This window comes from Rhinatrema bivittatum, chromosome 3, assembly GCF_901001135.1.
Source record: "Rhinatrema bivittatum chromosome 3, aRhiBiv1.1, whole genome shotgun sequence".
Classification (NCBI taxonomy): Eukaryota; Metazoa; Chordata; class Amphibia; order Gymnophiona; family Rhinatrematidae; genus Rhinatrema; species Rhinatrema bivittatum.
Genome location: NC_042617.1, coordinates 583984487 through 584048106, shown reverse-complemented (window position 1 = coordinate 584048106; position 63620 = coordinate 583984487). Strand labels below are relative to the sequence as shown.

The following is a 63620-nucleotide window of genomic DNA, read 5'->3' as shown; positions in this document are numbered from 1 at the left end:
GCATCCTGCAAGTACATGTGCACTTTGTAACTACCCAGGAAGTTTCTCTTCCAAAACGAGCACTAAGTGCTCCTGCTGTGTGTGAGGGCAGCAGCTGAGAAGTGGGGCGATCATGCGCATACTTGTCAAATCAAACGTACGCGTGGTTTTCCTCCCCTGATGTAATCTCACCTCCTGGACTGGGAAAACGTTTCCCAGGAGAGAGTTCCCTGCATGGCTCATAAACCTATCTTGCTCCCACCACAACCTTGGGAGCACATGTTCCTGGTTTGCTTGCCAAATATCTGATAATCTTACAGTGGGAGTGAGTCGACCAATAGAAAAGAGGGAGGCACATAGAGCAGCCCCCCCCCCACACACACACACACAGGTCACTTCCTGTGTGACCTGGAAGCAAATGCCAGCAGGGAGGGAGGTTAAAGGGGGCGGCTGCGCCAGAAGCGGCTTGATTGTTGGTGGGTACTGCTGCCGCTGGCAGAATCGGGGCTCAGCTGGATCCATGAGAGGATTGGAGAGGGAGAGAGAACTTGGAATGGAACCGGGCCAGGGATTTAGGTAGGGGAAAGGAAAGAAGAGAGGAACCAACGCTGACCCTACTGTGGGTTTTAACGCCCTGTTTTAGCGCTGTAAAAACCCGTGGCAAGGTTAGCAGTCCCCTGCAGTGCTAGCACATCGCCTTTTACCATGGGAAATTTTAACTCCTGATCAGAGGCAGAAGTTAAAATTTCTGCAGGAAAGAGGCCGAGCCCCCTCGCTCTCACCTATAAAGAATTTGGGCCAGGCAGGGTCACTCCTCCTCCCACAACCCCCTTGTACTCGGGCCGAGCGGAATTCCCAGCCTGCCGAATCCCCCCCCCCCCCCCCACCTGCCGGAGAAGCCCTTACCTCCTCCATTAATAATGTATTCACGCCATCTCACTGCTGATTGTTCTCGCCACTGTCGCACGGCATGAAAGGGCCAGTCCCCTTCCAGAAGGCTGCCCTTTCAAAATTCTGAGGGGATTGCTCATTCGTTTCATTTCACTTATTAAAACTTAATATCCCGCTTAATAAAACATGTTGCCCAAGCGACACAGGTTCCCAAATAGGGGGAGGGGAGCTTTTGGAGAGCTCGGTGTTTCGCTTGGACTCATTTAATTCTTTAAGGCAGGACTTCCCAAACCTGTCCTGGGGACCCCACAGTCAGTTGGGTTTTCATGATATGAATATGCATGAGATAACTTTGCATATCATGGAGACTCAGTGCATGCATAGTTATCTCATGCATATTCGTTGTGGAAAATGCGTGGGGCCCCCCTGAAACTAATAGCGTTGTTCACGTGCAAATGTATGTTGATGAGCGTATTAGTTATTACCCTGGAATACTGAAAGTAAAATGTGTGCCAAAGGCAAGCGTTAACCATATAAAGCACCGGGAAAGTGTACAGAAAAGAAAAAAAAAACCCCTGCTTTTCTGTACACCCTCTGACTTCTCATAGTGATATTAAGTCAGAGGCACAAAAAAAAAAAATCTGATCGTGGCTGTCAGCGGATTCGAAAACAGACACCGGTAAAATTAAGCGTTGAACCCACTGACAGTCGCCGCCTCCTTAGCCGTGGCCTCATTTGAATACAAAATCACGCGCCCAGGAGAGCGGGTGCTCGACTCAAAGCGCCAACTTTCCTGCACCTCTTATTGCATCGGCCTGTTTGCTCTTTTTTTACTCCTAGTCTGTTTGATTATCATCAGCTTCCTGCAACCCACAGGGCTTGCATTTTTTAATGTGCACGTAAAAACACATGCTGAAATCTAACTCCAATTTTAGCACTGTTATTACATCAGCCCCTTATGTAGGGGCTTAAGCAGGACCTCCAGCTTGCAGTCCTGAAGATCCTTGACAGCCGCCGAGCCTGCGACTGGAATAGTGGTCCGCTTGACAACAGCCGAAACTGAAGCGCCTACCTTAGGGGACTGCAGGAGCTCCAGAGATTCATCTAACAACGGATAAATCTTATCCATGGCTCGACCAACCCGCAAACCAACATTCGGAGCATCCCACTCCTTGGATATCAGCTGCTGAAGCATGGGATGGAAAGGAAAAGCCCGGGTCGGCGTTTGCAATCCCGCCATGACTGGATCCACTGAGTCCTGCGGCGGAACATGCGGGGGGAGCTCCACTCCGAGCTCAGAAAGAACTGCAGGAATGAGGGGCTCTAATTCTTCTCTCTGGAACAGACGGGACCACCTTAGGGTCATCTCCATCCAAGGGGGTCTGTTTCCCCTACTCTTCTTCCAAGCCCCCTCTGGCGGGGGGGGGGGGGAGGAGAGACCCCTGCGTCTGTAGCCACACTGCCCGGAACCTCCGGAGCGGCTGCACCTCCTGAAGCCAAAGCGCCTTTTAACTTCGCGACCTGTAGAGACGCGGGCACATCTGTGCGCTTGGTTACCTTGGGGGATGGTCCCTGCACAGGTCTCACCAGCAAAGCACCACCTTGCGGAGACCTGGAAGGACAAAATCTAAAGAAAAAGCATTAGAATCACCGTCATCTCTCCCCGAGACATCAGGGTCCTCCTGGAAAAATTCCTGGTCCTGATCCAAACGTATTATCAGGACTGGCAGGGACCGGTGAAAGCTCCCCCACTCCCATAGCTCTTGCCTGAGCTGTAAGGTGGCTGCCGTCCCTGCACTGAGGGGAAACGGGTCAGCCCGAGGCTCCCGGGGAGCAGATTGGTTTTGTTAAGTGAGGACGCCTTTCAAGTTTTTCTCTGTCTCCACCTGCTGGAAGGGAGGCATAACCCATGGTCTGGACTGATCCGGGTACGTACAGGGAACTAGGGATTAAGCCAGGAGAGGGGGCAGGTGGCCGGTCTGTGGCTTGAACTGGAATGAGGGGGAAAGAGGACGGCTCCTGTACTGAACCTCCCCCCAGAATGAATGCTTACTGCTTAAAGGTTGGTGAAACCAGGCAGGGGCGGCTAGAATTAGATTATAATCCTTCATCTCTTAATTAATCTTTCATTATCTGAAGCAAACATTGCATGGTGGTCTAAACAGCCTTCACTGCTATTTTTGTTGTTGTTTGTAGGAAATGGTTTTATGAAATGTGGCATTCTGTTAACCTTTCATGACAGTTATCCCCGGTTCTTGAAAGGTGGGCTTTGCTTTCTGTTTACTGGAGCTAATGCCTCGTTCCTTCAGACGTGGGGTGAGAGAATCACAGAGCCGGGCTGAGCTTCATTAACCAAAATGATCTACTCCCCCCCTGAGGAGGGCCTCGCCGGGAACCTCAGAAGAGAGCCCAGGATTTATTCCCAGTTCAGTTTCAGACGTTTGTTCTGCTTCCCTTGTCAGCCCTGCTGGCTAATAAGGACTCTCTCAGTTTAGAATAATGTTTACAAGGGGTGTGGATGTGGGATGGGGTCGTTAAATTTCACACACTTGTGTTTCTGGGCTGGGAATAATAGTACAGATCACAAAACTGGAAAGGACATTTTATATAGGAAATATTACTGTCTGGGCTTTTACTTTATTAAATTCCATTTGTAGCTTCATTTTGTAAATAGCTCTGCGTTCTAGAGTTGATTTCATAAACCATTCCAGTTTGTTATGGTGAGGGACAAAAAAAAAGCCCAGGTTTGTTGTTTATTTGGCATTTTATAGCTTTACACTTTGATCATGCACTTTTTCATTTTGATTTTATGCCGGTTGGCACTTCCATACCAGTTTCCTCCTGTGTGCCGTGCACATTTTTAGGTGGATCTGTATTGCAGAGTCCTTGGAAATGAAACCCAGCTTTTCGTTTTTATCATCTCGGTGGAAATGGATTTCTCGGTTCAGGCTTTGCTCTCCCATTCACAGGACCAATGACACCTGAGAGTCGTCCCCCCTTTTTTCTCTCTAATTGAACACTGTACAGCAGTGCTGTCTTTAGGTTTTCAGACATTATCATGTATGCATTGTGTGTTCATTTCTTTTGAAAGTAGGATTGAGATTTTTTTTCCGGATGGGGAGGGGGTAGTATTTTAATTCAGTGGCCTGACACTGAATTTACTACCATTTATTTTAATGTACATTGATCTTTTTATTTTTAATTTCTTATCCAATTCAGAAGCGTGAGTGTTGTGAGGGCGGGGATTAAATAACGGGCTTGGTTTCATATAATTTGCACTTATTAGATGCAGACCCCTCTTGAAACATTTTGCTGTATTTTCCTATGGCTGTTTGAACTCAAAAGCATTTCTAACAGGAGCAAGCAAAAAAAAAAATCAATTTTTAAAATGTCAAGTGGTATTAGATTTTCACAGGCAGCGACGGGGAGAGAGAGAAGCCGCTGTGAATCTGGGGCCAGAAACGCTGGTACGTCCATACATGTCTTCAGCATCCCCACTAATGGGCACAGTACAGCTCTGTGCGAGCAGCCTGATAAGAGAGAGGACCTCAGCTGACCCTGCAAAAATGAATAATTCAAACCAGATTTAATATCTCTGAGAAATGTTCTTTTCTGTCTCCCTTCCAAGAAAGCATCAGAATCAGACCGCAGATTGGCTTGGTTTCTGCACAGCATTGCTGCATGGTTTTCTTGTCTTTATAGTGATATCCACAGTCACTTCCCCAGCTTAGAGTCTGATTGAATGCCGAGCAAGGCACAGAAAACTGTAGGTCGGATTTAGCAGTGATTTTCCCCTCCCCCCCTGGTCCATAATCTGTGTTCGTGGGGAAATCATCTTGATATGTTTGTGCTTGAAAGAGAGAAATGTAATTATTATAATAGACCATGGCTGTTTGTTGCCAATATTGTTTGTTTTTTGCCTCTAAACGTGATTCTTTCATAATGTAGATAAGCAAAGCATTACCCATCAAGGGGGTCATTGCAAACTGAGGAATGTCCTTCTGTGGTTTCTTTACAAACGGAAGAGCAGTCAAATAACATCAGGGAAGGCTTAAACCAGGCTGCCTGGTGGTTTATGCTATTTCACATGGTTGGGGGGGAAAGATTCCCTCCTTCCAGTGTATACGTGCCCAGAGTTGGGCATAGGGTGACGTGGGCACTGCCTCTGCTCCCAGAGCGTTGTCAGTGCTGCTGCTGCCGCCCGGGCCCGCCAGCCTTTTCATCCGTTCTTTCAGGGGCCACAGCAGGACGGCCGGCGCCTGCACGCTGACTCTGCCCCGAGCATGGGCTTCCCTGATGATGGTACCACCCGTGCCGGAGCAGGGGTCGCAGGCGCCGGCCACACGAGCCCTGGAAGACGGAAAGAAAAGGGTCAGCGGGGCCGGAGGTGAGGGCCCTTGTGCCGGGCGAGACCAAGGGGAGAAGGAAAGGTCTGGGCAGGGGCCCTGAACTGTTTGATTTCTGGGGGTAACGAGGGTATTCGCCTCTCCCCGACATGCTTCAATGACTTGTAGGGGAGGGGGAAATCCTGTGTGTGTGTTCCCCCCCCCCCCCATGCTCTGTTTCCTTGAGGGTGGAGATTCCCCTTCCCTCATGATTTCTCGGGGGGGGGGGGGGGAAGGAGAGAACTGCCTATAACCCCCCATGAGTTCCCCATTCCTATAGGGACCTGAATGCATAGATCCTTCCAGCAATGCATGGGTGACTAATGGACTCTAATCTTTAAAAGCTTATTTCAGTAACTCTGTTCATTTATAAGCTGCCCCCAGCCTGTGTGTCATGTATAAAAGTAATGTATAACTTGCTGGGAAAAGTCTCTTCCTTTCTCTTACAGTCGGTGAGCAGTTTTAACCTTGGCAACCAGTCGGAAACAATTTTCCAAGTAGCTGCCCTGCAATAGCTTCCTTTCCTCACAGAGCAGGAGTGAGAAAGCACCTGTTTTTCCCTTTCTCTTGGTTCAGGCTACAGCATTACATTCCTTGTAATTACTTAGCAGTGCTAGGTGGCTCTTTGCCCTCATACAGCACTTGCACTATTTAATTGGCTAACGTGAACTAAGGGGTAAAAGTTATTGGTGCTGTCAGAATTAGCAGAAAAACAAAAAATTAAGCCTTCATGGGGTGAAAACTGAATTCTGATACTTTTTGAAGAAATCAGGGGACAAAAGGTTTGCATAAACTATAAAGGATTCTTATCTCATACTTACTGGTTTCTTTTTTTGTGAAAAAGATGTGACTGCACCCAAAATGAAGGTTATGCGTGCTTCCTTATCATTTGCATTCCAATTGTATTATTAACTACATTGATCCTTAAATTAATGTTGAGATTTTATTTTTGTGTGTAAATATAAGCAAAAGGAAACCATGTTCTGGCCGATTTGTATGCTAAAGAGTGTAGAATGTGTAAGATAAGTGTATCATGGAGATGTAAATATAACTTTGCTTTCAGGTTTTCATGGGATGTTGGTGTAATATATTGCTCTGTTCACACGTGTGAGAGAAAAACTCTAGTAACAAATTATACTAAAGTTTACCTGAAGTAATTAACTCTTTACCATAATATGGAAAGCAGAACCAAAATGTTTGAATGTTAATTTCCTGCAATATTGTATGTTGGAGGGTAAAACTAAATGTGCATCCTAAAATCATTTGTTAATATATTCATAAATAAATTTTTATATTGTACCTTTGTGCGTTCCTTTCTTGTTCTGTCCAGCAATTGGAAAGAGACTGTGACACCTCTGAATTTTCTTTTAGATTCTGTGTAGACATTCTTCAATTCATTAAAGAAACGGTTACTTTCCTCTTCATCCAGCTAGACCAGTCCAGATTCTTGGGTTATGCCAACCAGCAGATGGAGACGCAGACTGACAGGCTTGCTGCTGCTACTCTTCCTAGGCTCCGTGCAGAGCTCAGCGTGGCAGTATCCTCTCTCTCCAACACATAGTCTGCTCTGAGCTGAGACAGGTGAAGGGGAAATTTGGGAGCTTGGAGGACAGCTTCTGAGGTGAAAGTCTACAACTCCCACCATTGGTTGAGCAGTGCCCTTGACCCAAGGGGCTTCTAGAGTTGGTGTTAAGGTTAACTGTTAAACAGTTAATTTCCCTTGCCTCGTATTGCTCTCTTCCCCTCCCTTCCTTCCTTCTTCCTTCAAGGATGACTTCTGAAGAAAAATAAGAGGCAGTGAGCAGTTTTTCTTTGCTGTCTTTGGTGTTACTTTGTGAGAGCCATAAAAGTTTTAAAAAGGCCAGAGATCCTGAAAGGTACTATCCTTTGACTAATCCAGGGTAAGTGGCTCAGAATTTTTTTGCTGTGGTCTGGGACCATTTTGTAGTTTTGTGGTGGCAGTGATGGTGGCACCATCTGATTGCAGAAAGAAGAATGCACTGTGTAGGTGCTGTGGTTTGTGGAGCCAGCAGTGTGTCGCATGTGTTCTGAGGAGAAGCAAACTGGGCAGCTGAAGCAGGTTTCTCTCCTGGGAGGTCCACTTTGATGGGACATTCGGTCCAGCTGGTTCCCACCAGCATGCTTGCTGCTGTGGCAGGAATAGCAGCCATTTTGGAGGTGTAGCTGGCAAGACACTGAGCTGGATCCACCTTGCCCGATTCCTGTAGTGCAGGAGATGGCTGTGAATTTCCTCAGAGCTGTACAAGCAGCATCTTTAAAGGGCCGATATTCTCCATATTCGAAATTGTTTCCTTTTCTTCTTGGGCTGCAATTTCAGCTGAACTTTTAAAATGCTTGCATCAAGCATTTTGTTTGGGGCACAACTCTGCTCCTGGGCCCTCTTCAGTAGTTCCATCCTCTCAAGATATTGATTCTGGGGGCACAGGGCAAAATAGAGCAAGAAGGGGGAGGAAGGGAGGGAGGGGATGAAAAATCCACCAAATCAGATACTTGGACCTTAGGGACTTGAAAGGCAGGCAGTGACGACAAGGTAGAGCTGGAAGAGGATCAGTGTTCCCCTGGGGAGCATGCATGTTCTTCTATGGACTGTTCCATGGGGCTAAATTCTCATTCCTTGCGAGTACTTAATATTGTGAAGGAAAATGGTCAGGAAGGTCCAGAGGCTTTGGAGGACCCTATTATGGCGAATCTGTGCAAACCCTCCAAGTCCTTCCCATTACACTGGTCAGTCAAGGATCTCATTGAGCTAGAATGGGAATCACCAGAGGCTAATTTTTTAAGGTGGACAGGTGCTGGCAAAAATATATTCCTTAGTTTTCCAGAAGAAAGTTTCTAAAGGTGGATGATCTGGTGTGCTCAGTAACCAAACGAAACCACTCGTCCCCTGAAAGGGGGGGTGCAGCCCTCAAAAACAGGACAGGAAAATAAAATTTGTGCTTAAGTAAGCATTTGAGGCTTCTAGTATGACTCTGCAGGTGGCTGTATGAGGAAGTATTATAGCAAGGGCATGGATGCGCTTGTTACACATATTCAGCAAAAGTGTTGGGATAGTTCCAAGTCTGTACTCGAAGAGGTGACTCAGAACAGGGGGTAGCCATTTTGGTGGTTGCCTCCTTTTACATTTTCATTCTTTGGTGAGGAGAATGGGCTTCATTGTAGCAGCAAAGCATTTATTGTGGTTTCATAATTGTTTGTGGATACAATTTCTAAGAGTAATCCGAATAAGCTCTCCTTTAAAGAGAAACATTTTTGATAAGGATCTCAAGAAGTTGCCTAGAGCTTAAAGTGTCGGCCTTCCAGAGGGTAAGCCAAAAGGTCCTTTGTATCAGTCTTGGTTTCGAGACTACAGGAAGAGCAGACAGGGATGGTATTCTGGAAGTCAGAGAATGAGACCCTTTAATAGATTCTAGTCTTTTCTATGTTCCAAGAGGTGGAAAATAGGGTAGTTTAGGAAGTCCTGGTACCTTCCGGAGCTCCCAATGAAGGTTTCTAGTCCCATTCTCCAGTAAAGAGAATAGGTAGTCTTGTTGACAGATTTCTTTTAGAGATGGGTCCAGATCACTTCAGACCAATGGGTTCTGGAGATCATTTGCAACAGCTATGCCTTGGGAGTTTTCCTATCCTATAACAGACACGTTTATGGCTTCCTCTTATTCTTCCACTTGAAAGAGAGAAATGGTTCCAGAAACCTTAGATCATCTTAAAATAGGCACAGTGTCCTCGTTCCACAGGTTCATTGGATCATGGTGGTTTAATTTACTTTGTAGTTCCCAAAAAAGGGGGGGTCTTTTCAGCCTATTTTAGAACTGAAGAAGGTTAACAAAGCTTTAAAGGTACCTCATTTCAGAATGGAGACTTCGAAGTTGGTGATTCTAGCAGTAAGGCAAGGGGACTTTCTAGTGGCATTGGACCTGAAAGAAGTATATCTTCATATTCCCATAAGGAAAAAGCATAAAAAATATTTGTGGTTTGCTGTGCTAGATAGTCATTTTTGTTTCAAGTGTTGCAATTCAGCCTGTGCTCCAAGGCTTTCTCTAAGATGAGGGTGGTGGCAGCAGTATACTTATATCAAGAGGGGAGTTCTAGTTCATCCTTGTCTGGATGATTGGTTGATTTGTGTAAAATTAGCACAGGAGAGCGAGGCAGCTACAGCCAGAGTAGTTTACCTACTACAAGAACTGGGATGGGTGCGAAGAACAGATTATAGATTTAGTCCCTGGTGTATCTGAGGATTCATTTTGACATGAAGGATCGTGTACAGTTATCTGTACAGCGGATCCAGAAACTACAGAGTCAAGCATGAACTCTCAATATCTGCTGGGAGGCTGACGGTGTAGCATTATCTTCAGCTGTTGGACTTCCACAGCAGCAGTGTTGGACTTGGTTCCTTGGGCGAGAGCATACCTTAGGATCTTGCAAAGGTTGTGTTGTCCAGAAGCAATTCTCATCCTCAAGATTACTCAAGTCATCGATTGGTTCCAGAACAGGCCAACATCATTCTAAATTGGTGGCCTACAACCGAGAACTTGGAGAAGGGAATGGATCTGTAGTCCACCTCCTAGATAAGTCACATCTGAGATCAGTCTACTAGATTGGGGCGCTCATTGTAAGTGGTTTAGGGAACTTGGATGTTGGAGGAGGGTCAATGGTCCATCAATCACTTGGAAACCAGACAAGATTGGCACAGCTCCACATTGCGTCTCTCCCCAGAGACAAGCAGTCAAAGTTTTATTAATGCAATGTGAGTGGTGTATATGAAGCACCCAAGGGTGCAGGACCAAGAGTGCTCAAGTGTTGGCAGAAGCAACTCCTCTCTTGGAATGGGCAGAGAAGCATGTGTGTCCTCAACTTTGCACATAGTAGGAATGGAGAATGTGCAAGCAGAATTTTTTGAGTCGCAACACATTAGATCCCTAAGGAGGGTGTCTGTCACAAAGGACATTAATTCAGATAGTATACTGGTGGGGACAGCTAATGATGGATTTGATAGCATCCAGCAAGAGCGTAAAGGTAGAAAGGGTTTTTCAGCAGAAGGAAAAAGAGGGGCTCTGAGGATTTGGATGCATTGGTTTGAACCTGGCTTCTTTTGAGGGCCTGTTGTATGTGTTCTCTCTGTGGTCCTTGGTGAGCCAAGCATTTAGAAGATATCCTAGCATTAAGATCTTGTGATTTTGGTGGTTCCCAACTGTATACAATTATTTTAGAGAGTATTTTAGTTTTCCGGAAGACTTTTTGATGCACAGGTGGGGTTAATAGTGTGGAACAAAGCAATCACCAATCAATAAACTCATAAATGTGGATCAATATATATTGCACAGCTTAGACATGATACTGCTGCATACTGTTTTTCTTTTTTTTTTCTTCCTCTAGTTTGCTCAGTAAAAAAAATCTCAGATAAGAACAAGAGACATCTCTTTTTTCTAACTGATAATGTTAGTGAAGGCCAGTGCTTAGTCAGGCACAGGATATTTCTATCAAGCCATAGCCATATACATCTTGTTAAAGCTGTGAGTTCTAATTAAACCAACTGGCTTTGCAAAGCTTGAACTAGAACCAGAAAATTAGAATATAAATAAATAATTGATGTCGCGTGCCACATGTATAATTATCTTTCTGTTAGGGATAAGTTATAGGTATACTCCTGGTGCAGAGAGCTCGTAGTATTCCCCAAACATGTACAATCTCTGGCAACCAGCATGGCTGACCTTGAAGCTATATGATGAGATCATCGGACATAGAACTCCGCTGCCTCCATTTTGTGAGCCTCATTGGTACTTAATAGCTGGTAAAAAGTCACCAGAAAGGAGAGCATTAGCTGGGACCTGCCACCAAGTGATGTGTTATTCTCTAGCATCAAGGATTCATCTTCAAGGCTGTATATCCAGTAAAGGGTCATTGGTACTGGTGATTTGATCATTAGAAATAGAGATAGCTGGGTGGTTGGCAATGGTGAGGAATTAGCAAAGGTGCTTACCTGTAACACAAGTAGATGACAGCCACAAATGGATGATATCTGATTGTGCTGATACAGAAAAAAATAGTCGAGTTCAGAAAACCAGAGTCTTCCTGAGCATGTGCAGGAGTTTCTATTCTGCCACTGCACAAGTCATTTCCATCATAAACTACCCACACAACTCAGAATGGAACCTTCAACCCAGACTTTCAAGAAGACCCTGAAAACAGGGCTATTCCAGAAAGCCTACCAGCCAGCGGGCTAACGGCACCTCCCAATCACTATGAACCCACACGACCCCACATTCATGGCTAACACACTCCTTTCTTTCTGCCTACTTGCAGCACACCTGAGCCAAACCCCCCAAAGATGTCACCCCTCCCTACCCCACCCCCCTGGTCCTCCACCTAATTTTAGTTCTGAGACCTACTCAATTGTTTAAGTTGACAATTTTGTTAGTTGCCCTTTGAAGAAGATTGACACCCCTGTCTCATCAACTCATGTGTTCTTAGTTAATTTGGCAATTTTGTTTGATATACAAAGTTACTCTGTTACTATGTAAAGAATAAGACACCATTGTCATAGTTATTTCATGTGTTGCACTGTAAACTGATGTGATATGCCAGATTGAATGTTGGTATATAAAAACAAATAAATCATTTCATAAGCTAAGCTTCAACTAAGGGGAGAAGGGTGGGAGCATGTGGCTGATTTGTTCTGCAGTCCATGGAGAACATCTATTACAGGTAAGCAATTCTGCATTCTCTACGGACAAGCAGGAACAAAAGAAGCCACACAAATGAAGACTCCCAAGCTAAGGATTGCATAGAACAATCTTGTTTATAGTTTGTAATTGCACGCCCTCTTACATGAGGATAGAGGGACGTTAATAATTTTTATTGTAATGTTTTGTAGAACTGCTTGGCCAAATTTACTATCAATCTGAGAATCTTGATCTAAACTTATGTTTTGTGGATATATGTATGGCTGTCCAAGTGGTAGCTTTGCACATGTCCTCAATGGAAGCATGACACAAATGGGCTATGGAAGCTGCAGTGGCTCTTATTTGATGAGCTTTAACTTTCTGAGGAAGTTGAAACTCTGCTTTAGAGAGAAAATAGGAAATGCAATGTGAAAGCCAGGCTTTATAGCATTTGCTTTTTTGCTGGATCATATGTGAGAAACAACTGAGTAGACATTTAAAATAGATTTTGTTCTATCCAAATAGAACACTTCTCCAGCTGAACAAGCTCTACATTCTCTAGACTGCAGAAGAATGAGGTTTTGGAAAGAAATCAGAGCCAATCTTATAGTTCTTCCAATGAATCTGAGAAACTATCTTGGGTACTAACCTGGGATGAGTTCTCAAAATAATCTTGTTGGAAAAAACTTGAGGATATGGTGGATAAGTCACCAAAGTGTGAAGTTCACTTACTCTGCATACTGTTATTACTATAAGAAACAAAACCAGGGCTTCCAGCATGGACTCTAGCTGAGAGGTCATATTTTAGAAGAGCTCCGTTGCAGCTTACCTTTTATCTGCAATTTTAGAGGCAGAGGGATTGTTTTTGGAGTGACTGCTTAGTGGCATTGAGGCTCTCCTATTTTGGGTGCAGCTTTTTACCAGTTTGCTGGAATAACTTCCTGACAGCTGTGTTATGTTAACAAAAATCCCATAGGCACTGAGCAGAGGAACACGATACTTGAAGCTAAGATAACATCCTCAATGAGCCTTCCAGTGCCTTGTTCTCCCAAATTCCCTGTGGTTGAGCATGCAGCCCCCAGCTCTCCTGTGGCTCCTACACACCACAACAAAGTTGTCACTTGGGACAGTCACCAGCTGGAGAGCCATTGACAAAGCAAGCCTGAAGCTGTCTTTCCACTTCACCATCATGGCCAGGCAAGAGGGAGAGCATTCGGGCACTGCTATTCTAAGCTACACGACCTGCACCTTCTTGCCTGCTCCACCACCCAGATGGGTTCCAGAAATAACATATATAGACTGAAGTTTTGAAATCTATGGGCATTATTTTCCTACACAGTAAAAGCAGGTGCAAACATCGATGGGTACTTTTGTACTTCTGACAATTTTTGAAGAGGGACAAGTAATTTTTTCCTTCAAAATCTGGTGCAAGGTTGCAGATAAAAGCAAGGCAGGTAGTTTGAAAACTGCACCCATACTTATGAACTGTTGCATGCTGCTTTGTGGATATAGTTTTATCCTATTCTAGAAGAGGAAAATTAGTTATTTCTTTATCCTCCTGCTATTCTTGTTTGACTGTTGTGGTACTCGTGCACACCTTGTTGGGCACTGAAGGCAGCAGATAGGCTGAATTGATAATTTGTGTGCTGGCACATAATGTAGTAATCAATAGGCAATTTAAATTGCATGCACGCTCCTTAGGAGAGATTCCTAGCCAGAGGTTATCCCATACCCTGCATAAAAAGAGCATACACTAGAGCCAAATTTGCCCACAGAGAGTGGCTATTCCTACCAAAGAGAAATTGATGAAGATATCCTCACTTGCATATTACCTTTTTCCTCGATGTCATCTAAAATGAAGAACATTATTGCTAATAATTGGCATATCCTGCAGCTTCATCCTGAGTTTCAGCGAGCCCCACGGTTTACATACAGCGGTGGGTCTCCTTGCAGGACCAGTTAGTTCTTTCAGATTCCACCATCCATCCATCCATTACCATCATAGGATCACACAAAGCCTGTGGTTCCTGCTCAGTTTGTAACAGAATGATAGAAACTTCTGCTATTTTCTTTTCGAGAATTAATTTCACTCTTGTGAGACTTTAACCTCATACAGACTGTACATCTGTTGGAGTGATCTACTTGATACAGGGCCCTTGCAACCTTTGGTATGTAGGGAAACAAGACGATCTCTCAAAACCAGGATAATTGAACACAGGTCCTGCTTGAACAAAATACACACCACGGCTCCTTTGGTATCCCAGTGCTTAGAATATTCTCCTACTTTTGACTCTTTATGAGCATGTGTTTTCTCCACCCTGACGTGGAGGAGACTTTAACATGGCTCTGCTACAGGAGGAACAGCGTTGGATCCACTTGTTAAATACAACACATCTGACAGGTCTTAACTCTGCTTTAGAATTGCAAGTTTTTCTACAATGACAACTCAGAAATTGGTCATTCAGTCTGTTTACATGGTCGTCATGACATCAGCACGTCCTATTTCCACGGGCTATTTCATTTTCACAACCTGCTTTCAGCGGTCTCTGTCCCCGTTTCTAAGAAGAATCGCTGCGAGACCTGGCATCCACAACAAGGAGGTTGGCTCTTTTGCATCGCTAAGATAAGTAACGCATTTTTTTGGATTTCACATCTGACTTGTTTGTTGTTTTTTTTCCACTGTCTCATTCCAAAGGCTATTGACCCCTGATGAAGCTGCGCTTTTGCAGCGAAACACCAGCCATTGTCGGGTTGGAGACGGAGACATCTTTACAGTTGGGACAGACATTTCCTATTGATCTTCACAGGCTTTAGAGCCGCGAATATAAGATATTTACATTTCCTTGCAGGCTATTAAGCCGTGATAATATGATTTACAGCCATTTCGGATGGAATATAAATTGATTTTTAGTCCGATCCCATTTGAACATTTCCTACAGGCTACACAGCCGGTAAGAGCCGCAGATGAAGATCAGACTGGACGGTTCAACTCTACACGGTTTGAACACGTTGTCAGGCTTGCTGATCAGCATCTTACAAAATAATAATTAATCATTTGATATAGTGATACATTTTTGGATATATACGGAGTCAACTAGAATAATTAATTAATTGAGTGGTGCCTTTTGCCTATTGATTTTGATACCCAGGACCCATAGTGTGCTTTTTTTGGTGTTGACATAATGTAGTAAGCCATACTATTAGCAGCTAGATTTATAACTTTTTTTACTCATTTTATTTCTTAAAACAAATCCACTGCAGCTTGAAATTTCTATAATAATTTATTAGACTACTAACCAAGGTAAAATGTGTGAATAGTCAAGCATTTATTTTCAATCATTACAGCGATTTAAAGCTAAAGTAAAGTCTACACTGCAGCAAAGTTCAGGATTTAGCACCTTAGAAGAAAAAATTTGCTTCGGTTTCAGAGCTTTAAGACACAGTAACTTGGCAATACCAGTGGTGCGACAACTAAGGGACAAGAAGGTGAAATGAACAGGTCATCTGGTTCATGTAATCTGGCTTCACATTTTTAAGATTGGTGTGGAAAAGAAAGATGCTTGCTACTTTCAGGAGTGTATAAGATATGTGGTTGAAGATGTGAAATTGAAAACAATCAGTAAGATGCAATTCAACAATTCAAATGAAGTCATATTGCAAGTCCAAAGGCACTGACTATACAGTACATGGTCTTATTCTCCCATCTCACAGTGCAACTCCCTGCAAAGGAGAAAAAGAACACCATTTAGGCCAGAATGAAACATTTACACGCCTAATGACAGTATAAAACTGCACAGCCAATAGGCCTCCCTTTTAACATTTGTTTTATTGTGACAAACAGAAATACGCCAATTAGTCACTTTACTTACCTCCTTCCTTCAGGATGCCTTCCCCCCCCACCCCCCCCAGTGGTCTGCCTCAGACTTTGAAGCTTTGCTTTCTCTCCTTGCCTACCGACAAACCCATGCTGATGACCTTCAGTTTGTCCTATCGGCTTTACCAATAAATCACTTTCAGCTACTAAAATTCTGTCATCAATTTAGTCTTTACAAAAAGCCAAATCCAGACTGCATTTGTATTTGGTTCCTATCTGACCTTTGAAATCTGCTCTTCTTCTCCCTTTAAAGATCTGTGCTTTCTAACCTTTATCATTCTCCTCATGCCTCAATCTGAGCTTGTAACTTCCATTCAGAACTATTTTCCTGTGACTCAGACCAGGTAGCCAACATACTCTTTCACACCCCAACCCTTAACATTCAAACCTAGGTTTTCCCCTCAAGTCCACCCCCAGCGCACTCGCGTTAGTGTCTTTGAACCTAGAACAGACGGCAGATATTCACACAGTGGCTAGTTAAGTGAGCCGCATATAGCTAGCCGCTAAGTTAAGGGGATATTCAGTGGCGTGGCAGCACTGCTGAATGCAAGGTAGCTGCAGAAGTACATTCTGGCTGCATAACTCATTATGTGGCTAGAAATTAGCTGCATATGCTGTTTAATATCGCTGGTTAGCCATTTACATGGATAACATTTCAGTTATCCGTGTAAATGGCTTTTGAATATAGACCTCATGGCCTATCTAGTTGCTGACCCACTCCTCAAGTGGATCCCATTTCACTGCTTACATTGGATTGTTCTATCTCACTAGTAACTGCCAGGAAAGCTCAGCTGTAACAGGGTGGGTAACATGACTGCATCAGCACCAAACAGATCATGTTTTTCAGAGCTTTCTGAAAGACCTAAGGGCTTTTACCGCTCATTTCTTGGGCTCCCCTCAGTTCTATTAACATAGTTGGGGGGGGGGGGGGGGGGAGGGATTGTGCAATTAGTGAAATATTGTCTTCAGAGAACATAGGGTACAGGTAAGCAGTGTCACTAAATCACATTAAGTGGGATTCACTAGTTTAGGGAAAATAAACACACCAGCTGCTAACAGAAGGAAGACGTGTGTTTGTTAGGTAAATCTGGTTTTTCTTCTTTTAACATGAAAGTCAACCCAAAATAATAAAATGGGCACTAGGAGGAAGGAGAGGCCAGAGAGAAGGGACAGTCCAAACCTATTATCCTGCTGGAAGACCATGTCCAAACAATAAAGCAAATGTTGCTTACCTGTAACAGTGTTCTCACAGAACGCAGGATGTTAGTCCTCACATATGGGTGACATCATCAGGATGGAGCCCAATCACGGAACACTTTTGTCAAAGTTTCCAGAACTTTGACTGGCCCCTACTGGGCATGCCCAGCACGGCACTAACCCTGCAGCCAGCAGAGGTCCCCTTCAGTCTTATTTGAAAGCTACAGGCAGTGCCGAAAAATAAAGAAATAAACAACTAACCAACTGCAAGAGTAAATGGGGTGGCGGGCGGGTTTTGTGAGGACTAACATCCTGCTGTCCTGTGAGAACACCTGTTACAGGTAAGCAACATTTGCTTTCTCACAGGACAAGCAGGATGGTTGTCCTCACATACGGGTGAGCACCTGAGCTGAGGATGTCCAAACATGCATCAATGTAAACCAAAGACGTGCAACAGGCACAATGACTGGGGGGAAATTGGTTAGAGGGCATCCGAACCCCACTGGGCAGGCGGAAGGGTGTTGGTTACGTCACGTTGGAAATAGGTTACGCAGGACAGATTGGCCAAAGATGGAATCTTGTCTTCCGGCTTTGTCCAAGCAATAGTGGGCTGTGAAGGTATGGAGAGCTCAAGGTGGCAGCCCTGCAAATGTCAGGAAGTGGCACCGATCTTAGGTGTACTACTGAAGTCGCCATGGCCCTCACAGAGTGTGCTTTAACACGGTCTTGCAAAGGAATGCCTGCTTGCTAATAGGAAAAAAAGATATGCAGTCCGCCAACCAGGAGGAGAGAGTCTGCTTACCACAGGTTGCCCTAATTTGTTGGGATGATGGAAAGAGACAAATAACTGAGTGCTCTTCCGTGGGCAAGTGTACTGTCTAGATAGAAAGCTTGAGCTCGTTTACAGTCAAGGGTATGCAGAGCTTGTTCCCCTGGATTGGAATGGGCCTGGGAAAAGAGGTAGGTAGTATGATGGATTGATTAATTTGAAACTCCGAAACTACCTTGGGTAAAAACTTAGGGTGAGTGCGGAGTACCGCCCGGTCCTGCAGGAGTTTAGTGTAAGGCGGATAGGTAACTAGGGCCTGTAACTCACTAACTCTGCAGCTGAAGTGATAGCTAAAAGGAAAATCACTTTCCATTTGAGATATTTTAGGTCACAGGAGTGAAGAGGCTCGAATGGTGGTTTCATGAGCCGACCAAGAACCAGGTTAAGGTCCCAAGAAGGGGCCGGAGGACATAAAGGTGGCTTGATATGGAGCAAGCCCTTTAAAAATCATGTTACGAGGGGGGTTGTACTGATATAGGGACACTCCCCGACACCTTTATGGAAGGCGGCTACCGCACTGACATGCATTCTGATGGAAGAGGTTTTTAGACCTGACTGACAAATGCCAGAGATAGTCCAAAAACCTTGGGATTGGACAGGAAAAGGGATCAAGGGACTGCGAAGTGCAGCATGATGTGTACCTTTCCCATTTATAGGAATAAGATTTTCTTGTGGAAGGCTTTCGGGAAGCAATCAGGACACGAGAAACCGAATCTGAAAGGTTAAGTGGTTGAAGGATTAACCTTTCAACATCCATGCCATCAGGGACAAGGCCTGAAGATTGGGATGGCGTAGACATCCGTCGTTTTGAGTGATCAGATGCGGGTCCGTTCCCAAGGGAATGTGCCTGCGGATGGAGAGATCCTGGAGTATGGGAAACCACACTTGGCGTGGCCAGTGAGGTGCTATCAGGATCATGGTTCCTTTGTCTTGACGTAGCTTCACAAGAGTCTTCGAAAGAAGAGGAAGTGGAGGGAATGCATAGAGCAGACCGGTTGCCCACGAGAGGAGAATGCATCTCTGGGCTGAGAGCGCTCGCTCCGAATGAGGGGCAGTAGTAATTGTCCACTTGTGTGGTTCTGAAGGGATGCAAAGAGGTCTGTCTGGGGGTATCCCCATTGGCGAAAGATTGAGGTCGCTACAGAGGGTTTGAGAGACCACTCGTGTGGCTGGAAGACGACTCAGTTTGTCTGCCAAGACTTGTCCACTTCCGGCAAGTAGGTGGCCCTGAGGTACATCAAGGGGGAGACGCTTCCGTCCAAATCTGCACAGCTTCCTGACACAGGAGGAAGGAGCCTGTGCCTCCCTGCTTGTTGATGTACCACATGGCCACCTGGTTGTCCGTCTGAATCAGGATGACGTGATTTGATAGGCATTTCTGAAAAGCCCTGAGAGCATATCACATTGCTCGAAGTTCTAGGAAGTTTATTTGACGCTTGGCTTCCTGTGGAGACCAAGATCCTTGTGTCTGTAGATTGTCCACGGGGGCTCCCCACCCGAGGTTGGAAGCGTCGGTGGTGAGAATGAGTTGAGGATCTGGTACTTGAAAAGGCAGTCCCTGGAGGAGATTGGTCTGATCTTTCCACCAGGCGAGAACAGACGGAGTGAGTTGGTGATGTGGACAATGGTCGACAGAGCTGAACAGCTTGAATCCATTGTGACCTCAGAGTCCAATGCCTGAGTTTCATGGCCAGGTGGGCCATTGGTGTAACATGGACGGAGGACACCATGTGTCCTAGCAGGACGAGGAATTGGTGAGCTGTTGCTGTATGTTGAGACTGCAACTGGTGAGCGAGGGCCACGAGTGTTAGCGCTCATTGTCGAGGTAGAAAGGCTTTTGCCTGTAAAGTGTCCAAGTCTGCCCCAATGAACGACAAGTTTTGAGATGGGGTTAAATAGGATTTCCCGTAATTGACAAGATATCCTAGAGAAATTAAAGTGTGTAGAGTGAAACTGAGGGACGACCGAGAGGCTTGCTGGGTTGGAGCCTTGATTAACCAGTCGTCCAGATAGGGGTAGACGTGCACACCTTCTTTCCTGAGGAAAGCTGCTACAACTACGAGACTTTGGTGAAGACTCGTGGTGCAGACACTAGGCCGAAAGGAAGCACTCGATATTGATAGTGCTTTGGGCCTACTAAAACCTGAGGTACTTGCGATGAGTTACAGTGATCGCAATGTGTGTGTATGCGTCCTGAAGGTCCAGAGAACAGAGCCAGTCTCCTCTTTGTAGAAGAGGTAGAAGCAAGCCCAAGGTTACCATCTTGAACTTTTCCCGCTGGAGATACTTGTTGAGAGCACATAGGTCCAGAATTGGACGAAGCCCCCTGGATTTTTTGGGGATCAAAAAGTACCGGGAATAGAACCTTAGGCCTTGCTGCGAGAGTGGGACGGGTTCTATTGCTCTTAACTGGAGAAGAAGGGAAACCTCCTGCTCCAGAAGGACAGAGTGGTCGGATACTCTCCACGCCTACAGAGGTGGTGAGTCCGGTGGAAGGAAGAGTAAGAAGGTTCAGGTGGTAACCCTGAGCAATGATTGCTAGCACCCATTGGTCGGTTGTGATTGATTGCCACATGTTGTGAAAGTGGCACAATCGACCTCCCATGGTATGTTTGGCAGAGGAATCAGACTGCTGCTCTCCAAGTGAAAGTAAAAACCGGAAGCAGGCCCTGGCTGGGGAACTGCTTGCGGCTTTTGCTTTCGGGCCTGGCGAGGCTGAGGCTTTTGATAAGGGCTCGTAGTTCGGGACCTTGTTGGTGGAGGATAGTACTTCCTTGGATGGAAGAATGACTTCTTAGAGTCCTTCCTGAAGGGTTGTCTTAAGGGGAAGTCAGAAGGTATCGATGAGAGCTGTTTAAGGGTCTCACGATGATCCTTTAACTATACTAAATACGGTAACAACAACAAGGGTGATGTAACAGTCTTTAACTTAATATATATCTGACATCACATAAGGACATGAAAAAGCATAATCTGCTCATTAATTGTAATTATTAAATAATTCATAAATATTCTTTGAAATTCATATAATTTATTATATATACATCTTGCATTGCCTTGTCGATGGCCTCCTGGACCAGCCGGTCCAGTTCTTCTCGGAGACCTGGAGCAAGCAGCCCCGGCTCCGGAACAGAAGAGGGAGGCAGAGGCATAGCTGGAGGGACCACCTTTACAAGCGAAATTGTGGCTCCCAAATCCCGATCAGGTAAGGGTGGCCTTGATGACCCGGTCGCAGGAATGGTCGGTGCCTTTCCTGGACAGGGCTTCTTCGGTGGCTCGGACGGTGGCTCGGTCGATGATTTCACTCCCTCGATGGTCCGAGTCTTATGATGCCAATGTTTCTCCCTACAATCCCCTCGATCCTGAGGGGGAGTAACGGGCACCGATGGCCGTGAAGAAGTCGATGGCGGGCGGTCACCAGACGGTGGTCGATGCTGGTGCGACATCTACGGTGCCGGTTCCGATGATGTCGATGCAATAGACGGCGTCGGGTGTGAGCACGGAGAGGAGTCCCATCTTCTCCATCCTTGCCTTGCGACCTTTGGGTGTCATGAGGGCACATTTGGTGCAAGTCAGGACATCATGCTCCCGGCCTAAATACATTACACAGACACCATGAGGGTCTGTGATAGAGATGGTGCGAGTACAGTCCGGGCACCGGCGGAACCCAGACGCCATGGCCATAGAAAAAAATCGAGCCGCAGGATGGACGACGGCCAGCAGGCCGCAAGGGCCAAACTAGACGGTAATCGACGAAAACTGTCAAAAAGCTTACCGGAGTACCGCGGCTAGAGAGAAGTTAGAGGAGGGACCCCTGGGGGCAATTTAACGTTAGTTAATTCCGTGAGGAAAATTCCTGTCAGGAATCTCCAGAGCTCCTAAACTGTGAGGCTACTGCAGCACGGAAAAAGAAGACTGAAGGGGGACCCCTGCTGGCTGCAGGGTTAGTGCCATGCTGGGCATGCCCAGTAGAGGCCAGTCAAAGTTCTGGAAACTTTGATATAAGTTTTCCGTGATTGGGCTCCATCCTATGATGTTACCCATATGTGAGGACTACCATCCTGCTTGTCCTGTGAGAAAGTTGCTTACATGTAACAGGAGATCTCTGAGGACAGCAGGATACCAGTCCCCACAAGCGAGTGACATCATAGACATGCCCAGGTTGAGAACACATAAAAACTTGCAGAGCTTTATCTATGCTCTTCCTAAGCACCTGTGGGACAACCCACGTTATCACCATTGTAAATCCTATCTAAAAGCTTTATGGTAGAAACCAACACTCAGGAGAAGCAGAATTAGTATCCTTCTATCCTCATAGAGCACCTCTTACTCTTAAGCAACTTTCTTTCTCCGAGAACAGAACAGCAGTCTTCATAAGTGGGAATCCTTACTTACAGGTTGCCTCTGAACAAAAGGAGGGAACAGAATACAGACAAACAGCATGTTGGGAGCATCTCAATTTGTAAAGTTTTTTTTTGTTTTAGAAGATAACAAATACTCGGGAGTCAGTGTCCAAACTATAATGTAATGTAACCATTCTCCTGCATGGAAGCCAATCTCAGGTGCACCACCGCCACTGCTGCCAAGGCCAACAGTATGAGCCTTGACATGCCCTTCCAGAGTCAGGCCTACCTGGGCATAACAGAAGGAGATGCATTTGTACCCAATTAGACATTGTGTGCCTGGTCCACAGTAATGCTAGGTCTGAGGCAAAAGAAAATTTTTCATTAACTGGGCTAGTACCCATGCTGCGGGAGTTTTTGTGGGAGACTTCACTTAGAGAAAGTCCTGCATGAATCTGATAACTAAATGTGGCCCCTTAGCAAAAAGGTTAGGCAAACCCTGCATCATTTGAAATGGAAGAGGTTTAAAGGCATCTGGTTTAAAGGCAACACACTAGATATTTTCTCCTGCATAATACTTTCTCTATCTTCCAATGATGCACCATATTATGAAGGAATGAAGTGAGATAATATACCGTCAGTGGTGTTGTCCCAGAAGCAGGAGCTTGCTGTGTGTAGACCAGCACCATTCTTTTGCATAATGACACAAGTAACTGTTAATGCAAAGAAGAAAAAATAAGTCACCTAACCACTTCAACAACATGTACATGTACATAAATGATGGAAAATATTTGTGGTTTTCTCTCTCTGCTAGGCCTTTCCCTTTTTTTTTATCATCATTTTTACTGTCACATGGGTAACAAACTGGACATTTTTCTAATTGCCTAAGCTGACTTAAAAGATACTTAAGACCTTTATTGGTAATCAGATTGTTATATTCAAGGCTTAAGAATCCTTACCAGCAAAACCCACACTGCCTTTAAAAATATATCTTAACCACATAACACAGAGCAATTCAAAAGATAATTTTTAAGCCCTTTCACTATCAATGATATAATATAGCCATTATCCAATGGACACATGAGTCTATACAAATACATATAGAAATAAATCAAAAACAAGTGAAATAAGCATTGGAAAATATATCTGAGCAAGTGAACACAGGGGGACTGTTTTCACAAGTTAATTAAATATTCAAGCAATTAAGGGGCCAATGTAATAAACCCCAAGTTAAGACTGTGAGCTGAAATTCAGCACAAAGTTTAACGCAGGTGCAAAAAAAAAAAAAATTAGTAGTCTGTCCACCAAACATAATTCAGATTGTCAGATTATCGAGGCAAGAGGGGGATTGGAGTAGGTTCAACTCAAGAAGTGGGTGCTTGATGGGAGTTGTTTGGAAAGAACAGAGAAGACAGATACTATCATGAATTCAACATCCAAGCTGTTAGGGCCATGGAGGATAGATTTTGGTGACAAAGTTGGTTTTTGCTCCTGTTTGATGAGAATCGGAGAAGCTCACAGTCAAATTTGTGACCAAACTGACACCATTAAATATGGAAACCACATTTGCCATGGCCAAGCCCAAACAATGAGGACCATTCGTGCCCAGTAGACAGACATCCCAGCTTAGAAAAGCATCCTGAGATTTATTTATTTATTTTTTTTTATATACCGACATTCGTTCTGAGATATCATAAAAATATGCCATATGCTAACTTCATGGAGTGCCCCCTAGTCTTTCTATTATCTAAAAGAGTAAATAACCAATTCACATCTACCTGTTCTAGACCTCTCATGATTTTAAACACCTCTATCATATCAGGCCTTACACTCAGGCCTGACACTCTTAGGACGTCTACGTCAGAATCACCTTCCAGCTCTTCAGGAGTGAATACTACTTGTGGATTTATACGCCACCGTTATTAGCTACCCCTTTTGGGTTGTTCCTCGTCTTTATGTCTCTTATGAGTCGATGGCATTGAGGAAGGATGGTCGGATGATGAATGGTCAACCTTCTGCTTATCCCTTAATGCATACATTGAAGATGATTGCGTCAGTTGCGTCGAATGACATACTGCGTCATGCTTCATGCGTCTATGGTCTTCCAGCACCGGACACTTTGGTGAGTTGATCAAGTCTCCGAGCCATGTGTCTTGTGTCAGTCTGCGCCATGCTCTCTTTTTATAAAAGATATCTACTCCAGCATTACTGTTTTAAGTTTCAGCTATGAAGTAGGGTCTTTTGGGGATTTATCTCCCGAACCCTTTGTGCTCTGTTCCTTAGTTGGAATTTTGAGCCAGCTACGCTTGTGTTGAGGTTCCAGCGACATGGATCTTTTACCTGTCACTGGCTTCTTGGTCTTCTGAGCAAGCAACGATTGTGGAACGGTGGGTCGGGGCATAGAAGCCTGACGGGTCGCTCCTCAGTTTCGCCATTTTTTTCATCCCGTTTTCTCTGGGCCCATGGGACATGCCACAGTCACGACAGAAGGGCTGATCATGGTGCAGACCAAGGCAAATTTAGCAATAATTACGTCCGTCTGTGACAGACATAATTTTGCCACATTGGCAAAATTTAAAACCTGGTGCCTCCTTGAGGACTAGAAGTTAATGTGTTTTTAATCTGTAATTCACATTCTTTTTGATTACTGCACGTCACATTTACTATTGACATTCAAGTGGATTCTTGTTTTTTTTTTTTTTGTAAATGCATAAATAAACCCGGTGCCTTTAGAGCCATGTTATTTATTTATTTATAATTTTTTTATATACGACAACAGTTTGCACATCGTATCGGTGTACAAGTAACTTAAAACTTTCCGGCAATGCCTTTACAGGGAACAATAACTATGTATACAAGAACTTACAACTATACAGAAATGGAGTAACTATTTACAGGTTTGATGGTAGTTTACAACGGCAAATTACAATTTCCAAGGTACAGTGGCATATAATCAATAAACTGAGTAGAGAGCTGGATAGACAATGGAAAGTTACGGGATGTACGAAGAACAACATTAGGGTGGTAAAAATAGGTTTCAAAATGGGGTGTTGACAGGAGGGGGAGAGTGGGGTAGAAAAAGCAGCAAATCGAAGTATTTGCATGGTGGGGAAGTAGCAGTGGACTGTACAAGATTCTTCAAGGAAAAGTACTATACACAGCTCAGGGAGCCATCCGGACGGGGGTTAATGAATGAAGGAACAGCCTGTAGGAACAGCCAAGTTTTTAGTCTTTTTTTGAATTTGGGTGTAGAAGTTTTGGTGCGTAAGTCTGGGGGCATTGAGTTCCATAGGGTCTGACCGGCCAGGGAAAAGGCTCTGTTCTGGAGGTGAGTTTAGTGGATTTGATGGAGGGGGTCCGGAGTGTTCCTTGGAGGGCAGGGCGAGTTGGTCTAGCAGAGGTACGAGGAAGCAGAGGAGGGTTGAGCCAGTGGGTATTTTAATTGTTAATGCTTTTCTGTATGATGGAGAGAACCTTAAATAGGATTCAGTATTGTATTGGTAGCCAGTGGAGCTCGATAAGAGTTGGAGTGATATGGTCATGTTTTCTGGAGTTAGCATTTAAAAGTGCTTTTTTGGGTACACAAGTGTAAAAAAATAGAAATGATTACAGAAAGGCGCGAGAGAGAACTAGACATGACTGTGAGGCTGCACGGGAAAAGCAAAATTGCTTACCTTGTAATAGGTGTCATCCCAGGACAGCAGGATGTAGTCCTCACATATGGGTGACGTCACTAACTGAGCCCTATCACGGAAAACTTTCTGTCAAAGTTTCTAGAAACTTTTGACTGGCACACTGAGCATGTCCAGCATGCCATGAAAAAAAAAAAAAAAAGTCTAAAGTCTAGAGGATGTGAATGAAGAGTGGGTGGCTCGCAGGAATGACGGCTACTACCGGAGATAATACCCTTATTCAATAAACATATACACGGTTAATGCGACTCCAACGGCAAGAGGAAATGTGGAAAAAAGGATTTGCATTCACAAAAAAGCAGGGAGTAGCTGGCTTGTTACGGCGGTTACTACCCCAAACCAAATAAGCCTGATACTTCACTTTCAACGCATATCCAGCATGGCTCTCTGCTTCAACGGCAGGGGAGAAGAAAAACTGATACTTCACACATCCAGCAGAGCTCTCTGCTTCAACGGCAGGGGAGAAGAAAAACTGATACTTCACGCATATCCAGCATAGCTCTCTGCTTCTACGGCAGGGGAGAGAAAACTGATACTTCACGCATATCCAGCATAGCTCTCTGCTTCAAGGGGCAGGATGAAACATCATGGGACTGGCCCAAACAAAGTACACACTCGAGGTGTGGATCCGTAAATCGACATGGTCCGATTACATTTGGGACATTTTTTAAATCCTGTGGCCATGATAACCGCAACAGCCGTCGATGGATACCTGACGAAAAATTTATAAAACTCAGAAGAGTCGGAAAGGAATTATTCTTCTCACCGGCCGGTGGTAAAGAGAGACACCCCGATGTGGGAAAGAAAAAATGAAGTTTTGATTTGATATTTAGTCAGAAATTGTGTGAAGAATTTCACACAGGGCTCCTGCTCCGCGATGCCAAAAGCAGCGCGGAAAAACGAAGACTGAAGGGAGACCCCTGTGGCTGAGAATAAGCTCAACCAAGCCTTGTATGGATCCTGTGAACCAGCTAACAGGGCTTGCTCCATCCGAATGACCCAGGACCTGAGAGCCCAGCCCTGAACCTGCTTAACCAGGACAATGGCTTTCAAACTGCTTTCTTAGGTGACCAAAGATTCCTGCCCAATTGGGGGCCTAAAGGCTACCATCCGAGGAACAAGCGAAAACTTGTTCTACCATGGAGGCCCTCAGAAGCCCTGGAAGCTAGGGATCCTGCTGCATTAGTACAGAACATGTTACCAATCTGCTAGAGACAAAGAAGACTGGCAATTGCCTGAATTGCACTATTCTATATATCAGTGATGACTTCTCCATCTTCTGGTAGGGTGGTATGAACCCATGTCTGGACTGTTCTACCAAGATAAGGAGGTGGACCTTTTGGAAATAGCGACCAAGATGTTTAATATCAAAATGTACATTTATTGCAATTTTATTACTTGATACAACTAAGTGGTGTGAACTTATGTGAACCTAATGCACAGTAGTCAATGCAACATTTCGTAAGCCAGGGGACTAACTAATACTCACCAATATACTTGAAAGGCTTTCCCAGTTTCGGTTAGTTGACTTAGAGTTGTTTCTACCACAGTTGTAGTCCAATGGTTCACTTTGTTGTGTTGGTAAGCATTACCACCAATTGCACTTTCTATGGACTAAAAATAAGTGATTCAATGATGGTGCTATTTCTAATAGTTTCCAAAATGCTTAAAAGCTTTGTACACCACTATTAAAATGAGAAATTGAAAAGGAAAGCTTACTTTTCAGAATGTGAAGTTCTCCCATTGATAAGCAGGGCTGAATTACTCATGTTACATGGGTGATGTCATCCAACAGCACTAAACAGGCCCTTCTTCTAGCTCAGTAAAGCTCTACTGAGCACATGGGAATTCCCACACAAGTACTACCTCAAGAGCATCCTTACTTTCTGTCTGCGCAGCTGCACAGATGTGTACCCTCTCTCTCTCTAATTTTTTTCTAAATGTCTGATATTTGTCAGTTTTCTTAATTTTTCATTGTCTTGCTGCATTGGCAATCTCACAACAGCACTTTTCAGTACTATATAAACGACAAGAAAAAAAGACGACATATCAGTTAAGGGCAACAACCCCAGGGGGGCTTCCCTATGCTGCTAGTGCAGCCAGCCTAAACCCCTTCAGATAGGCATAAGATTTGCTACCACTGTCTCAGCCTGGATCATGATGCAGCCAACTGCTTTTACTGTGGCAGAATGTCCCCAAGGGTTCTGAAGAATCAAGAAGGCTGAGCTCCACCAGGCCCTTGAGCACAGGCATTGATGATCTTCCTGCTCATCCAGCTCAAGCAAGAGTGTTTTGCTTCATCCCCCACCTTTGGGCTCCTCAAAGTCAAGCAAATCTAAGCAGTTTGGGCACAGGAGCATTTTGGCTCCATGCCACATTCCCTAACCGCAACCCCTATGGGGGTGTCTGAGCTTACTTATATAAAACTCCACGCCTCCTCGTCTAAGTCCTCCAAAACGGGATTTGGCACAACCGGCACATAAAAAGCACACGGCACCAATGAAGCACTCCCACTCAGTTTGCGCACATGCATCCTGCCAGTTGGCACAAAGGCATTCTGGACCATTAGCAAGCATGGTGCCAAATCTTCCCTGCTGTTGGGGTGTATCGCACAGTCTATGCCATTTGAGAAAGCCACTCCCTCGGCTTCACCGTTTTGCCCTTCAGTGTGTGCAGGTGACTCAGGTGCTTTGCAGGGATATGCCTTCCAGATTCCTCATTCACTGTTGGGCCAAAAAAGTACTACTGTGTCTCACCTGTTATTTCCTGATCTCATCGGCTCTGTCCTACCACTGATTTCCATGAGGACAACTGTGAAACCATCCTTTTGGAGCCATCACAAGATGAACTGGTCATATTGGAGGAAGAGGTTTTCCTCCAACACTGGCCTGGAGAACACAGCAGTCCATCGATCAAATCAAGGAGTTGGTGAAAAGTTTTCTCTCCTCCTCAATGGATAGACAATTCCAAGGAAGGCATACTACAACCGATTCTAACCAAGCTGTCAGCCCTCAACGGGGTCCCATCTGAATCCCAGATCCAAGACTTTAAGGAGTTCTCACTGACCCTTTTGGTGGAGATGGGCAAGGCATTGGGGATCAATAGGATGCTGACTCCAGAATGGAAGTTTCTAGTATTCGTAAAATTCTGGAGATGCCAACAGAACCTGCTGTGATCTCTATCCACAAGATCTTGTGGGACCTACAAATTAAGATGTGGTAAAATCTGATGTCTTGTTTACCAGCCTCTAGGAAACCTGACCTCAAATAAGCAGTTCAACAATCCCCTAGATTTGGGGTAGTTCAACTTCCCCATCAATCGGTGATGGTCGAATCAGCTTTGAAATGGGCCATGATCCATCTTTTCTCCAAACTCCGTGAAAGACCCAAGACTGCTACATGCTAAATGCATGTATTGCAGCTTACAAGTTGTACCTGATACAATACCTACATGACTGTGGAGATGCTTAAGCCTCTGATCCTTTCCCTGGTCAATGTCACCTTTTACTTTCTATGTATGAATCCTTCGACACCTCAGCTTGCTTTATTGCCATTGTAGTTGTTCACTGCATCGCCTGCCTTCAGGCTAGCAGCCTCAGGGAAGACATCTATGAAAAGCTAGTTGATAACTGCATGGGTGACAATCTTTTTGGAGACAAGGTCAGAGACAGTTGCTCAAACAAAGGAACATGCCACCATGCAATCTCTCTTAGGGGTATCTGATCAACCGTCAACTGGGAGAATTTCTTTGCTTATAAACACTCCTTCTACCAGCACTCCCTCTGGAACTTTCAAAGGTACAGAGTCCCGCTCACACTGCCTCAATAATTTGGGATGCCAAAGGGAACATTGGCAACTGAATCAGCACCACCAGGCCCAGCCAAAACCGGGCCTCAGTTTTTGATAATTCCAGAATCTCAAGATATGAATACCTCTGACAAAGACAGGATCCAGCTATTTCTGAATGGAGGACTACTGTGTCCTCAGGATGTGCAGCGTGGTAACTGCTTGCATTTATCCTGTATCCCCATGTTACTCTCAGCATCCAGTTTTTAATCCGGATACGTCTCACACCCCTCAGCTATACATATACAGTAGGTAGAGTCATTACTTCAATAGAACCCCCTCCAGGAATGTGGCCAGGGGTTCTACACCTATTTCCTTATACCCAAGAAGTCAGGAGACCTGAGACCAATCCTGGATTTACAAAATCTGAATGACTGCATTCTGTGGGAGAAATTCAAGATGAACTTCCTCCACACTATTCTCCCCTTCAACCAGTAGGAAAACTGAATGTGCAACCTGGATCTGAAAGACACTTATGCACACATCCTGATCCATCTGACTCACTGGAAGTACCTCTGCTTTGTGGTGGACAAGTCCCACTATCAGTACAAAGTCCTTCTGTTTTGCTTCTCTGCAGCTAGAGGGTCTTTATAAAGTGACTGGTGATAGTGGCTGCATTTCTGCATCGCCGGAGCACTTGCATCTTACCATACCTAGATGACAGGCTAGTAACAGCCTTGTCTCAGGAAGCTCTCAATGCTTAGGACAGGACGATCGACGAACTCCAGTCCCTGGGGTTCCTCATCAATTACCCCTTCCAAACTCATGCCAACTCAGCGAATCCAGTTCATCAGAGCATAGAAGAGAGGGCACTCTGTCCAGCTGACAAAAGCACGATGACTGCAGAAATTAGCTGACTTATCGCAACACCTATGCACACCAGTTTACTTCATCCTTGTGGTGCTGGATCACAGTCGCTGCAGTTGGAGAAATTACTTTCCTGATAATTTCGTTTTCCTTCGTGTAGACAGATGGACTCAGGACCAGTGGATTATGTGCTGCAGGAACCTCAGCTCTTCAGTATTCTCTTCAAAAAGCCATTGTGGATATATCTTTGCTTAAATAACTTGATTAAAACTTGATTTCAAAGCCGGAGACCGCCACCCAACTAATCAGTGCCGACACCGGACAAACTATGGGTGTCTTGAACTAGGGGAAAGCAACGGCTTACCCGTATTGCTTAGTCTCGAGGTTTGCTTTCCGAGGTCCTCCTTCTCTGGGGCACTAAGGAAAACGAAATTATCGGGTAAGTAATTTCTCCATTTCCTAGCGTGTAGCCAGATGGACTCAGGACCAGTGGGATGTACAAAGCTACTCCTGGACCAGGCAGGAGGCTGCGCTGTGCCCACTTAGTACCACCCTTGCGAAGGCTGCGTCCTCTCAGGCCTGAACATCCAGGCGGTAGAACCTGGAGAAGGTGTGTAGGGAGGACCACATTGCCGCCCGACAGATTCGGTGGGCAACAGCAGCTTGGTTTCTGTCCAAGAAACTGCCTGGGCCCTAGTAGAATGAGCCTTAACCTATAGTGGTTAGGGCTTTCCTGCCTCTATGTAGACTGCCTTGATTACTTCTTTGATCCAGCGGGCTATGGTTGCCCACGAGGTCGCTTCTCCTTGCTTCTCCTTGCTTCTTCCCACTGTGAAGGACGAACAAGTGATCTGTTTTGCGCACCGGTTCTGATCTTTCCAGGTATCGCACCAGGAGTCTGCTGACATTTAGATAGCGAAGAAGGCATGAGTCTTCAGAGTCCTTATGGTTCATCCAGAGATGGTCTGGGTCAAGTGAAACTCAGAAACCACTTTCGGTAGGAAGGAGAGGGATGGGTGCAGTTGTATGGTTCCAGGAGTGAACCTAAGGAACGGTTCCCGACAGGATAGTGCCTGTAGTTCGGAGATGCAACGAGCTGAACATACTGCCACCAGGAATACCGTCTTCAATGTTAAGAGGCGAAGGACAGACTGCGCGTTGGTCTGAAGGAAGCCCCTGCTAGGAAGTCTAATAACAGATTGAGGTTCCATAGGGGCACCGGCCACTTTAGGGGTGGCCGGAGTTGTTTAACCCCTTTTAGGAAACGTATCAAGTCCGGATAAGCTGATAGACTGATACTGTCCACTTCAGCTCTGAAGCAGGAGAGGGCGCCTACTTGGACCTTGAGGGAGTTGAGTGACAGCCTCCTCTTCATATCGTCCTGTAGGAACTTCAGAATCATGGGGATCTTGGCCGTCTGCGGAAATATCCGCGGTCCTCGCATCATGCTTCGAATATTCTCCAGATCCATTTGTATGACAGATGTTGAGAACTTGAGTGCGCGGAGCAGGGTATCATCACGGCCTTTGAGTAATCACGCTTATTCAGGCGAGTCCTCTCAAGGGCCAGACTGTAAGAGAGAATCAAGATGGATCTTCGTGAAGAATCGGGCCTTGCCGGAGAAGGTCCCTGTATGGAGGTAGGCACAGAGGGCTACCTGAAAAGAGAGTCTTTGCATGTCTGCATACCATGGGCGTCTTGGCCAATCCGGGGCCACTAGTAGAACTAGTCCCCTGTGCTGTTCTATCTTGCGGATGACCTTGCCCAGTAGTGGCCAAGGGGGGAAGGTATACAATAAGTCTTCCTCTGGCCAAGGCTGAACAACAGCGTCGATCCCTAGGGAGTGTGGCTCTCGTCTGTGGCTGAAGAATCTGGGGACTTGGGCACTGAGATAAGTGGCCAGTAATCCATGGTTGGGAGGCCCCAGCCATTTACTATCAGTTGGAAGGCTGTGGTCGACAGTGTCCATTTCCCTGGGTCCAGGCTCTCTCTGCTGAGACGTTGTCTTTTCCTGCGATGTGGGAGGCCGAGATCCCTTGTAGGTTTATCTCCGCCCATGCCATGAGAGGGTCTCTATCTCCAGAGACACCTGCTGGCTCCTGGTTCCTCTCTGGCAGTTGATGTAAGCAACAGTTGTAGAGTTGTCCAACATTACTCAAATCACTTGCCTCGGAGTCGGTGGCTGAATCGCAGGTACGCTAGTCTGACTGCTCGAGCTTCACAGGCCGCTTATGTTCCATCCCACCTCTTCCTCGTTCCATTGTCCCTGGGCTGTCAGTTCCTGACAGTGGGCCTTCCCCACCCTTGCATCCATGGTGAGCATCCAGTTCGGTGGGGATAGGCTTACTCCTCTGCTTAGGTGGTCTTCCTGTAGCCACCACTGAAGCTGACAATATACATCTGCTGCTAGTTGGAAATTGAATTGAGTAGTTCCTGGGACAGTGGGTTCCATCGTGACAGTAAGGAGCACTGGAGCGGTTGCATATGGGTCCTTGCCCATGGGACGACCTCCAGGGTTGATGCCATGAGGCCGAGACCTAGGGGCGTGCATTGGTCATCAATCGTTCGTAATTGTCCTATCAGTTTCCTTCTCCTTGGGGGAGGGAGGATGACTTTGTTCTGTTTGGTGTCGAAACGGGCTCCCCAGGTACTCTAGAGATGAGAAAGGCTGCAGACTGCTCTTGCCTGTGTTCATGACCCAACTGAGCTCCTGCAGAAGGTTCTTGACTCTGCTGGTCATCTGCCGGCTCTCTTTCGAAGACTTTGCCCTGATCAGCCAGTCATCCAGGTAAGGGTGTACGAAGATCCCTTCCTTCCTCAGTGCCTTTGCCGCCCCTACGACCAGCATTCATTTGGAGAATGTTCCTGGGGGGGCTGCTGGGCCGAAGGGTAGCGCTCGGAACTGGTAATGGGGACCCCTAGTATCGCAAAGCGTAGAAATGCTGGTGATCTTGATGGACTGAAATGTGAAGTAGGCTTCGGAGAGGTCCAGGGAGGTTAGAAACTCTTCTGGTTGTACTGCCATTATTACGGCGTGAAGAGTCTCCATGTGGAAGTGTAGTTATCCGCAGATGACGGCTGACGCTCTGAGATCAAGATGGGTCAGAATGATCCTTCCTTCTTGGGAACAATAAAATAGATGGAATAGCGCCCCGTATTTTGTTGGGGCATAGGAACCAGAGTTATTGCCTTCAGACTGAGTAGCCTTGTCAGAGTGGTTTCCACTGCCAGTCTCTTGGTGTGGAAGTGGCAGGGTGACATCATAAATTTGTCTCGAGAGATGCTGTGGAACTCCAGAGAGTAACTTCTCGAATGATGTTTAGTACCAATTTGTCAGACGTGATCTCGACCCATCTTTGGTAGAAGAGGGCAAGTCAACCCCCTATTTCCTCTTCCTGGGATGGTTCGGCCCATTCTCATTGGGGAGCACGGCTGGAGCCTGCCCCAGGGCCTGTTCTTCTCTTGGTCTGTCAGTTCCGAAACGGTGGGACCTTCCAGAGGGACGAGGTGCCTGGAACTGCAAGTTCCTGTAAGTTCTAAAGCATTGCGAACCTCTGCCCCTGGTTCTTCTGGGGGAGGGGGTGCTGGGATCTTTTACTTGTCTTCCAGTAGCCGATGCACTAGGGATTCGCCCCCATTTGCTGGCTAACTTCTCCAATTCGCTTCCGAACAAGAGAGATCCTTTAAAGGGCATTCTTGTAAGATTCGCTTTAGAGGTCGCGTCAGCAGACCAATTCTACAGCCATAGTTGTCTTCTGGCTGCCACTATTGAGGCTACTTCCCCGGCTGAGGTATGCACCAGATCTGAGCTTGCTTCCATCAGGAAGGCTGCTGTAGGTTCCATCATCTCACCGGTATACGTTCCGGAGTTATTTGCCTTTCTCAAGAGGAGCAAGCAGGAACATGCCACCAGTGCACAGCAGGAAGCAATCTGCAGTGTCATTGCTGTTGCGTTGAAGGCCTGCTTAAGAATGGATTCCAATCTTCTATCCTGAGTATCCTTCAATTCAGCCCCCTCCCTCAACGGGAATGGTTGTTCGCTTTGATACGACACAGACCACTTTCGGAAAACGCAGGTATTCCTTGGTCGCTGGTTCCAGAGGGTATAAGGCTTCCAAGGCCCAACCCCCTTTAAAGCTGGCCCTCCGAGGCATCCCACTCCAGGTCAATCAGTTCCTGGATGGCTTCCATCATTGGGAAGTAGCATGAGACTTTAAGAAGGGACACAAGGATGGGGTTCTTCTTTGGTTCCGCCATTAGAGTCCCGTGCCTGGAATACCCAGAGTCTTAAAAATCTGGGAAACAAGGGCTGGTAATTCATCCCTGTGGAAGAAGCGAAGCATGGTTCAGTATGGTTCCAGGCCTGGAGGGATTTCTCCTTCTTCCACGGAGCCGCCATCATCATCTGAGGTATCCGGGTCCCTGTCAGGGAAATTCTTGGTTAGGCGAGGCATGTCCTTGAGGCATCCGAGTAGGGCCAGGAGGATCTTGTGCTTCCGGTGGGGGTTGAGCCCGGGACGCAGCCGGGGGCTGATTGTGTCTGAACGAAGGCTTGCAGCCCTTGGAGAAGATTAATCCCAGGGGAGTCAGAGTAGGGGCCCCTGAGGAACCCTCTTGTGGAGAAGCCATCTTGGAGTTGCATAGATCCGGGGAGCTATCGTCTGTAGTAGTTCCGGACCCATGTCCAGACAGTGAGGGACCAGTCTTTGGTTCCCCCTGGGACTTCTTTGCAATGCTGACACAGGCAGGACTCCAATTCAGGCTGCGCAGTGCTTATGTGGCAGGCTGTGCAAAGAGAGTGCCTTCTAGCCTTCTTGGATGCCGGGTGCCATTACCTCTATGTCTAGGCGCACAGGTAATGAGCTTCAATGGGCGCGTGTTTTTTTGTAGTTGTAAGCAGCTGTGCGTTTAGTTGTGTGCGTGCGTCTGTATTGGATGTGCACAAGTTAGGCGCATCGGCTGTCCGGCCTGCCCCACGCGTACCGCCGATCGAGAAGGGAAGATGGCGCCTCTGCCCAACCAGGGCTGCTCAACCCGATTGGTGCTCCCTATTTTTTTTTATCTCGCCAGAAAAGAAAACAGAATCGGTAAGGCAATCCGAACCTTGGAGACCAGAGACCTGAATTTAAAGTTTTCTGCCTTACCTGGTTTCGAAAGCTTACCGATCGAATGCCGGGACGGTCTCCAGCTGCAGGGGGAGAGGGCTTTACCTTCACCCGCCTCGCTCGGTTGTGCACCCCGCTGCCTTTCAGCCACTCTGGGGCTAAGTCCACGCAGGAACTGGCTACCGGAATAAGGCTTACCTCTGAGGGATATCGGAGATCACCTCAGGAATGCTCAACTGGGGGAGGGAACCCTTAGGATTCACCGCAGGAGAGCAGGGCTCTCAGCTTTGAAATCTAACTCCGTCTCCCATCTGCTAGCAGAAGGGCACATAACCCATTGGTCCTGAGTCCACCTGGCTACACGCTAGGAAGTCACATGTCTCAGCATGAGACTTCTCTGCTGTGGCCTTTGCTCCTTTGCACCAGGAGCAGACTAGAAATCAACGGAACCATGGAACAAATGGGATCCGTATTATCTAGACAAAGACCTGCTCCAATAATCTCGATGGTGACATCATTCTGGAGTTTGGTGGGGGGTAAGTGAAATATATCTCCTTCTGCCTCCAACAATCTTCCTCTCCGCATGGGCCTCACTGGTAAAGGGAGTGAACAGTTGCACTGGTAGCACCACAGCCCGATGCATCGTCGATGGAGCAGTCTGTTTCGATGCTCAGAGTGTTATTGGCGTTGAAACTTAATGCACTGCATGCTCCAGGATTCAGTGCATTGAGAACTTGTGCATCGATGTTCTAAGATCTCTCGCTATATCTATCTATATCTCTAGATCATTGGATCTACTTTCTGTGGGCTTCATGGATCCAGACATTCTATAAAGAAAATCTCTTACTTTTTTATAGTGCTGAAAAGTGATGATGGGGGTTGCTAAGGCAGCTAAATAATTGAGAAAAGGTATTAAAAATATAAGAGGAAACATTTTTTTTTATTAAGAGATAGGGTACTCGGCAATGCTAAAGCTTGGACAAAATAGAATGAAGGGGCTCATGAGGCAACACTTGTGCGGGAATTCCCACATATGCTCAATAAAACAAAATCTCTATCAGCTTAGAGAGAAGGGCCCATTTGGCACTGTAGGATGACATCACCCTTGTGTCAAGGCTAATTCACCTCAATATCAGAGAAAAGGTAACTTGCAGAAAATAAAACCACTTACCTCTTTAATGATATTGCTTACTTCATCAACACAAAAGTAGTCTGATGTGAGAAGAAAAAGAAGACTATAATTATATAATCAGTTCATATTTTTACATCATTCGTACCCTAAATATTTCATAATTTAAAAATAGGATGAACATTAATATTTTAAACAAATGGTTTATCTGATTATTGCAAAGGATGATTGTCAACTGCTGCTGTAAATCATAATCTAAACAGATACTTAGGAAAGATCATAAAATGGATGTATATTAACAAACGGACAATGTGCCTCAAGTACGACAAATGGAACCACTGCCTTTTAATACATTTGTAAATGACCTAGAGATGGGAATGAGTAAAGTGATCAAATATGCTGACAATACAAAATTATTCAAAGTTGTTAAGTCACAAGAGGACCGTGCGAGTCTGGGCATGCAAACGGTAGATGACATTTAATGTGGACAAGTGCAAAGTGATGCACATAGGGAAGAGCAACCCAAATTATAGCTACACAGTGGGAGTCATCACCCAGGAAAAGGGTGTAAGCATTATTTGGATAATATACTGAAATCCTTTGCTAAGTGTGCATCAGCAGCCATAAAAGCAAATATGTTAGGAATTATTATGAAAGGAATGGAGAAAAAACCCCCAGAATGTCATAATGTCTCTGCATTGCTTCATGATGCAACTGCACCTTGAGTATTGTGTGCAGTTCTGGTCACCACATTTCAACAGAATTAGAAAAGGTACACAGAAGGGTGACCGAAATGATAAAGGGGATGGAATGATTCCCAATGAGAAATGGCTAAAGAGGTTAGGTCTCTTCAGCTTGGAGAAGAGAGGGCTGACAGGGAGATATGAAAGATTGATAAAATGAGTGGAGTGGAACAGGTAAATGCAAAGGGGGTTGTTTACTCTTTCAAAAAGTACAAAGACTAGGAGACACACAGTGAAGTTACTAGGTAATACATTTAAGCAAAAGGAAAACATTTTTTTACTCAACGCATAATTAAACCCTGGAATTCGGTGCCGGAAGATGGTAAAAGCTCTTAGTGTAGCTGAGTTTAAAAAAGGGTTGGACAAGTTCCTGGAAGCAAAGTCCATAAACCATTTTTAAGGTTTTGGGGAAATCCACTACATATCCCTGGAATAAGCAGCATGGAATCTATCAACCTCATGGGATCATGCTCGTCATCTGGATTGGCCACTGTTGAAACAGGATGCCGTGATTGATGTACCTTTGGTCTGACCTAGTATGGCAAATCTTGTTTTCTTAATGTTATCCAGGACACAGGGCATTCATTAGGCAGGTACACAATGTATAACAGCACGAGACCCTACAAGAGTCTCACCACACAGTCCTAAAGATAGCCTTGTAGTATGGGCCAGAGACAGAAGGGAACTGGGTCAGGCAGATGGATGCCTCCTCTTCTTTACATCAATCCTCCTCCAAAACATGGGAGCTGCTAGGGTCATTCATGAGCCTAAGCTGCTAAGAAAGCAAGATGGAGGCAGACTGTGTAGGGCCTAGGAAAAAACTTACATTTCATTACCCATGAAACCTAAAGATGGCCCTGCCAAAAAGTGCAATAGTTCAGCTAAAACGCACAATCCACAATACTTCTGCTCTTAATGGATGGGGTGTATCAGACAGAATGCAAATCACAATCACCTAAGAGAGTGAAAAATAAAAAGCATTTTCAGGAGCTGGAAGTGTTCCCCCTTCAAGGAATAAGCTTTGCAAGCCTTGCAGGGAGAAATTAAATTTGTCCTGCTTTCAGGGGATCCTACAACAGTCCGCTCACACAGCCAACCTCTTAATTTTATACTGAAGGGTGAGGTTTCCAGCAAAGACTTACTTCAGTCCTCAGGCATGGGCTAGGGAGAGGAAGATGATCATGCCATGGGGGAATGGTGGTAAAAGGGAGGTGGAAGTGGTGAGGCGATTAAAGCAGAGAAATAGTAAAAGGAGGACATAAAAACAAGGAACATGGAATGAGAGGAAAGAGATAAGCTGGCAGCTGAGTGTTTATGGAGAGCTCTCCTTCCCTTGTAGTTACTTCCCTATTTCCTCAGGTGTTCATGACACACCAGCTATTCTGCTAGTGCAGACACTGTCCTATGTTAGAACTGAAAGTACAATAAGTATTGGGAGCAGCTAAAGAAGTAAGAAACAGACAAGACTGAGACGTAAAAAGAAACAAAAGAAATAAACAAGACGAAGGCTGAGGGAAAGAAAAAAATATAGAAGGGGCACCTCGAATTGAAAGCTCCAAGGACACAGAGGTCCAAAGTGCTGGAAAGGGAAGAAAATGAAAAGGCTGCAAGATGAGATAACTAGAAGAGAGAGGTAAAAATGTAACTAGGGAGAAATGACAAAGAAAGGGGGAAAAAAAGCTGATAAAATGAAAAACCGAAGAGCATGGAGATCTATGTATTTGAAGAGCAGCGAGGAGCTGAGAGATCAGAAATGTATACATACAGCCTGGAAGTGCTAGGCAGCGACGGCTCTTTCAGTGCAGCCCATGCCACTGGACCACAGAGAGGGGCAACCTAACTGCAGTCAAAGAATGCGGAGGACTGTCGCGCCCCAAACATCTGGCAGCACTGGGCACATGCGCCTGCTCTCCAGAGCTAGGCCTCCTCCCCACTTCTTGGTTTTCTTTGTTCCAGCAGCTTTCTCCTGCTCCTTTGGGCTTCCAGTTTAAGTCAGAACTAATCTTTGGGGTTACTGAACCATGAGCCTTTCTTTGCAATGCCCTAAGATTTTTTTTCCCATTTTATATCTCCTTCCAATTTACTTCGACCAGTCACTGCAGCAATTCTCTCTGGCCAGGGGTCACAGATATCCAGAGCACGATAACTTGGATTTCAAATCTGGCCAATAGGTGTACACATTACACCTATTGGCCAGATTTGAATACATACGTATACATGCGTATCCAAAAAAGAATCCTGAAATCCAAAAGTCTCCATCTCGCTGAATTAATACTTGGTGGAAGCACCTTTGGGATAGATCTCCACTTACTTTGCACCCTTTATTTATTTTATTTAAAGGTTTTTATATACACCGATAGCCGTTTGCACATCGTATCTGTTTACAGATAACGTATAACGTGATAGAGAAAATACATGGAACAATTTGGTAAAAAAAAGGGGGGGTACAACAACATGGTATGCAGAGAGTATAAGGTGTTGAGGGAAAAATATATATGTGAATATAAAATATAAACATACACAGAACTATGTACACATTACACGGCATGGTCTGAGAGGGTGTCAGAAGGTTATATAGTGGGATTGACTATAACTTATGTATATATTATATGACAAACTGTAGTCAGAGTCATGTAGCGAGATAGTACCAGGGAAAGAGCGAAGGGGTTAGGGGTATGCTAGCTTGAAGAGCCCCGTTTTCAATTTTTTTTTTTTAACTTGTGTGTGCAGGGTTCCTTGCGTAGCTCGGGTGGCATTAAGTTCCAATTGATGGGTCCTGCTATTGAGAGTGCTCTGTCTCTAGGGGAGGTCCACTGTGTGGTTTTGGGAGAGGGAATGTGGAGGGTTCCTTTATAGGCAGATCAAGTTGGTCTGTTAGAAGAATTGAAGAGGAATGCGTTGTTTAGCCAGGAGATGTTTTGGTTGTGTAATGTTTTATGTATAAAGGAGAGGGTTTTGTAGAGTATTCTAGAGGAGATCGGGAGCCAGTGGAGGTCTCTGAGGATAGGCGTGATGTGCTCTCTTCTACGGGTGTTGGTTAGCATTCTGGCAGTGGCATTCTGTGCAATTTCCAGGTGTTTCTGCTCTCAGCTTTTGCCAAAACAACTTGTGCTGTGCTTCAAAGTCAAGATTTAACTCTTAATCTGCTAGCTGGCTTCAAGAAAGTGGTGGTGTTGTGCTTTTAATTAACACCTGTTTCCATTTTGTCTAGCTGCTTGTGACCTTGAAGCTTGCAGACTTCAAATTTGGAAAAAGGGACGACTGTAGATTGTGAGGTATTCCAGGCTCAGGAGGCTACCTAACAACCCACACGCCTATAATTTCTTCAAGCAATACCGTGTGTGTCTGTGTTATTTAACTTCCCTTCAAGCTACTTGCTAACCTTGTACCTAATACTAGGCAAGAAAAGGTGGGGATGGGAGAGAACTGTATTTTCTCTCTCTCTTTTACTATCTAATACACCCCTTGACCACCTCTCTATTGCAAGGGGAGGCACAAGAAGAGACCTCTGAGACCACTTTCTTGCACTTGGAGACATAATCCCTTTGCACAATTTCCAAGGCTCATTAGTCTGAGGTAATTCAAGTCCACTGTGAGTAGTACCTCAGCAGGCACCCTCCCTACTGGGACTATCTCCACGGGGACCTGCTGAGAGTCATTGGGCTGAACGGCTGCCACCTGCTACTGCAAGTGGTTCTGCCTTTGCTCCTCCTTGCCCCACAAAAGGACTGGCTCCTGCTTTGTGTACTGAATGGAGCCCAACTTGCAGACATATCTGCACAAGTCTTGGAATTGTTGAGATCTGACACTTTGTGAGGCTGCACTATTTTAATCTACAGGAAGCCTCTAGGGTTTTGAGTCCCCTAGATCCTTCACTAGCATTTCTACATCTTCTCCGAAGAGATTGCCCTTGAAAGGCAATTTACATAGCTGAGACTTCGATGCAGAGTCTGCCAACCAATTGTGTAGTCATAAAAGCCTCCTGGCCACTATCCCTGCGGACCTTCTTACCAGCTCGTACATATCGCCAGCCAGGAATGCTAGGGATGATTCTGTGCTCTCTCTGAGCTGTAGGACCCAATGCAGTGTAGCTTAGGTCACACAGCCTCTATAAATGGCAGCCTACAGGGCTATTGCATTTGTCGTAAAGGCCTGTTTCAGTGTTGCCTCTATTTCCCTATTTTAGGGGGTCTTCAATGCTGAACCCCCTTCTACCAGAATGGCAGTTTTGCATGTAACTGCAGAGACCAAAGCATCAACAGGGGATTCCAAGGAGGCTATTCCTCTCCCCCAGCGGGTAGATTTTGTTTAAAACTCTTCTCCCCTTTAGCCCTCTGCAGGGTACTCTATTCAGTAAGGACCATATGCCTTGCAAGGGGAATGCCTTTGGTGGCTTCCTAATCCCCTTCGACCTGGTCTTCCATGGGAGCAGCTGACATCCCTAGAGCAGCCACTACACGGGAAATGAAGGCTGCAGCTCCTCTTTCCAGAATAGGCATACTATGGTGGAATCATTTTCATCTGATGGAACACCCTTCCAGAGAATCTTCTGGTAGAGCCCTAGGGTGAATCTCCCTTACATCATGATGCTTACCTGGAAGTATGGGAGCTTGAATGCCCCCTCGAAGGGGGCTCTGTGCTTTCCCTTGGCCTCTTAAATGCTGCCCCTTAGAGGTCAGAGGTCAAAGGTCATTCCTTAGGATATGAGAATTAAAATATGCAGAACCCTACATGACTAGACAGGTTTTGGGCATTGCCATAATAAAGTCTGGAGCAAGGTTCCCTACCAGGAATCCATATAGCTCCCGTTGGCCTTTGGAGGGGGCGAGCCTCACCCAGATCTCATACTGGGGCTGCCCCTTAACTTGCCTGCAAAGGGAGGAAGAGGATTCATCTTCCCTGATGGAATGGGACTGTAACACCTGTGGCAATTGTCCTGGTGCAATCATTGATTCTGCTCTCAATTACTCTTCCCTAGCTTGAGAGTTTGAATTACCATCTTCCCCCCAGGCTCTTCACAGACTGAACAGAAGGAGCCCACAATGCTGGGGATCTGCTTAGCCCTGCAGACAGACCATTTTTTCCGTCTCTGCAAGTCTGCAATAACCAAGAAACAACAAGGAAAAACAAACAAGGCACTGTGGCAGTGAGTTAAGCTTCCCCTTCCCTACTGTGAACAAACATATTCAGCAGCAATTGTTGTGCACACACAAACAGCAAACAAGGCAAATGGTCCCAAAGCTGACTCCTCCCCCAAGGAAATAAAACAGCATACCCTCTCCAGGGAGGCTCTGCAGGCTGCTGAGCAGGCCCTGCTTTCTCTTGTTTCTCTCCTTCCAAGCAGGGGCAGATTGCATAAAAGGTATCAGACTCTCTCATGCACTTTCTCTGCAGCACATGCATTAACAGCTCCCAAAAGCATACCAAGTTAACCCTGGAACCCGGCAGAATTGACCCAACATACCTCCAAAATAAAACTTCACATTTTTCCTAAATAACTAACAGGTCGATCCAGTATCGTCCGCTCGAGGATTGCCCGTCTGTAACGTGCTCGTAGCGCACAATTCGGGCGCGCAAGGCAATTCGGCGATACAGTCTCCAGTTCACGCGTCCGTATCGCTTCTGAAAACAGACGCATAACCCTTTCCGCACCCGGCATGTAAATGAACGAAAAAGCTGTATAATGAAGGAATTAGCTATTCCCCTGCGATACTGTAACGGGCGCTGATATTATCTCCTCCGTAACCCGCTGTTCTGCCGCGGCCTTAACCTGCTAGTTTACCGCCTCCCCCTAGTAGGAGTTAGTGTAGTGTAGTGTAGGGTAAAAACATTGCTTACCCGCCCTGGTCCCGTCCGGTCTCCTGCAGCCCCGTCCGGACCGGACGGGGCTGCAGGAGACCGGACGGGACCAGGGCAAAAAAAAACAAACGAAAAAGTAGCAAGGCTCGGGCCTGCTATGGTAAGTGTAAAAAGTATAAAAAACAAAAAACCTGTGTGTTATATAAAAAAATAAAACAATTTTAAATACCTGTCGGAGGGCCGTGGGTCCAGGCGGCCGGCCATCAGCGGCATCCGGTAGTCCCTTCTCCCTTCCTCCCTCCCTCCCCTGCCTGGATGAGCGCCAAAATCGCATGGGCGGGGGGGGGGGGGGGGGGGGGGGCGGGGGCGGGGGGGTCGGGGGGTGGCAGCGAGATCCGGGGAGCCAGCAGCGGCAGCATGTTCGATCGAGCAGGCAGGTAGGTGGCAAAGTAAAGATGGCCGCCTGCACGGGAAAATCGTGCAATTGGCCGCTGAAGACGTGACATCACGACGTTTGGCGTCACGGGGTGTGACGTCACGTCTTCAGCGGCCAATTGCACGATTTTCCCGTGCAGGCGGCCATCTTTACTTTACCACCTACCTGCCTGCTCGATCGAACATGCTGCCGCTGCTGGCTCCCCGGATCTCGCTGCCACCCCCCCGGACCCCGCTGCCGCTGCCCCCCCCCCCCCGGACCCCGCTGCCGCTGCCCCCCCCCCGGACCCCGCCGCTGCCTACCCGCCGCTCCCGGATCCTGCTGCCGCCCCCCCCCCCGCTGCCGACCCGCCCGTGCGATTTTGGCGCTCATCCAGGCAGGGGAGGGAGGGAGGGAGGAAGGGAGAAGGGACTACCGGATGCCGCTGATGGCTGCCCGCCGCCCACCGGCCGCCTGGACCCACGGCCCTCCGACAGGTATTTAAAATTGTTTTATTTTTTTATATAACACACAGGTTTTTTGTTTTTTACACTTTTTAAACTTTTTTACACTTCCTGGTACCTGTCATTTCAAATGTCATTTGAAATGACAGGTACCAGCGCACCCAGGTTACTGTATAGGCGCTGTTACAGCGCCTATACAGTAAAATGGGTTGCGCGGGCATAACCCTTCCCTAACGCTTCACAGCCGCAGCATGCATTTGCATGCGATTAGAGGAGAGTATCGGGGAGTTAGTGAAGAGAACTGTGCGGGCGGGGAGGAAGGGTGCGCCTGACACTACCTCACTGTTTTTACCGCGGCCTTACTGGATCGAGCCGTAAGACGTAGAACACAATTACTGGGGTCCATGCAATACATTTGCATAGAAAGCAGGCACTGAACAGTCAGCACCCGCTTTCTTAATGTGCTCCAGGCGCCCCCAAGGAGGGTGCCATGCAATATTTAAATTAGGGGGTCACGGTAGTAAGGAGGCGCTAGGGTTGCTTGCGAGCCCCTAGCACCTCCTTGCTAATGCGAACCCGACTGGCGTCGGCGGTCCGCTGGTTAAGAAAATAGACGCCGAGTTTATCGGCATTGGTTTCCTAAATGCCGCACAGCCAGGGAGTGCAGGAAACAGACGCTTGTCATTTGAGCGTCTTGTTTCCTGCACCCAACTGCCAGTGTTTTTTTTTCCCCTCTATTTTTTAACTTTATTTAGTTTCACTTTTCCTCCTACTTAATATCGCAAAGATATTAAGTAGGAGGCAGTACAGAAAAGCTTTTCTGTACTGGTTTAAGGAGGGCTCAGCAATTAACACCTGCTCCAAGCTGGCGTTAACTATTGAGTGCTAGATGTGCCTCCTAGAGGCACATTTTTTTTTTTTTGCATCTGAAGTGAATGCTAATAGCCTCAATCACATGCATTTACATGTGATTAGCGCTATTAGACTCACTCCACTTCAGGAGGCACATTGAATAGGTGCTAATCCCTTACTGCATTAGGGGATTCATTAGTGCCTATTCAACCCGTGTCAGACTGCTGGTTACACAGTGCGCTGGCCCCAGTGTGAGCAATTAGAACCCCGTTCCATCCATGCAAATCGGATGGGTCCCCCTCAAGTCTACTTATATCTCCATAAGATAGACATTTTTTTTTTAATTTCCTTTTTATTGAACATTTTGCAATAAACCGCATTACACAATACATTCCAGAGCTACCTAAATATAGGTTAATCCAAGTACTCAATATATTCCCCCCACCCTTAAACTACACAATATAAAATGTCTTCTTAAATGTACCATATTGATCACTGCTATATAGCATTATATGACGCATGATCCAACGGACCATGGATTACAGAAGACTTTGAAATGAATATAGCTTACAAATAGCACAAGTTATATACCAGCTGTCTCGCCTGAGGTGATAATAGAAAATATTCTTGCCAAATGCCCAGTGTGAAGTCCTGTTTGAGCCAAATTGAAATTTTTGCAGTTAAATATTCAAAATTTAAAAATTTACGCATCCCTAATTTCCACTGGGTAAGAGTAGGATGATTTGCTACTGTCCAAGATGCTAGGATCTTTTTTTTTTTTTTTTTGCCAGAAGAAGGGTTTTCCTCAAAAATAGATTGTGCTGCAACTGTATACTTGGCTGTAGTTCCTCGAATAGGCCAAAAAAACTCTCTCGAAAGGATAATTTCTGTTTGCATTGTAATAGTTTTTCTAGATATTGTATTAGTGATGTCCAGAATATTACTATGTGGGGACAATGCCAAAAGAGTTGTATATGTATATTGCTGACTGCTGAACTATATTTTACTAAGCCTGTGCTGGTATGCAGGAGCAGGAAGAGCAGCTGCAGGATATTGAAAGGTCAGCAAAAAGTGAAGGACATGGGAATGGCCCACATAGGACATATGCATGGTCTGTGTGGAAATCAACTATAAAGGAACCTGCAGATACTGATAAGAGACGAATTGTGTCTTCCTACAAGGCACTGTGGGGGGAGGGAAATACAAGGAAGACAAGCATTTGGAAAAGGAAGAAAGAGAACAATGTTGGATGCAGGTCGTCTAGGGAAAGGAAGCCAGACCAAAAGGATGCATTTAAAAAATGATCAATACTTGGTAAAGGAAAATCAGAAAAAAATGTATATAAGCCTTTTAAGATTGTGATATAGGGAAAGACATGATTAAGGCATCTAGCGACTTGCTTAGCCTGTGCTCCTCCTTCCCAGACACATATTACCATTTATCTAAAGCATTTGTATACCTTAAAACAGATTTCACAAAATTTCTAAAATCTCTCCCCAAGTCTGGTATATTGGGGTTTCCAACCATACAACAGGGACCTTCATTTTTGGTTTTTATTTTTTTTAATTTTCCTGGGAATTTATCAGGGTTTATTATGATAGGAACATACAGGTCAATACAGTAAAGTGGGGCCGCTGTTACCCCGCTCCTAACCCGCTTTCTACTCACTTTCCGGCCGCGTTAGCCCTTCCTGCGATACACAATCCCCTTTAACCGATTCTTACCGCCTCTTTAAATCACCGGGTAACCCCTTCCGCACGCGGCATGTATATTAAATGTAAACGATCAAATTAGCTATTCCCTCCCATACAGTAACGCGCGCCCTGACTATCGCTATTTTACCCTGCCATTTTGCCGCGCGTTTAACCTGCTAACTTACCACCTACCCTTACCCCTGCGTTAGAGGCAGGGGTAAGGGTAGGCGGCAAACTTTCCCCCAAAAGGAAACCTCTAAAAACCTAAAATCCCCCTCCTCCCGAAGCGACTCGACATTACTTTTTGTTGCTTTCAGCTCCTTCCCTTCTCTGCCGCCCTCCGGAGGGGGGAGCCGGCGGCGAAAGCGGCTTGCAGCGTTCCCCCCCGCGCAGGTCCCGGTTCTCCTGGCTCGGCCCTCATCAAATTGTGAAGTCAGGTGAGAGCCCACTGTTCTGTGCCCTCTCCAGTCACGGCGCGAGCGAAGCGAAGCCTACTCTCATTGGCCTGAGCGCCCGTCAATTTGGGCGCTCCAGCCAATGAAAGCACATAGACGGGCATGCGTGACGCACGCCGTGACATCACGCGCGCCCGTCCATGTGCACCCAAATTGACGGGCGCTCAGCCAATGAAAGCACATAAGACGGGCGTGCGTGACGCACACCGTGACGTCACGCGCACCCGTCCATGTGCGCCCAAATTGAGGGGCGCTCAGCCAATGAAAGCACGCTTCGCTTCGCTCCCGCTGTGACTGGAGAGGGCACAGAACAGTGGGCTCTCACCCGACTTCACAATTTGATGAGGGCCGAGCCAGGAGAACCGGGACCTGCGCGGGGGGGGGGGGGGACCGCTGCGAGCCGTTTTCGCCGCCGGCTGCCCCCTCCGGAGGGCGGCAGAGAAGGGAAGGGGCTGAAAAGCAACAAAAGGTAAGTTGGCACATGTCAAGCCGCTTCGGGAGGAGGGGATTTTCGGTTTTTAGGTTTTCATAGGTTAAAGTTGGGATCCACTTCCTGGTGCCCGTCATTTCAAATGTCAGTTGAAATGACATTTGAAATGACAGGTACCAGCGCACCCAGGATACTGTATAGGCGCTGTATTAAGCGCCTATACAGTAAAATGGGTTGCGCGGGCCTAATGCTTCACAGACGCGGCTTGCATTTGCAAGCAATTTAAATACAGTATCGAGCGGTATGTGATCAGAACTGTGCGTGCGGCAAACGAGGGTGCGCCCGGCACTGCCGCACTCTAACGCGGCCTTACTGTAGCGACCCGAAAGAAAGAAAAAAGTCAGTGGAAAAATGAATCATTTTTCTAGGTAAATAATGAAGTTTATTTTGGTGGACAACAGCCAGGACAATAAAAGACTATTAAGCAGATTATTTCACTCGTACACTCAGCAGCATCCCTCACTCTACCCCCATCTCCTTTCCAGCATTTCTTTTTCTTTCCTCACATTCCCAATGAGAATCCCCCTCATCCCCCCTTGCAACAGCATTCATCCCTTACTATTTATTTATTTATTTTATTTATTGAGGCTTTTATATACCGACTTTGATACAAATCAAATCAACTCGGTTTACAATGAACTAAGCAGAATATAAGATTAACCAATCAACAAGAGATACGGAGCATACAGTTACATTATAACAAGGAAGCCTTAACTTGGAGTAGGAAAATAAAGAAGGGGTGAACGGAGCAATAAATATATAAAGTGAAATAAAATAGAATAAATATTATATACAGAAGAGGGGGCAAGGGGCCAACCTCTTTAATGGATATTATGCATGAAAAAAATGGAGAATTTTGTTTACAAAGATGTGTGGTGTACCTTACTAGTGGTGGCTCCAGAAATCTTCTCTCTCCTTCGGCTGCATGCTTGCTGAGGTTCCCGTGCTCTGCAGCACTGCACTTCTGCTTTCGTGAAGGGCCAGGGAACCTGCCAGGAAGTGCTTCTGGTGGACGTGGCCCACAGAAAATGCTGCATTAGCAGTAGCAAGCAGCAGATACTTTGGCTGCTTGGTTGGAGTAGGAGGCAGGACTTGAAACAGCACTTCAGCAGCACTGGAGTGTGAGCAGGATTTGAAATGCTGCAGGTATTTTGGCCAGCAGTGGCTGGGGGCCTTGGGGCGATGCTCTTTATTCAGCCTAAAATTACAGTGAAAATCGATTTAAACTAGTTGTCACTTTTGGAAAAATTTGGAAATTTAGAAGTGAAAATCGGTTTAAACTGAAAACGAAGGACCCTATATATGTAGGATCCTCTATCCATTTTACACTTAATACAAAGTTCTGGAATGGTCAACCTGGCTTATAGGCCCACATCTACGGCATATATACACATCTAAGCAATTTAAATTGTTTCCCCCTCAATATGGCGTTTGCAGTTAGGTCATTTATGTTTAGAAAACAATTCTGTATATTTCGTTGTTGGTTTATTGTATACCTTTATAAACTTGCCATTTATGCAATAAAGAGTCAAAAGCATTGTCCACTTTAATGTGCCTGATCGCTTGAGTGAATGCTGCACAAGATCCTCCTTTTGTGGATGAATTGCATAAAGTTTTTTCAATCTATTCAGACTAGCTTTGTATTCCTTGGATGTAATGCCTTGCTTGCAAATTTATTTATTTATTTACATCTTTTTACCATATTGATGTTCAAGACGAAGATTCTTATCACACCGGTTTAAATCTTCTGAAGGCAAAGCGTATGTCACTCTCTGCGCTTGGAAACTCTGTATAATTGTCGAGTTTGTGGCAAAGAAATTATGTAGTTGACACGGTCCTTTGGCTCTCCAGTTTCTGAACACATTTTCCTCACCAGATAGGAAGTATGATGTCATGGTTTTGCCTGCCCTGCAGCCTCACCGTGCCCTGTTCCAACCTGCTGTGACACTTCCTCACCAGCAGAGGACTCCAGTGAGCTCTGCCCCCAGCTGCCTGAACCATCTCCTAACTGGCTACGCAACTTTGCCTGTGGTGCAGCCTCCTCTCCACCAGGTGTCCTCCGTGAGCTTCAACTCCAGCATTACAAAGCTCCTCTTCACTGCTCACACCACATCCAAGCTCCAGCCCCATTTAACTTAGCCTTGCCAGAACCACCTTGCTGTTTCATAGAGTCACTCGACTCCTTGACTGGCCTCTGTTTCTCTTTCTAAGCTTTGTGGCATCCGGACCTTCTGTTCTCCTGTTCCTAGCACTGTGGCAACTTCTGGTCTTCTGCTCTAGCCTTGCGGCTTCTCAGGCCTTCTGTTTAACCTTGCCTTGTGGCCTTTTCAGGCCCTCTACCTAGCCTGCTGCCTTTGGGCATCTGTGTTCCTCATTCTCTTTTTCTGTCTAGTTCTGACCTTGTCTGGTCCTGTTGTGTCCTGTCCCAGTCCCTATCTTGCCCTTGTCTTGTTTGGACCCAGTCTGTGTCTGTGCTTTGCCTTAGTCTTGGTCCGAAGCTTGCTCCAGTCCAGCTCTGCCTCGCTCCAGACCAGACCAGACTCCAACCTTGTACAGTCCAGCCTGCTCTAGTTTCCAGTATGCACAGCCACCAAAGACAAGGCCTACATGTCCCCAGAATCCAAAGGCTCAATCTTGCAGGTGAAGAAGACTGGCCAAGCAGAAGATAATCCACGCTTCAGCCATGCAGTCCTGCACTGCTCCTGAGGGGGTATTCCCCCGTTTCCAGCTCAGCTCCCCTCCCTCCCCGTGACAAGTGGATTGCCAAATGTTAGAAAAGATGATAAAATGTCTTTTGTTTGCAATTTCCGACAAAGAGTTTGCCAGGCTTTCTTACATGATAGCACTAACATACTCTGGTTGAGCTGAGCTGCGGAGGTATCACATTCCATGGTATTTGCAAAAGATTAGATAATGTGACAGGAGGCCTACAACCGCAAAAAAAAAAGAAAAAAAAAAAAAGTATGGTGTTTGAACATCGGTTTTATATATCCACTCTTTCACATGTCTCAACATGTACGCTAAGTTATATTCAAATAGACCGAGGCATTGTAAGCTGCCCTGCACCCATGGCTGCATCAAAACACTGAAAGAGACTGTAGCTTTCTTTTTATCCCACAAGGAAAACCTTATGAAGTGGCTAAATTCTTCTAAGTCTGTAGTTTTTAAACAAATTGGCACAATTTGTAGTTTTTATAGCCATCTGGGTAGTTCTGTCATTTTTAACAATTGTATTTTCCCCAGTAGTGATAAAGGTAATAAACTCCAGCTGGCCAATATAGCTTTCATATTTTTAAGCAGCGACTTTATATAAAAGTAATGTTATTTGCTAATATTTATGGGTACTCTAATTCCTAAATATCTCATTTCTTTTTCAACCCATTTTGGGGGGGGAAAGCTACCTTCCCAGCTGTGTCGTACAGTGCCCATGTTGTCCAATGCTTCCAATTTACCTTGATTTTTAAACTAGAAAATTTGTCAAACTATCTGTATATGCATAATCACTCTTAGAGAAGCTTGCAGTCTGTCAAAAAAAAAAAAGATCTGCAAATGCCGCTATTTTAAATTTTGCTCCCTCACTTCATACCCATTTAATATTTGGATTCTGATCTATCTTCCATAATAATGGATCAATGGATAAAATGTATAATAGGGTTTCCTTGTCTTGACCCTTGATGTAACAAACTCTGCTGACATTTGCCAATTTGCTAATATAGCTGATTTTAGGGATTGACAGTAGAGAGTACGGAAATGTAATGCAATATCTGTCCTTCAAAGCCAAATCTTTTCAACACTGAAAATAGGTATCGCCCTGAAACTCTGTTGAAAGCATTTTCAGAGTTAAATCCCATCACTACTGAGGGAATCTCTCTTTGCAATATAAGTGCAAGCTGATCTACCTTTAAAAAAAAACAACTCACCTGAGAACAAAATACGATCTGGAAGAACCAGATTTAGTCTATTAGCCAATAATTTGGCATAAAGTTTTAAATCTGCAATGATATTGGTCTATAGGAAGCTGGAGAACCTGGCTCTTTCCCAGGTTGAGCTAGTACAGAAATATGTGCTTTAGTGGCATTAGTTGGGAACCCTGCTTTCATCACTACCTCCCAAAAAGTATTGACCTCATGTGTTGGGTATTTGATATTGCAATATTTTATAATAATACACTGCACTAGAGCTTTCCCATTTGGACTAGTTTTAATGATATCAAGTCTCCAATTATTCTTCTGTTGATTTAGGTAAAGGAAGTTCTTTGAACATTTCTTCCTCCTGATTTCATCAGTATATAATTTCTCAAACTTTTCTGAAAATCTCATATAATTACTTCACCATCAGTAGTAATTTTGCCACGTCATTTCTTAGTCCCTCAATATATGATTTCCCTCACCATTCTCGTATGAGATTCTGCTGTAGGCAGGCACATAATACCATATAGTATTCCTCTCTAGTAGCAGGGGGTCACTATCAGCTAAAGGTTTCTTAGCCTTCTTCAAACTATCTTCCAAATGAATGATTTGGCATGCAGTTTTTTTTATTTCTTCTAATTAAAAACGAGGCTCTTTCCCCACATTACAGCATTTGTATCTTGCTGGGATGCCCTCAGGTCCATCACTGGCTGCCCCCTGTTGCCAGGTTTATTTTGTTTTTCAAGTCCTGTTCTACCAAATCGCATATTGCGGTTACCTCGTAAGCTAGCACGTGGCTACAAGTGCCCCTGACGGTTTACATAGGTCATTGCAGTGGCATTGTCTGGAAGAAGCTCTGGCTGACTTGACTTTACCAAGAAGAAAACGCCTTAAGGGCCAACTTGATGGCCCATATTGCTAGTCTATTTAAGTGCCAAGCTTTCTCTTGCTGTTCCCACCATTGTTGTGCCTACCGGCTTTGGCAGTTGATTCCCCAAACTATGCTGCTGGCATCTATAGTCAAGACCACCCCTTCTGGGGCAGTTAAATTTACTCCTTTGCTAGTTTGGGGAGATGTGTCCACCAATTCAAGCTGCTCCTTACTAATGTTCACGGGGCAACTGCATGGCTCATCATCTGGTCAGCACAGGTTCTTGCCGAAGTTGCCTATACGCCCTGGGCCATGGAACCATCTATTGCTGCCGCCATAAGGCCTAACAAATGTAAATAGACTCAGACCTTCTGGGTGGACTGGGCTTCAAAACTTATTGTATGGGAAATTAACCTATTTCCCCCACTTCTGGAGGATGTATCACATAGCACCCCTAGAGACTCCAGGACTCAAAACAGCCTTTTCTTAAGCCGCTGCAGGATGGCCGAGCTGCTCCTGACTGCCAGATAAAAGGTAGAAGGAGACCATACTGGCGGCACTGAAGCTGTGATGTTCCTTGAGGTTGGGGGTAGGAAGGCTTCCGCTCAGCCCCACAGGCCTCTCTTCAGACCATGAGTGGGTCCTGCCGCAGCCCCACAGGACTCTCTTTGGGCCACAGCAGCCCCTCTTCTTTTCTTTGGCTGCAGGCTGGGAAGCTGAGCAAAATCCTTTTCTCCATTTTTTTTCCAATATTCCACTTTTGGCACTTCAAAGCAGATTACATTCAGGTACTGTAGCACTTCTCTGTCCCCTGAGGGCTCACAATCTAAGTTTGGAAGGTGAAGTGACTTGCCCAAGGTCACAAGTAGCAGCAATAGAATTTGAATCCTGGCTTCCCTTGTTTGTAGCCTACTGCTCTAACCACTAGGCTACTCCTCCACTCCATAAGTGTGACTACAACGACCAGCCCACTGGGGGATACCTAATCCCTCAGTAGGCCAATCTGCCCCTGCTGCCAAGCTGAAGGCTTTTTTTCCCTTCACTGGAAGGGAGGGAGGGGGGGGGGGGTTTGAGAAGTAGGGACAGAGACAGCACAGTCCTGAAGACCCTATTATTTATTTATTTTTTTCAATGTAATGGCTCCAGGAACCATTCTCTGGAAGCTCCAAAGACCCCAAGGATATTTGGGGTGGCCTCCCAGGAGCTCGATCAGGGAAGACCCTGGGAAAATCCTTCCACTGGAAAAATTAATCCCTACAGGCTGTTGTCCCAGGAGCAGCAAGGACTCAACTAGGCCGGAGCCACACCCTGACAATGGGAGTTTAATAACCTCTTCACATGTCCACAGTTGCTGGGAACAGACTACTGAATTAGACTAGGACCACACGTCTTTTATAGCCCAGAGAAAGGTCATAAAAGAGGTGTGTTCTCTGTTTCCATCGGCTATGGAGGAGGGAATCCTATATGTATTGGCTGTCTAGCAGGAAGAATCATACATTATTCACTTGAATATGACATTCCATGGCTTCCAGGCAAATACATATAGGGGTAGATTTTATAAATCTACGCGCGCGCGAACAAAAGAACGCCGGATTTTATAAGATACGCACGTATCTTATAAAATCTGGGGTCGGCGCGCGCGCAAGGGGGTGCACATTTGTGCAACTTGCGCGTGCTGCCCGTTCCCTCCGAGGCTGCTCCGAAATGACATATTTAGTGTACTGAACTAAGAAATTGGCATGTGAAGTTCCAGGTCTGCTTCTCTTGCTCCTATCACCAACACAATGACCAACCAACCTTAACATCAGCAGTTGTGTATATATTTTGTGAGATCTGCCTCAAACATCATGTACGAGGTGGAATACAAATCTTTTAAAATAAATACTAAACTAACATTTTCAAAGCCAGAGTGCAGTAAAGCCTAAGTTTAGTATAAACTGCAATTCACATGACTTGAATAAGACCTCACATTTAAAACTCAAGCCATCTTACCCAAAGGTCTAATCAAGGAAGAACAGTTAAAGTGATTTATCTGGATTTCAGCAAAGTATGAAACTGTCCTGCATAGAAAGCTCATGAAAAAAAAATGAACATCCTAGGAGAGAATCCCAGTGCAGTGGAATGGATTACAAACTGATTGACTGACAGACATGATTGAGTAGTGGAGTGCCTCAAAGCTCAGTTCTGTTCAATATCTGACAGGAAGGATTAGAAAGAAAGATTGACTTTTTATAGATGACACTAAGATCTGCAACAGAGTGGAAACACCTGGAGGAGTAGTGAGAATCAAATGTGATCTAAGAAAGCTTGAGGAGTGGTCAAAGGTTTGGAAGCTGGGATTCAGCACCAAGAAGGGGTACAGAAATCCAAAGGAGCACTGTGTGAAGTGGGGGAGATTGATGTGCATAGACTGGGAAAGAGACCTCACAGTGGTCTGAAAGCAACGCAGCAATGTGACAAGGTGGTGGTGGCTAAGGTCAGAAGGATGGTGGGTTGCATAGAGAGGCAATCCACCAACAAAAAAAAAGGTGATAATGCCCCTGTACAGGTCTTTGGTGAGACATATGTGGAGTACTCTTTTCAGTTCTGCAGACTGTATCTCAAAAAAAGACAGACAGGATGGAAGTGGTCCAAAGAAAAGTAACCAAAATGGCATGGGGTCTGCACCAGAAGACTTACAAGATGAGACTGAAGGACCTAAATATATATACCCTGGAGGAGAGAAGGGACAAGGGAAATATGATACAGTCTTACATTTCTGACAGGTATTAATGATGCACAAGAATCACACCTTTTCTGATAGAAAAATCGACAGGGGTCAGAATAGGAAGCTCCAAAAGGGTAGACTCAGGAACGTCAAAAATATTTCTTCAAGGAAAGGGTGATGGAAGCATGGATCACCCTCCCAAAAGAGGTAAGGAAGACAAGAATAGTAATGGAAATTATTGTATTAATTTATTTAAAATTGCTTGCATACCGCATATTCCCTAAGATTGAAGCAGTTCATAATGAAAACATTCATAAAGCCATGTAGTTAAAACAATACAATACAAAACATTACATTAAAATGCAGGTTACCCCTTATCTTCAAAAGGGCTTGAAAATAAGGAGTAGCTTGTATGGAGTGGTAGTTACTATTCTTAACAGAAGGCATGGGGTAACCTGTATGGACCAGGACTAGCAGTTAGAATACAAAAAAAAAACCCAAACAAACCTTGCTAAGCAGATTGGATGGACCACTAGAGTCTTTCGCTGCTATCATTTACTAAGGGAAAAACAACTTACAAAAGCATAACATATGCCATACTGGGTCAGACAAGAGGTCCATCAAACCCAGCATCCTGATTCCAACAATGACCAATTCAGGTCACAAGTACCTGTTAGGATCCAAGGGCTTGAAAAAAAATGTGGTCCCCCTAAAACGTCAGCAGATTTGTGCGGATTACAAATGACACTTACACAGCTTGTTCCAGACTGCATGTTTATTGCAAACCAGTATGCTCTTAAAGTAAATTTTCAAAGTCACAATTCATTATTTCTCTGCATTTTTTGGTAAAATTAAATAAACTGAAAAAATGCTGCTTGCATAAGTATTCAACCCCTGTGTTGTGGAAGGTCCAATTTTACACAGATGAATGATATTGCCCTAACAATTGGCTTCCACCTGCGAATCATTAGAAAAAGACACCTTTTCTGCATAAAAGACCCCCTAGTTCCAGTACCATCGATAACACTGTGAATCTGAAGGAGAGCTGTGAAAATGAAGACCCAAGAGCATTCTAAGAAAATTAAAAATAAAGTTATAGCCATGCACAAGATAGGAAAAGTCTAAAAAATAATAGCCAAATGCTTGGATATCCCAATGAGCAATATTGGATCAACACCAGAGCAAGGAGATTTGTGAGGGAAGCCATAGAGAAGCCAACAATCACTTTGAAGGAGCTACAGAGTTCAGAGGCTGAGACTAGAGTGGAGGTGCCCCAGTCAACCATATCAAGAGCTCTGCACATAATCGGCCTGCATGGGAGAGTGGCTAGAAAGAAGCCATTACTGAAGGAAAAACTACATCAAAGCATGTCTGGATTTTGTCAGAAAGCATCAGAGTGACCCAGCTAAAATGTGGAAAAGGTTTTGTGGTCAAATGAAACAAAAATAGAGTTTTGTGGCCAAAATTCAACACACTTGTGGCCCAAACCTGAACTCCAGGGAGGAAGACTCAGAACCAATGTCAGGAAGTATTTCTTCACGGAGAGGGTGGTGGATGCCTGGAATGCCCTTCCAGAGGAAGTAATGAAGACTAAAACTGTGAAGGACTTCAAAGGGGCGTGGGATAAACACTATGGATCCATAAAGGCTAGAGGATGGAAATGAAGAGAAGAGCCATGGGGGTGGCTTGCTGGAATGGAGACTGCTATTTGGTAATTACTACCCTTACTCAAAAAGCCTTCACAAGGTTAATGCAACTCCAACATTGCTCTCTGCTTCAACGGCAAGAGGAAATGTGGAGAGAGGATTTGCATTCAGACAACAACAAACAAATACTAAACTACAGAGTCTGGGTAAACAAATAAGCATGGGGGTAGCTTGCTTATTGCGGTGGTTAATACCCTAAACCAATTAAGCCTGATATTCACTTTGAATGCATATACAGCATTGCTCTCTGCTTCAACGGCAGGGGGAAATGTGGAAAAGAGGATTTACATTCAGACAACATCCAACAAGGCATGGATCTGTGCAGTCTGGGTAAACAAGCATTGGAGTAACTTGCTTGATGCGGCGGTTACTACCCGTAACCACTAAGCCTTATGCTCACCTTTGATGCAACTCCAACATTATTCTCTGCATCAATGGAAGGGGAGGGCAGGAAATTTGAAACAAACAGTTACCAACAAGGGCCCTGAAGTTGGTGGACGGTGAAACAGATAAGTATGGGAAAATAAGTGTGGGAGCTTGCTGGGCAGACTGGATGGGCCGATTGGTCTTTTTCTGCTGTCATTTCTATGTTTCTATTGTCCGTTCCTCAGCAAACACCATCCCAACAGCATCACGTTGTGGGGATGTTGTGGGGATGCTTTTCCTCAGTGGGGACTGGCCATCTTGTTAAAACTGAAGGATGGATGGATGGATGGATGGTGCAACATACAGGGAGATACTGCAAGACAACCTGCTTCAGTCTGCTAAAAAACTAAAACTTGGGAAAAAGTTTACCTTCCAGCAGGATAATGATCCCAAGCAACACAGGAGTGGTTGAACAACAAAAAGGTGACTGTTCTACTATGGCCGTCAAAATCCAGATGTCAATCCACTTGTACTATTTGAAAATTGCTGTCCAAAAGAGTCATCCACCAACCTGAACAACCGGGAGCACATCTGCCAGGAAGAATGGGCAAAACTGATTCCCAAACAGTGTGCAAAGCTGGCAGAAACTTAGCCCAACAGAGATAAAGCTGTTATTGCAGCAAAAGGTGGTTTTACCAAGGGGTTGACTACTTATGCAATCAGTATTTTTTAACTATTAGAATTTTTAAATCGTACAAAGAACAAAACTTTGCACAGTAACACTGAGAAAAAAGGTAGTTCTACAACAGTTTACACATTTATATAAACCTACTCTCCCTAAATGATCCACAACAAAAAGGGGAAAATCAGAACAAGGAGAAATAAACAAATTATTAGTACAACAGACGGCATGGATATTAATCACGTCTAATAATATATCAGATAAGACTAAGTTGACAGTAGAATTTGCCATTCTAGTGCTTAAAAACTCCCTCAACTGGTCAGGATAAAAATAGATAAAAAATGTATTTACACCCAGTTTGACAATACATTTTGATGGATATCTTAGGATAAACATCGCACCTAAAGCAGTTACCTTGGAACGTAATAGCAAAAAGCCCCTGAGTTGTTCTTGCGTTATCTTGGATAAACTCTGACAAAGCCTCCCAAAAAAAGGAAATACTGAAACGCAAAAAATAAGACTTCATTACCAAAGCAACATCTTGCTCATGAAAGAAACCAACATTGTAGACCTTTCAGTCACTTCAACATTGGGATTCTTCAAATAGGTAGATAGGTTGATAAAAATCAACAGTAGGTTGGGAATGAGCTACTTGAGCAGAACTTGGCTTGAAAGGGAGAAACAGGACTTTATGAAAAGTGGAAATCTTCTACGCTGGAATCTTCAGGACTTCAAGGAAATAGTCTCTAAGCGTTAACAGAGGCAATTCACCCATTACTTTGGGGAAGTTTCGAAATCAAATGCCTAGCTTGATTTTCTAAACTTTCCATCCTGGAAAGATAAGGCTCCCGAATTATTGTAGCATTCACAGATTTAATGTCCTTAACCTCTCTCCCTAGGGACTGCAAAGTCTCTGAATGTTCCTGAAGGATTTTTTGATGATCCTGGACAACTTTATCCAACTTCTGGGAAACAGTCTCAACCCGTGAGGAATGAGACAAGTCCACTATCAAGTTCCAGAAGGAGTCTAGAGTGACCACTGCCGATTTAACAACCAAAGGGGGAGCCTAAGGAGCTAAGAGCTCACCTTCCAAAACCATACCAGCCTCTGGCAGATTCAGATCCAGCAGAACCTCCGCAGTTGTAACACCACTGAGAGTTGAAAACGCCATTGTAGATAAAAGTTCAATCCCTCTACAAGTGAAACACCGCCAGCATTCTCCAGGCAGGAAGCAGTGAAGAAATCAGAGTGCGCCCCTGATGTATCGGCGCTTGTCTGGGCTACTACAAACTGTAGTGGGATGCATAGCAAGCGGGCTGAGTGTTCCTAGGCAAAAACACAGCTCCTCTTTGTCTTACCAACAGTGCTAGAAACCTGTAGTTCGGGGGTAGAAACGGTATATTCCGTGATGGTCCACTGGTCCCCAGGCTCAGAAATGTAAACCCTCACTCTCCCCTTCCTTTTGTGGGGCATTCTGAAGCAACAAACAAATCTAAGAAAAGGGTAAGTGGAGACCAGGTGAATACGTGACTGCTGACACCACCATCTTCAAATTCCCCCACAAGCATTTTTCAGTTTTTAATTTTTACAAAAACTGCAGAGAAATAATGAACTGCGATTGAAAATTTACTTTAAGAGCATACTGGTTTGCAAACATACTGTCTGGAACAATCTGTGTAAGTGTCACCTGTAATTCACACAAATCGGCTAACTTTTTAAGGGGGAGGGGGGTTCAAATACTTTTGCAAGCCACTGTAGATTCCATGCTGCTTATCTCAGGGATAAGAAGTGGATTTATGCAACTCCATCTTAAATGGTTTATGGACTTTTTCTCCAGGAACTTGTCCATACCATTTTTAGTTTAAACGTTTTTATTATTTATACCAACATGGTCATGAATTACAGCAAGGATAGCGGCCTGGAGAAGTTGTGTACTGACTTCTACTCAGACCTAGCATCGACATCCTACTAACATATAACCATCAAACCATCCCCCACCCTCCCTCCCTCCCCTAACTCATAGGCAAATGTCCAAGGGCAGAAATCCATGCCCGTATTCAGTCCTTCTGGAAGTCCAACCATTTGTAAATACCCTCAAAAGGTGAACGCTATGACGACCTCAGCAATCATTGACGACCAAACTTCGGGATCGATGAGGTAGAGATTGCAAGTACGGGTCCCAAATCAGCAAGAATTGTCTGTGAGATCGGGGATCTGCTCGTGAGCTCAGTTCCTCCATTCGTAACAAGTGGTGTAAATGATTACGCCAAGTCCAAAAGGATGGAGTATTAGAGTCCCGCCAATGCAACAAGATGACTTTTTTCCCCACCAGACATGCTTTGTGAATTAGAAGACGTTGACCTTTCTTTAATGAGATACGTGGGAAATGACCAAAAAGAAAAAGCAATGGCGTTATGGGCAATTTAACTCCCAACAGGTCCATTAAATAAGATGCGATACGTCCCCAGAATCGACGGACATTAAGACAGGCCCAAAAAGAATGGGATAAATGACCTATGGCTCCTTGACATTTACCACAAAGTGCATTTGGGACCAAACCCGAACGATGGGCTATTTGTGAGGAAATATAAGCCCTTCTCAAGAACTTATAATGCATCTCTCTATAATAAATATTCACCGTTATATGATTAATTCGTCCAAAGCTTGCTTTTAGTATAGAAACTGAGAGAGCAAATATCCCATCCCTATTCCAGCTTTCAAGCAGAAGTGCATAGGGTTCAATTTTCGTGATGGATTTTAAACTTTTATAATACTGGGACAACGTGGGAACCGGCTGGGCTTTAAAACGCATTACTTTATTCAATGAGTTAAGTACCTCCACAGGCCCAGGTTCCAACGGCAGGAACTGGAAATAATACTTAAGCTGGAGATAAGGAAAGACATGTGAGGTATCCAACTTATACATAGAACGTAATTCAGGGAAAGTTAACAGCTGTCCATCATCATTAATTACATGGCGCAATCGAGTAGTATCCAGTGTCTGCCATTTTTGAAACCCTTTGGTCTGGGATCCAGGGAGAAAGGCACCATTCCCCTGTATAGGCAACAACGGAAGACACATCCGAGGTGTCTTCAACAGCTTCGTGACTATCCGCCAAGTATCCCTTATCGGTTTGATTGATGGGGAGTGAAGTATAACAGAAGGGAGATCTTGAGATGGAGCCTGAACAACATAGGAGAGGGCATGAAGTACCACCAATGCCGACTCTGCGGAGAGGTGTACATAGGAAGATTGATCTAGCATCCAATCCTCCATACCATTTCCATTTTTAAATGTAGCTTCACTAATAGCTTTCATCATATCCTCTGGTAACGAATTCCATTGCTTAAATCATGCACCGAGTAAAAAAATATTCTCTCTTATTAGTTTAAATATACCACTTAGTAACTTCATTCCATCTCCTAGTTTTCATTCTCTTTCAAAGAGTAAACAACCAATTAACATTTACTCAGTCCACTCCACGCATTATTTTATAGACCTCTATCATATCTCCCCGCAATCGACTCTTCTCCAAGCTGAAGAATCCTTGCCTCTTTAGCCTTTCCTCATAAGTGAATCATTTCATCCCCTTTATCATTTTCGTTGCCCTTCTCTGTATCTTTTCTAATACAGCTATATCCCTCTCCAAGTCTAAGTGCTTGGGGGAAGTGTTCCTTTTGTTTTAAATACCTGTTCAATATAACAGTGCACGTCTTGTATTTGGGACCTATCCACGCCAAATGTTCAGTACATTTCAGACAGTGGATGTGCCTGTGTTGAGTTTTATTACATTTATATTCCACCTTTACTGAATGAAATTCAACTCAATGCTGTTTACAAAACAGAAATATGAAAAATGTCATCGTAAAATAAAAGGTTTTCTTTAATTCAAAAAGCAAGTTCTGTTAGTGGCTGGAACTTGTTTTAAGAAACTGGCCAGGGGCCTACAAAATGCTCAGCTCACGGGGTTAGAGCTGCCAAATCCTGGCAGAACAAACGGTTTCTAATGCGCACCTTGGCTCCCAGGCTGGAGGCTGGGCCCAGGGAAAAGCAGGAGCCCAGCCAGCAGGAAAGCGAGAAATCACCCGAGAAGAAGCCGGGCAAAAAGGACAGCAACACAAACCAGAAATAAATACATAAACTATGTGTGGTGGCCGGGTTAATGCATGGGAAGAAAGGGTAAGGAATAAAAGCGTACTACATGCAGACAGATGTGTGTGTGTGTATATATCTATATATATAAATATATATATAGATATAGATATATATATCTATATCTATATATGAGAGGGTCAACCTTTTATTGGAGTAACTATAAATGGAAGCGTTTAAAGGGGAGAAAGCCACACTACAACATATATAAAGCTGAACGGCCACCGAAAAAATCCCCAAACAACCGATTAACATTTACCCGGTGGCCGTTCAGTTAGGGGGGGGGGGGGCCTCTCCGGCCCTAGAGCCCGAGGGCGGCAGCGCAATGCGGGCCACTGCCTGCCTGCCCATTCCCGTTATTACTGCCGCCCCCTCCCCGTGCCGGGCCCACGGCGGGAACTCACCTCCTCCACCGTCTGAAACTCGTCCATCTTCGACCCCCGCTGCTGCTGCTGCTGCCGCCCTCTGCCTCGCTCACACACGCCCCCACCCCCTCCCCCCCTCGGCGCCTGCGCACAGCCGCCGCTTCCCTACCGAACAATGCGTGCGCGCGCGGCCCGCTGGGGCGGAAAACGGTCAGCGGAACGGGAGAATGCGGGCTCGCGCAGGATGGCGGTTACGAGCTACCGGGATAAGAGTGCGCACACCAAAATAGACCGGGGGGTGCGGGTTGATATCGAGCCCTAAACAGTTCCCGATGTCCTTATTCGACAAGAGAAAAAAACCCCAAAAAGACAGTGACGTCAAAGCGCATTCAGCGCTGCAGGCAAACGACTTCTGATCGGGTTTGGGAACCAGGCCCCGGCCGAGCGATCGCACGTGGTTTCCTCCGTTAGTTGACGGTTTCCCTGGTAACGGCTTCCCTGCTCCCCGGCACCCGGAAGCGGCGCGGCGGGAGTCCCAGCTCCTCCTATTGGCGCACGGGACGCCACAATGTGGGTTTCAGAAACTCCCACTTACTGAAAGTACTGATAAGAGAATGCAGTCCCTCAGGGGCAGTAATGGTGGCAGGAGAGCTGTGTAGCCGTAGCACTCCAGGCAGTGGGATGACGAGCTCTAACCCATTTTCTATGAAATGACATTGACGAAGCAGATTTTCCGAGTGTACAACCTGTGTCATCGCACTAAATATGGCACGTTTATTTATTTATTTATATAATAACTTACACATGCAATTATTCATTTTATGTATTTAACATTTCTTGTACAAAGTGGTGAAAAGCGCAACATTTATATTGTGAAATACTAAAACAAGGACAAACATATGTCATAAAACAAATCAAATCTCATCAGCAAGTAACACATTCATCTTAAGGATATTAATTTATCCTTTCCACAAAACAATATCCTCACTCCATGAAAGTATTAAAACAGGCAAACATAATGTTTCCTCTGAAACACTATAGGTGTAGTTTATTAAGTATAATAAATAATTTAGTAAAAAAATATCCTATTTGCTCTAATGTAAACTATGTTAAAATTGGTATTAATGCACGTTAATAACGTGTTCTTACAGCAGATTTTGAATGACATACTAAAGAAGCCCTTAAAATTATCTGTA

At 45.2% G+C, this 63620-nt stretch overlaps 1 pseudogene; it reads right to left on the bottom strand.

Moving 5' to 3' along the window:
• Positions 1-15283: 15283 nt before the first annotated feature.
• On the bottom strand, positions 15284-38078 carry LOC115088670 (annotated as a pseudogene).
• Between the last annotated feature and the right edge of the window lie 25542 nt (positions 38079-63620).